The sequence below is a fragment of the Macadamia integrifolia genome, chromosome 3 (assembly GCF_013358625.1).
Source record: "Macadamia integrifolia cultivar HAES 741 chromosome 3, SCU_Mint_v3, whole genome shotgun sequence".
NCBI lineage: Eukaryota > Viridiplantae > Streptophyta > Magnoliopsida > Proteales > Proteaceae > Macadamia > Macadamia integrifolia.
In genome coordinates, this window is record NC_056559.1 from 19,101,363 (window position 1) to 19,167,579 (window position 66,217).

Sequence of the window (66,217 nt, forward strand, 5' to 3'; positions counted from 1 at the left end):
GAGTCCTGTTTAGGGCTGGAATCCTCAAGGGGAGTGGCTCTGTGATTCTGGGAATATTCCCCTCTTAACTCGGAAAGGCCAACCGTGCGACGTCTATGATGACATGTAGTGGATAGAGTCTTGTCCTCTAGAATAGGGATTATGTTCCCTGAATGTAGGGGTGGACGAAAACACGTTTCTGGAAACCTTGTTGTTGACATCGGGTTGATGTGGAAGCACGGCCTGATGGAGGCCAAGGTGCAGCACGGCCTGACGGAGGTCGAGGTGGAGCACGGCCTGACGGAGGCCGAGGTGGAGCACGGCCTGATGAAGGCCGAGGTTCAGCACGGCCTAATGGAGGCCGAGGTGATAGCGCAGCCTGATGGAGGCCAAGGTGCAGCACGGCCTGACGCAGGCCAAGGTGCAGCACGACCTGACGCAGGCCAAGGTGGAGCACGACCTGATGAAGGCCGAGGAGATAGCATGGACTGATGGAGGTCGAGGTGCAGCACGGCCTGACGAAGGCCGAAGTAGCAGCTCAGTCATGTTCAAGTTTGCGTACATGCTTCAGCCGTGCTAAGGAAAGTGACATATTTTGCCTCATCAGGACCTAACAGGACATCCTTGATGGATGCCCTTAAAGGGTTCGATATTCTTAAAAGAGTTGTCATGTATCCTGAACGAATAGGAAATAGAGGACAAGCGGCAACCAACAATATCACCCCAAGTATCCCTAAAAACCTAAGAACTCAAACATAACCCTTATAAAATCCCACTCAAGTCTATCATAAGCTTGGGCCATTGCAGTCACCTCATATTGGCACCCCAAAGTGGCCAAGTGATGAGTTCGAATTCCTCCTAAACGTGACATGATCCTTTAATTATAGCCCTGGAGTCTTTCCCCTTGCCCGAGGCAGTGATGTGAGTGACCATGCTGATACGAAAAAAAATCGTCTGCAATTCCGATCTCGTACAATTCCGTGAAATACCACCTTCAGGGGGTGACATGTGTATTGATACCAATGCAATGGTCCAGATCTGATTTAAATGCATTTTCACTGATTTAATATTTTATTAGTTGTACCAGATCTGGACCTTTGTATTGGTATCAATACACGTGTCACCGCCTGAAGGTGGTATTGCATGGAATTGTACGAGATCGAAATTACAGACGATTTCAACCCATGCTGATACAGGAGATGTTAATTTGATCAAAATATTTTCAAAATATAAATAATTGGTTTTGACATATCTGAATTGAACCAAAACCGACACCGAAAACCCAGACCATTTCGGTTCAAGCATGAAGCCCAACTACATCAGACCCCTGCTATCAGCCTGAACCAGTTTTTACACTTAACACTGGCCCACATCACTTTTATCCTGACTAACGTCATTTTTCCTTTGGCCAGTGTCGATCAAACTCCATTACATATCAACTAGACCCCATTATATGTCGGCCTTTGCTGTTTTATAGGTATTCACCAGATTTGGCTTTTTTCGTTGAACCATTCACTAGATCTGGCGGGAGACTTCTCTTGGATCCAAGGATTTAGGGGACGGTATTGATATTAGTATCGGTGTTGGTCGATTTTACCCGTATTTTTTATAAAAAAATATTGGTTTTTTACTATTTTACCCTTAAAATGATCCGGATTGATTAGAGATCCGGGATCGATCTCTGCTAATGCCAATCCGATACAGCCGATACTGCTGATCCTGATACTTTTTTGCCAACTAAGACACTTACCTAGATATATATGCTAGATCAAACACCAAGAAATACGAAAATAAAGAGACAATAGATCCACACAACATAGAGATTTAACGAGGTTCACACACCAGTGTGGTGTGCTATGTCCTCGGGCGAAGAAGAAGATATTTCATTATGCAGAAGAGATTACACCCAAGCAGTGGCGAGAAAACTCGCCCTGAAACTCTAGTTCAAAAAAACCGCCAAAATACAATGAATTACTCAACAAGACAACAGTACATTATATATTCCAAGTCGCGAGTCGACCTATCGGGTCGTAGTCGATCCAGTTGAACCATACTATACCCTTCTACTTCCATCACAGATCTCAGAAAACCTCCCATTTTGATCATATGTCAAAGCAGGCCAATCTTCAAAATAGGTCAGAAATTTGAGACAAACTTAACAATATCTAAGACCCTAGTAACACCCTAGAAGACTCTAGAACACCAAGGAACAAATGGAAACCTTCCTTTGGCTAATGGAGGTTATGTCCTTAATTTCCATATGTTGCCTAGATTGATCCATTTTCTTTGAGGAATAAAATCTCTCAAGAATTTCAACAAAGATACTTTGCCTTAGAGATAAGTTGAAAAAAATTCAAAAAATTTGAAACAGAGAAAAAAAATGCAATGTATAAAGTTAATCAGAAAAAGAATGATGCATGTGCTCATACACAAGGAGGCAAATTGACTACCCCACCCATCCTATTGTTTGTCCCTACATGTTCCCTCATTGACACCATGCAAGTGAAGTGACCAAGTTATCAGGCAACATTATTCTTCCCGAAGCTTATACATGGGTGGTCATATGGTTAGAAGGAAGGTGAAAATTCACACATGAGCAAACTAGATATGTCTATCAGATAATCAAGTAGTCAAATTAGACACCTCCAAAGGAAACTCATTGTTTTTATATGGAATTTATTTTATTTTATTTTTTGTGTTTGGAGAAGAAATTACAAGATCTCCTTTTAAGGGTGAAAAACGGTGCTATTCAAGGTCTTCTTTAGGTGGTTGCAAATAGCTTGGATCACCACATTAACCTCGAATCTGATAACAAGGAATTGATCAATTATCTAGTTGGTGATAGTGTGAATGAACCTATCAGTCTCCAATTTTGTAGGATATTGTCCATGTTGCTTCCTATCGAGAGTTGTACTTTCTCTTTTATTCTAAGGAAAGGAAACAACGTAGTTGACTCCATTGTTCAGAAGGGCAGTCCTTAACGTGTAGGACCGAGTGGATTGTATTCACTCTATGGGTTCTTGAAGCTTGTAATTTGAAACAGGTGTTCAATACATTTTCACAATAAATTTCTTATTACCAGAAAAAGAAGGAAAATCAGACCCCCTCTTAGGGAAATTAATGGTTTGTACTTTTTATATGGAAGCCTTACATTGAGTATGCGCAGAGAGAATTTTTTTTTGTCATGTATTTTTTTTTGTGTTTGGAGAAGAAGTTGCAAGATCTCTTTGTGTGAGGGTGTTAGACGGTACAGTTTCAATTAAATGGTACAAGTCCGTTTACAGTGTTAAAGGGAGAAATCAAAACCAAAGCATTTATTAAAGGAAAAATTACATGATTACCCACTTTTGGGTTTCCCTTTACAAAATTACTCACAAAAAGTTTTGGTCAACAAAAATACCCAAAATTAGGTTTGGGTTTACAAAACTACCCAAAACAGTGATTCTCCTTCATCTGCCTATTTGTTTTGTCATTTTTACCCCTGGCCAAGGTTGTAGCAGGGCCTGATGGAGGCCGAGGTGGAAGCCCGGCCTGATGGAAGCCGAGGTGATAGCGCGGCCTGAGGAGGCCGAGGTGGAGCACGGCCTGATGGAGGCCTAGGTTCAGCACGGCTTTAAGAGGCAAGGTGTAGCGCGGCCTGATGGAGGCCGAGGTGACAGCACGGCCTGATGGAGGCCTAGGTGGAGCACGGGGTGATGGAGGCCTAGGTTCAGCACGGCTTTACGAATCAGAGGTGAAGCCGGCTGATGGAGGCCGAGGTGGCAGCACGGCATGATGGAGGCCGAGGTGGGGCACGGCATGATGGAGGCCTAGATTCAGCACGGTTTTTCGGAGGCAGAGGTGAAGCGCGGCCTATGGAGGCCGAGGTGGGCCAGGGGTAAAAATGACAAAACAAATAGGCAGATGAAGGAGAATCACTGTTTTGGGTAGTTTTGTAAACCCAAACCTAATTTTGGGTATTTTTGTTGACCAAAACTTTTTGTGGGTAATTTTGTAAAGGGAAACCCAAAGGTGGGTAATCATGTAATTCTCCCTTTATTAAATGGTTTCATATAAGGAAATCAAAACCAAAACATTTATTTTAAACTGTTATACGGTTCCTTAACTTTTTTTTGGGCATACAAAATGTTCCTAAATGGTTTCATAAAAAATACTGCGCCCAAAAACCTCTTCACATAAAAAAAAAAAGTCATATTTAATATGAACCTACTCTCATATAAAGAGGGATAAAAATTATTTAATATAAATTTTCTCCATCTTAAATGATTGCTTTTAGAAACAATATACACAATTTCATCAATGTGGGGTGTGACCATGAGGATGTCGAGGATTTGAAAGGATGTTTATTATTTATTATATGAATCAAAACTTAATTGATTTAAGAGGTTAAAACAAAATTGGACCGTACATTAAACATTCTCATTTGTAAATCAAAACCGAACCATTTATTAAATGGTCTTATGATTCCGGCTTGACTCAGTTTCAGTAAATGGTTACGGTTTGGTTTTGACACCTTTACTTCTAGTTATCTATGAAGTATACTTGGAAATAGAAGTCATATGGCAGACTAGATTAGCCCCAAATTGTCTGTGCTGCTAGGGCTTAAGTTGCTCATCTGTCAAATTTGATCCCTAATGGACTAGTCAAGTCGCAAAATAAGAAAGCTTGAACCTTTGAAATACTTGTTGACTGAAATAGAGATTGCGCAAAAGATGAAGGAAAATAGTATAGAAAGAAAAGCGAGGGGGGGGGATATGAAATCACCATAGTAGATACATCGGATGGACACCAAGTAGTTGATATTATACCTCCCAGGCTAGAACTTCTTGTTTTATAGGGTGAATCTATCAACCTTGATCAACGATTCCCAATTTCTCACATAAAAGAAAGAGTATATACAAAGCAAGCAAAAGTCTTTTCGTGAGATTTTGGGAGGATACATATACAAAGTTGCACCAATCAACATGAATTTTGCTCTTTTTACCAACTTGATGTTGACAGATCCATGATCTAAAAAATTCATTTCGGACAATTGAACATTCTCAAACTATTTTGAAAATGTGACTATTTGGAGAGGGGTGTAGACGACTAAGTTTGGCTTTGAAACATTTTGACAATATAAAACAAGCTTGTTCTATCTAGCGGTCAAAATTATCATTTAATGTGGCAGTATTAAGTAGACCACACAAAAGCCTTTCCTCGGGTGGGTCATGCGAAAACATCTTTTCAACCTATTTGAGGCTGCTTTTAGGAAACTATACTTTGAAGTTCTAAATATTGTGGGTCCAACCTATCCCACAATCATTGGATGATGTCATTAGCGGGATTAATCAGAAAGTCAAATTAATCTCGACATGGTTGGCTCCAAAGGTGCTGTCAAGGTGATTCGAACAAATTAAGGTGCTTCTTGAAGCACTTTACCCATGACAATTCACCAATGGACCAATCCCTTCGGGTTAGAAGCATCACCACAGGGTAAGGTCATCCTCAGCTGAAATTGAACAAAAGGAATGCGTGAGAGTTCTGTTTGTGTTCTCCGGGCCACCTAAACATTCACAGGGCAGAGATGTGCATCCTCCCAAATCAGGTTTAGAAAATCATAAATTCTGGTATTTTTACTGATAGGCCATTAAAATACAGATGCACAAATCCTTAAGCTTGCAATTTCTCAAAGATTCTTCTTTTTGTTGACCGCTTTATCAATAATCACTCAACTTGCTCTTTACTCTTAAATTCTCAGGCTCTGTTAACGTAAATTTTGTTTCTTAACCACTGCTACAATGATTTTGTGTATTATCTTAGATTTGTAAATCACTCTGTTTTAGTAGGCAGAGATACTGACCCTTGAGTAGTAATCCCCAAGCAAGATTCCAGAGGATTTCTAATCAGCCACTCTAGGTTTATTCCTGTCTCTCAGTTTCTCTAACTTGAGAGGTCTCCATCAAGTAATGAACATTTCAAGGTTCCCAAAACAGTACATTGAACAGAGGAAAAATAAGTATTTAGTCCTGTTACATTGAATGAAGTCTCTCTGTCTTCCAGTTTTGGAAACAGAAAGTACTTTTAAAAACAATCAAACCATGTAAGAAGTCATTTCATGTTGAAACACAACTGGGAAATTAAACATATCCATGAAGGAAAGAGGGAAGAGGACTTCAAAAGTAGAGTGTCTGTCTCCTCATATTCCCAATCTCAGGTCCAAAACAAGGCCAGAAGAGGAAGGAGATGACTCCCCAGGGTTCTCATCTAATGGCGCCGGCAAGTTCAAATCTACAGGATTTAAGTTCAACCCCTGTGGCGGCGGTGACGGCTCCTTGTCTCCTTTCTCCCAGTGACACCTCTTGTGTCCTCCTAGGGCTTGACCACTAGAGAAAACCCTGGTACAAATGCTGCATTTGTGTTCTTCTGCAGCCAAGACCGAAGACGATGACTCTCCTCCCTCTCCTACATTAATCCTGTGATCATGTCCACCATAGTCACCAGCACCAATCTCACACTCATCGTCTTCACCATCATCAGTACTCCTTGCAATTGCGAAACAACCCTTAACATTCTTGTGACTAGCCCTGTGTCCACCTAGTGCCTGGTGTGAACCAAACACCCTCTTGCAACTCGAACACTCAAATCGAAAATTCAAACCAGAGGGGCCAGCCCCAGCCCCATCCTCACCATCTGCAGCAGCCAACAAGCCCTCCTCACCACATTCCCTGTAGCCTCTATCAACCTCGAAGCATTGTGAAGGCCCATTAGATAATAATACTAAACTTGCTGCTACTTCACGATCCTCTTCAGAGAAATTTGCCGGAAGGCATTCTTGAGGACGTTGACAATTAGGCGGTGGATTGATTCCTCGCCAAGTGCGCTCTGGGTGGCATCTCATATGCCCAAACAGGGCTTTCCATGAGGAGAATTGCTTGCCACATTCGCTACACGGCCGGGCAATTTTAGAAGTAATAGGGGGCTCTGGCTTCTTTCCTAATCTGGGTTGCTGCAATGTAGAATCATTAGGATCAGCGGTGGCGGTTAAGCGACACATTTTCCTTCTCTTTTTCCGGCGGCTGATCTCGTGGGATCCACTGGGGCCGGCACCACCGTCACCGGTGGCGGCAATCTGAGGCCTGAAACTGTCGAAGCTTCTCTCTTGCCTAGACGAACTAGGGGAGTCTGTGGTGGAGTTGTTCATCAGTCAGGTTAAGAGTTAACTAGTCTTGGAGGGCGGAAGGATAGAGTGATCAAAAAAGCTTAACGATGGAGGAAAGGATACCTCTTATAGTTTTGAGCGGTTACTAGCATGCGTTTCCCTCCAAATATAGTAAAGCTTTGAATTGGGTGGTAGTTATTTTCAGTTGAGAGGAAAGGGCTAGTGGGGGCTGGGGCTGGGGCTGGGAGGAGTGTGTACGATTGAATGATCGTGTGACACGTGGACTATAGTACCACTCCTTTAGGGAGGTGGGTGGTGGGACCATGATTGGTGCTTCGCCACGTTGGACTGTGGTGGCAGATTTGTAAATACGGTGGGATTTGGTGTTGGGTTTGTCGGTTTCCAAGATGACCCTTAAATCTTGAGAATGTTTACGAGTCCATTAAGAAGATAACTCGGTTGCTCTTGCAGCCGAACCCTCTTCTTATGTGGTTTGAGGGGATAGGTATTAGATCGCTCTAATCGGGTGATATGTATCAGAATTGACAGAGGTTGATCTGTTTCGGGGCGATCACGTATCAGTGGATCAGTACAGACTACAGAGTCTGCATATGATAAGGTGAAAAAAAGAGTAAAACTCTGATTTTGAAAAAAAAAAAAAAAGGGGTAATAAATCTGTTTGATCCGGCCTAATCCAGGGCAATCCGAATTGGTATCTCCCGATACCAATTACTAGAACCATGATATCGAACAGAGAGGGAGTGAGCTGTGAAAGGGAAACGTAGACGAGCACTAAAAGAGACTTCCTATCACCATTTGCATTCTTTGTGTGCGTGTGTGTGTGTTTTTGGGACTGGGGGTGGAACTTCCCCTGTACTTTAATTGATCACTTGATGCCTTATATCAATCTAACTAATTATTATACGTGTCGGGCTCAAGCGTTGGTCGATTAATATTCGTGCTTTTCTTAGTGCAGCGAAGTGCCCCAATGATCGCTCGACTGTGACTAACCAAATATTATGACCAACCAATAATTGATCATTTATAGCCTGTTTGAGCTCATTTATCCCAATTATAGCCCGCTTAAGGACCGTTTATGCCTGTCTAAGGCCCAATTAGTCAATTAGCTTGTCTAAAGCCTGATTAGCCCAATTACCTCGAGCCCAATTATGGACCGGTAATTGATTGATTGAATAGAAAAAGTGTCCATGCCATAGCCTATTAGACCCAATTACCTAAATGGACATAAACGGTGGAAAACCTTAAATTGGTGGGGACGAATTAGACCCGACCAAAACTGATTGAGCCCAACTAGTTGACATCTATTATAATATTTCTATTTTCTTAGTGTTACGTTTAAATTTAAAATTTACTTATTTAATAATTTTGTATTCTATTTTTACCAAGTTGAATAATATCTCAACATATTAGAGATAAAGGTAAAAGCAACTTATCTTACACGTATTAATGCAGCAATGAATAATTGAGGAAGGGAAAACAACTCAAATCATATTTATAGATAATTCTTTGGAAAAAAGGATAAAAAAAAATTTATAGATAAATTCTTAACATCTATCGAAAAAGGAAGAACCTCTCATGGCCAATTTTCTTCTCCCTTTTGCAACATCTTCACTACTCCCTCGCAATCAGTCCAAGTGGTGGCGATTGTGAGTTCTAATCGCCTTCCCTAAGACAACCGCTTTTTTATTCTTGTGTGTTCCTTGCATAGGAAAATTTTAAAGATTCACATTCACACTATCCATTCAGGAAAATTTTAAAGATGCATGAAGATGAATCAAAACATCCATCACACACAATTACACAATTATCTTTGGGTAATGGCCCTTGTTATTTAGGCCATAGGAAACGTTTATCTAGGATAGTGTTTTGCATGTCTTGATTGGTGTGTTGTAGAAGGTTGAGGTCACACACCCATCTGTTAATGTTTGATAAGACAATTGTTGGCTCTAAGGGTATCCCTTGCTTTACAAAGATTTTCTAGCTCTTGTGAGTAAAATCTAGCCTCATGGGTGACTAACATAATCCCACTTTATAGGTGTCAAGAGAGCTTGTGGCTTATAAGTAGGGGGCCAACCCCTTCTATGTGTCAACGTTTTAAAATCGTATGTACTCTAAGCCCGAACCGGACAATATCAAATGGGCACACTACTACTCTTGGGCCTTAAATTGGTGATGTCTATGGGATCCTCTGCTTGGGTAGGTAAAAACTAGCAAAGCGCTCCCTCAACAGGGGGCCTCTGTTGTGGCTAAAAACTAGTCTTAGGGGGTGACTAAGATAGTCTCACATTGTTCATGTGTCAAGAAAGCATATGGCTTATAAGCAGGGGACAATCTCTTTTAGGTCGACACGTTTTAAAACCTACAATCTCCAAGCCCGAAGGGGATAATATCACATTGGAACACCGCTACTCTTAGGCCTTAATGCTAGCCAACCGAATAAAGTAACATGTCATTGCAAAAATCAATAGGAAAAGATAGAAATCAGATTTGGATACTTGATTTTGGTCAGGTATAGAGATGAGCATTTTCTTATGGTGGTACCTGAAAGGTTTTCAATTCTTAACCCTAAGATTTTGATAGGGACGTGATAGAGGAATGAAAGGAAATAGGAAATAGAGAAATTAGGGATTGAGATAGGGAAAAGAGAGTGAGTTTGGCTTAATAGGAGGTAGCCCACCTCTTGGCTCTATTGAGGAAGCCAATATCACATTTCTTTTAAGAGAGAAAATATAAGGTAAACAAATCAATTTAGTCTCCTCTTCTATTCCTTATTTAATAATTTCAAACATATATCTATCTATCTATATATATATATATATATTACACATCCATGATTATATAACTATCCTACCTCACCCATGTTTCCCACATAAGCACCAAACTAATCCAATAATAAAAACCAACTGAAGAAGACAACGTCCTACACTCCTATACCCACTAAAGCACAATATAATAATAGACTAATATATTCTAAGAAACCTATAATGACCCAACAACTCCACTAAGAGACGATTGGCTTCATTCCTTCTTTCTTGACTTACTACCCCTACACGTATCATTCCCTTCCCCTGGAATTGTCCTTGTCCTCAAGAACCACCATGATTCCATATCTCCGTTTAGTTACTCCCAAAGGACTTTTGCTGGTGGCAGATTAAGATGGAGAGCATTCTTCATCATGCATGGTTCAAAGGTGAAGAAGATAGTGAATGATCTATTTTGCGGTTTCCTTTTATTCTTCTCCTTCTTCTTCTTCTTCTTCAGAGGAATGAGAGAAAATAGAAAATTAGAAATTGGGGATGGAGAAAGGGGAGAGAAAATAGGGAAAGAGAGGGGTTTTGGCCAAATAGGAGTTAACCTACCTCTTGGCTCTATCGAGGAAGCCAATACTTCATTTCTCTCAAGAGAGAAAATGTAGGGTAACCAAATCAATCTCCTCTTCTATTCCTCATCTAAGAATTTAAAGCATACACATATCCACGATTACATAACTACCCCACCTCACCCATGTTTGCCACATAGACACCACACTAACCAATAACAATAACCAACTAAAGAGGACAACGTCCTACACTCTTACCACTAATTAATTCTAAAAAAACCTCTAACTACCCACAAACTCCACTAAGAGACGGGTTGGCTTCATTCCTTCTTACGTGACTGACTACCCCTACTAGCATGCACGTATCATCCCCTTCCCCTTGAATTGTCATTGTCCTCAAGGATCACTAGGATCCCATATCTTCATGGAGTTACTCCCAAGGGGCTTCGGGTGGTCGCAAATTAAGATGGAAAGTCTCTTCTTCATTATGCATGGTTGGAAGGTGAAGAATGTGGTGAATGATCTATTTTATGACTTCCTTTTCTTCTTCTCCCCCACCCTCTTTCTCTCAAATACTTTTCCAACAAGTGGTATCATCCAGATATATGATGGAGGAGTTTTCTCGCTTGTATGGATTGCTCTCTAAGGAATTATTTTATCAACAACGGGTTCACTCTCCATAGAGGACAATCAAAATTTTTGGGGATGGAATGTTACATACATGAAAAATGGTGTGGTGTGGCAAAGTTTTATTGAATAGGATAGTATTATATTTACTTTTAACTTTAGTTAATTATGGTAGCATTGTATGTGTGAAGTAGTTTTTATAGGGAATGTGTTGTGGGAAGTAATTTGAAGTGGTTGATTGAGTAGGAAGTTTTAACCACTTGTAATTCTTATTTAAAGAAGATAATGGAAAGAAGTAGACTTTGGATAATATTAGTTCCTATAATTTCTCTCTTGAGAGAAAAGAGGTAATGGCTTCCTCAGTAAAGCCAATAGGCCGACTACCTCTCAATTAGCAAGGCCTCAAGCTTGGACCGTAAAGCAATGTATCTCTTTTAATTTCCTATTTTATTTCCTTGTTTATCTCCTCCCATTTTATCTCATATTTTCTCTCAGTTTTACTTACCTTATCAACATCCCAAGACGGGAATCGATTATGACAAATTATTGCAGTCTAGATCCTTTTAGAGACATGACAAGAAAGGAGGAGAAGCCAGTCAGTCTCCTTTCCTGCTGACAGAGAGGCACAAATCCTCAATTACCAAGGACTGAAACAATGGTTTGAAGACCGTTCTTTATAAGTTTTCAAAGAAAGAATTAAAACTTTGGGTGGAGTTTGGATTTCTGAAGTTGACACCAAAGAAGGTTCCTAGAACACAAGGACTGAAACAAGCGACAAGGAATCATGTAATTGGCTGCAATTTTGATGATTATGATGCCCTTTCTAGATTGGAAACAAAAGAGAGTCAACTAAGGGATGTTGCTCAGTTTAGAAATATGATTGATTCATGTCACCTATTAGATCTTGGTGTTAAAAGACGATGCTATACCTGGAGTAACAATGCTTGTATGGGAACGGTTAACATTTGAATCCGTCCTGATAGGGCAATGTCGAATCAAGCACGGAGAACTACTTATGGAAATGGTGTGTTCTATGTTAAGCCTACATTGGGTTCTGATCATAATTCAATTGTTGTTGATTCCACCAGGAATACTATGAGGGGACAATGCCTTTTCGCTTCGAAGCCATGTGGCTTCGCCGCCAAGATTGCCCCACCACTGCCTTTATAAAGCTTGGTCCACCATTGCTTCTGGAAATGTTAGCCAAGTGTTACAACAACAAAAAATTAGCCACTGGAGTCCTATTTTCCAACAATGAAATGTTATTGTTTTTGAAAATATTCAAGCTCTCATGCAGGAGGAGATAGAAATGCTCAAAGTCAGCCCTCCACTAATGTTTCTATTGCTCAGGAAAAGGAGTTCTCTGCTAGTCTAGATGAGGAATTATTGCGCCAATAAATTATATGTAGCATCAAAAGTCACAAATTCAGTGGATTCATAGCAGCGACCGAAATTCCGCACTCTTTCATGCTAAATTAAAATTGCCTACTGGCCACTGGTAGCTGGACTTCCTCAGATAATGAAGTTGTGGATGTTCTCCTTAATCACTAGTGAAATACATTTACTTCTCAACCTACAAATGAAAATGCTCGAAATAAGGTACTGTCTATTGTCTACCCTGTAGTTGATGTTGATACTAACGTATATCTCTGTTTCATTCCCACTCGAACTTGAAATTAAAAAGGATCTATTTTCTATGGATCCTCTTAAGCCACCTGGACCAAATGGACTTCCACCAATTTTTTATCAGCGATTCTGGGATCTAACTCACCAAGACCTTATCAGCTTCGTTAAAGAGTTCATCTCACCTAGAAATTTGGCTTTTGGATATGAATGACACCTTGATCAATTTCATTCCAAAGGTCCCACACCCTGAAACAATTGATCATCTTCGGCTGATCAGCCTATGTAGCATAGTCATGAAGATTATCACCAAGATCATTGCATCACGACTACAATCTATTTTGGAGCAGATTATTTTACCATCCCAGTCGGATTTTATCCCATCTCGACTAATCTCTGATAATATCTATGCAACCCATGAGCTCTATCACTATATCCGCCACAGGAAAAAGGGAAAGATTAAATTCTTTGCTATGAAGTTGGACATGCAAAAATCTTATGATCGCATGGAATAATCCTTTGTTGAACAGATGCTCTTAGCTTTGGGTTTCTCTACTGCTTGGGTGCAGTTTGTGATGAAATGCATGAATTCAATTACTTATAAATTGTTGGTAAATGTTTCTATTTGCATAAGCATTTCCCCTACAAGGGGAATAAGACAAGGAGACCCCTTGTCACCTTCCTTTTTTATCCTCTGCGCCTAAGCTCTTACCTGTGTGCTTGATAAGGCAGAATCTAATGGTTTGATTTCTGGTATCAAAGTCCATAATTGATCAAATCCAATGTCTCACTCTATTCACGGACAACTGCCTTATTTTTTTTAAAGGTAAATCTCCAAGAAATTCATAAGCTCAGGAATTGTCTGTTGAAAATATGTCCATCAAATCTATAAATAAATTGTATATTTGCAATTATGATTGCATGACATTGAAGGGCTGTGGTAGTCCATAAGTTTTCACCTTAAATTTTTTCATGACTGGGGGCAGAACTGGGCATTTTGTTCATATGGTCATCATATTGTATGTGCTCATGAATGTTGATTCAGGGACACAACTATGAGTGTACATATTGTGTGTACATTGAATTTGATCAAATAGGAATCTTGAATGGAATATTGTCAGTTGTTGAAGAACAAGATTCCTTTTGGTAGTCTTTGATTGATCTCTAGACCTGAGAGGTCCTTATCGTTGCAGGTAAATATTATGGGTTTTGGTGTATCACTGGTTGATGTCCTTCAGACTATATATATATAGATACACTGGATTCATAATGCTTTGGCTATGGGCGAAAGAGACACTCAACACAGGATACACTCCCATTTATTTGAGGAATATCAAGAGAGAGTATCTAGACATGATTGGATGAAATTCCGAATCCGATTCACATTTTTCAAAATGTTTACAAAATTTTCTCAAAATTATTAATACATATTAATATTTAATTTAAAATATTTTTGAAATATTTTAAGATACCCAATCGGAAGTTCAGATTCTCTGTGCGATATTTCGACAAACCTGGGTCATGACAGTTTTATTTCCATGCCCGAAGGTTTGTTATGTGATATTGTTGAGTGGAGAGATTAGATCGATATTTGACTACTACAACTCTGGAAAGAATAAAAATTATATCCACTCATATTGTACTTGTTGGTATATATCTTTGAATGATAATTATTGACATTATCTGATCGGTAATTATAGTGGATTTTTCGATTGGGATCATACCTCTTCTCAGTACTGGTGGTTGAAGATTGTACGTACAATGATTTCATTATAAGAGAAATATTTATTAATTATTGAAATATATATATATATATAATAATTGATATTAGTTAAATATGAGCTGATCCGGTAGCCGAAACTGTAAGACTGCGAGAAAGAATGAGTAGATCATGTTACCCCATATTATGGACACCTCAATCATGAGGTGTCATTATTATAAGTAAAATGTATTTTAATTACCTATGTAATTGACACCTCAATCATGAGATGTCATCATTATCTTTTGTTAATCTAAAAAAAAATAATGGTGGCAATCATGATATTAAAACACTTTACCTTTTAGCTCTATATATGTTTTTCTTTGGATTCTGAGATTAAAACAGAACAGTAACGTATTACGGCATCGGCTTCTCTTTATTGTTTTCTTTTTATTGAAAACAATAAAAAATGGCTGAACTTATTGGAAATCACTATGTGTCTTGGCTACAGTACTGAAGAAGGGCTATCATCCTAAGGAGGTGTTGCACTTGTGACACTTGAGGTAATGATTCTCCCACCCCATGAGATGGAATTTAATTAATTCAAATCTCTATCCTAGCAAATGGTTGATCATGTTTTCTAATATGATTGGAAAAGAAATTCTTATTTATTTCTAGACCCTATTATGCCAACATTGTCTTCATATCTTTTGTGCAGCCAGTGGTCAGTCTTAATTTGGCAAAGTCATGTATCACCTTTAGTCCCAACACACCCCCTCGAATCAAGAGATGGTCCTCTTGGATGCTTAAAATCAAATACAATGATGGGCCACAAAAATATCTTAGTCTTCCAGTGGAAATTTGAGCTTTTACAACTCAGGCTTTTAAAGATATTGGAGATAAAATCAGTAAAAGGATTCAAGGCTGGAAATAATTGTTATTGTTTCATGCAGGAAAAGAGGTAATTGGTCAAATCTGTAGCACTCTCTATGAACAACTATACAAAATCTCACTTTAAACTATCGATTGCTCCTCATAATCAAGTTTAAAGAGCTACAACTGATTTTTTTGGGGGGGAAAAAAGGAAAAAAAAAAAAGCAAAATCAAGTGGATTTCATGGGATCAGCTATGTCGATCCAAAGATTATGGAGGTTTAGGATTTCGGGACCCCCACCTCAACAATCAAGCCTTGTTATTGAAGATGGCAAGGCTTCTTTGGCGTTTTCCTGATTCACAGTGAAGCAAATTCATATAAATAAAATCACTTCCCCTCCACTCCATTAATAGAATAACTAATTATGTTTCTTAGTCTACACCTATTGGTTAGTTTGTTAGACTTCTTGTCCACTTAGACCACTTGTATCCACGTGTATTTGTAACTTAGCTAAGACATTATATAAAGAATTACAGAGGTATCTCACAGCATGTGAGAAACACTTCACTCATGCTGAATTTTCTCAATTCTCTTCATGGTATCAAAGCTCTCCAAGAGAGAACCTCTCCCGCATAGTAATGGTGAAACAGCTTCTCAAGTACTTCAATGGTGATAGCAACTCCAATGATCTGTTACTGTCCTTCCAATCTGTAAATTGAGTGGTAATCTTTTTACTTAAACTCAATTTAATCTGAATCGGTTCTTTCTTTTGGTTCTTTCTTCTGAATTGACTCTAGTATTGTTAATCTTTGATTTCTCCTTCTCTGTTAGATCTAGTTGCAGATCTGATAGATTCTTTTCCTGAATCTATTCTTGATATTTCTTTGAATTGTTAGATCTAGTTCCAGATCTGATAAATTTCTTTACTAAATTCAGTCATGAGATCTTTTTGAATTCTTTCTCTGTTAGATCAATTTGATAGTTTCTTGGTGATTGTCGTTCTCTGAGTCTAGGCTGTTTATGAAGTCCAGAGGCAGCATCCCTCTTCATCCACTGCTCGTCTTGAGATTTGTTTGGTCACCCCCTCCTCCAAGTTGCTTCAAAGTCAATTGTGATGCATCATTTCCTCAAGGTGGAACCTTTGCTGGTGTAGGTGTTGTTATCATTAACTCTCAAGGCTTTGCAATTGCTGCCATATCTGATGTCATCAATATTTCCAACATTCTTCGAGGGGAGGCAGCTGTTGTCCGCTCTGGTCTACTTCATGCGTTAGCAGAATGTTGTGACCACATCTTGATTGAGTAAGATTGCAAAGAGCTTATTTCATTTCTTACGAAGGCAACCTCTAACCCTCCACTAGATGTTCCCCCATGGTTAGAGATACTTAGCATCTCTCCACCTACTTTAGTAGCTGCTCCTTCTCTTTTCTTCCAAGGTCCCTCAATGCTGTTGTTGATACCTTGGTCAGGAAGGCCGTGTCATCTGCATGTATAACAAGCTGGCCTTTATCCACTCCCTGGCTCGTCCAAATTTCTAATTGTGACTCCATGCGTTTTTTCACGCAATAATCAATACTCTTTTACCAGCTAGAGGGACAGCAGAGAGAGGTAAAGACATGATTTTGGATACAATAGGACTTTTAAAAAAGGCCCCCAAAATAGTTACGTAGAATCCATTCGCTGCCAGTAATCAAATCTGAGACCTGTTACAACCCTAAATATGCACCTTCCTATCTGGGTCGATATAAATATCCGGCCAGCTAGGGAGCCAGGGATCAGTCTAGTTGTTTTTATCATGGCCATCACACATTCTCCAGCAAACAATGTTATTCCTAGTCCAAGAGCATTTTATAGAGCCAAGGACTGAATTAATTAGAATAGCTCTACCTGCTAGGGATAACATTGAGGCTTTTCCAGGATGCTAATTTGCTGAAGTGGGCTTAGAGAATAGATTGAGCTAGCTCTCGGGCTATGGGTGGGTGAGTACTGAATAATGCTACCCCTTCCAATCCAAGTCTCCATGATATGTGCTTTCAGTTTTCATAAATCCATGTCAACTCCTCAATGAGATAAAGTGACGAAAATACCTTCCAACTCCACCCAGTGTACGTAGCCGTTGATGTCCTAATGAGCCTGCCAGCCTGCCAGCCTGCCAGCCTGCCGAGAAGCTCGCCTTCTTCAGTTACTCATGGCATTGGCAGCCAAATTAACCAATGTTATATTTGGATGTTCTTGGCTAAAAATGGAATATTGTAGGACAGGCATAATTCAGCCCATCTAAGTTTATGGAAGCAGCAGCATGACCCCTGCGCCCAGACTGCCCTATCACTCATTAAAGACGGAAATCCCACCCTTGTTTATGCATCTGCGTGCACTCCCATTGGCCTCTGCGCTGGTTTAAGGGCCACACTGCCTTTCATGGAACCTCTCCCCTAAGTTCATCCCAATTACAATGCAAGAGGGAATCCCAGCACAGTAAAGTTATCAGTATCGTCAGTACTCGATGCCTATATCAAAGCAGTGGCATCGATACAAGAGAGTATGAAATTGTCCAAAAACCAAGGTATCTGTTTTTGAGTAAAATTGTTCGATCCAACCTGATACAACAGTGATGATGAAGATGATGCAAATGTTGAATCTCTGTATTCATCTGTTAAATCAACTCCCCAGAGACTTTGTTTGCCTTTGCCCTTTAGATGGAGTCAGATTCTTTCATTAGCCAAAATTCACATTATCAATGGTACTGATACCGATACCTAAGACCTTGAGTACTAGCAGTCCATCCTAGTATTCCAATGAACTCTATGAATGGCCAATAAATATGCAAAAAGAATGGAGTTGACAATAACTGCCATAAAGCACAATTTATTGAATCAGAATTCATTAGATGACAGTTATTGATGGAGTTCGGGCCTTTCCTCTAGCACTAGGAGAGAAGAATGAATGGTGCATCACAACCACACAACTTACGGAGAATTTGGGAAGCTCAAGGAAGAATTCAACATGGCTTTCAAAAAAAAAAAAAAAAAAAACTGATGTTGAACTTCTACCAAAGGAAATAATTGGAAGCCATTCCCTTGTCATTACTGAAGCATACATTCTCAGTGTTGTTCGTGGCATCTTCTCACTCTGATTGCACTGGTTGAATAGAGGGTGATATGCTGCTCTTTTGTGAAGATTTCCCAAATACATTAAGAACTTTCATTCGATGCAACTCCCTCCCTGCAATAACAGAAAGACAAAGTGAACGGAAGTTATGAAGCGAGACCGGATGGATGTGCCCTTCAGATACTGTATACAGGATAAAGCAGTAACTTAGATTGAGACATCCAAACTTCATCCACTGACATGCTTTTGTGATATTAAGAAACAAGCAGAGGATTGGGATCTACCACTAAATGGGAATAATAAGTAGGTCTAAGCTACCCAGTTGATCCTTAGCAGCCAATCCATCAGAACTTATTAATGGGTCATGGAATATTCAGAAAACAATATCAGAAGTCCATAGTATGGAAGGGTAGGTCATCCGATGAAGTTGATTTTTTTGTCCATGAGAAGATAGATATACAGTGCCCGATATATGGTTAACCTATGCATGTGCACCATGTTATCAGATTCATATTCCTCAATTAAATAAGATCAAGGGAGAACTTGGGTCTTAGTCCAATGAGATACTGCACATTCCTTTTGGTTCCGTTTGGTTGCAATGGAATTTGAAGGGAAGGGAAGGGAAGTGAACTATTTCAAACCTAAAAAAAAGAGGAAAATTTTGAAATCATTAACCAACATGATTGTAAAAAAAAACTAACTAAATTTCTTATCATATTTAGTAAAAAAAAAAAAAAAAATTAGATGTCACTTTCAATTTACTTCTTAAATCCAAGGGATTTAAATGCAAAGCAAAGTGAAATTTAATATCCAAATATGGAATGATTTGGAGTTAAGTGTTCACTTCCTTCCCTTTAATTCCCCTTGCAACCCAACGGAGCCTTTGGTGCTTATGCTTGCATGTATGCCAATGCCAGTTTCTATCCTAAACATATTGAGTTATTAAGCCACTCCTTAGATGGAATGCCATCTAAAGATGCCACTGATTCTATAATACCGACCATAAAAACAAGCAGGTTCCTGTCATAGTGCAGCCAAATGAAAAGTACAAGCAATCATGCACAATAACATATGTTTTCTGTAATGAGGTCAATATTATATACTAACTTGGGCTTTCTGTAATAAAGCTCAAAAAAAGGATATCCACCATCCATCGTTTTCAACAGACAAAAGTTGTCACAATAAGAGAACCATTGGTATACCATAAAACAGTCAGCCAATGAGAGATGGGCGCATGTCCCAGGGATAAGATGGTTGCGGTACCAACCACAACTGGTCAGCTCCAAATGACCTAAACCTGTGCTCGGGCCATTATCTACCGACCATGAGTCTGGCTAGCGTTTGTCAACCATGTGTCTGCCTAGCCTCTACCAACCACAAGTCTGCTCATCTCGGCCAACCACATATCTGATTGACTCTACACATTCACCTTGAAGACACCATCCCTGCCGACCAGGTGTCTGACTTATGAGGATCATCTCAACCACCCACGAGTCAGTTAGATTTCCTCTCAGAACATAGGATGGTGATAAATAATCGTTATAAACCTAACTATGGTCTCTAGACACAACCATAGTTAGGTTGACAGTTATTAGATCTATAAGTAACCATGGTTAGGTTAACCATTATGAGATCAGCCACCATAGCTAGGAAAGAGACCTGCCCACCAATGGCGCACGGATCCACATCAGCAGAGATGGCGACTGGCCATCCAATGAGCTAGAACACCGACCAATATATAAGAAGTTAGAGAAATTAAAGATAAGGCAATCCCTCTAAGCTCTACTTCTCCTTCTTCCTTTCCTAACTCCAGTACTGATTTAGGCATCGAGCCTCCTTCCCGAAGCACTCCTCCGGTCCAGTTTCTCATCTGTTGATTGCAGGCCTTCACTGAGCAGGAATCTGTAATAACAAATTGACGCTGTCCATGGAAAAGGAACGAGAAGCCGTCGACGCAAACCTGAGTGTGCCTGAGTTGTAGAAAATGACCAAAGGGACGAGAACGTATACCAAGAAAGCTTCGACACATCAACCTGAATAGCCACCGCTACTACCTCTAGATAACCCACAAGAAGTCAATGAAGAGTTAGAACAAGACCCGGTGGTGGAGAATGGAGAGCCATCGGTGGGAGGACCACAGTCAGGACTCCATCCGACATCCCCTTCGGTGGTTACCACGGAACAGTTCAATGCACTTTAGCAAGAGGTGCAGTTCCTGGCACAAGTCATGCAAGACGTTTCCCTGAACCTCAGGAAGGCTCCCCAACCAGAGGATCCTAGCCACCTCTGCGGACAGCCTCCTAACCACTGGAAGTTGGCTCCCAGCCAATCGGATTCCACCGATAGCAGCCCTGAACAGCAGAGCATGACCAATCAACCAGCAAGAGAGGAGAACAGAGGTCGGCAACCACCTCGGCATGCTAATTGCGCCATCGCGCCCCCGGAGATTCACCCGGAACCCACCACAAAACCTCCTAGGCCCACTCAGCAATGGCAAGAAGCACCAAAAGTGGAGATTGATTGGAAGCTCAGGGAGTTGTGGGCAAAGGTGGACAGGGCCCTGGGAACCAAGGACAAGATGGAAGAAATTGGCGTGTTCGGTGAATCGCCGCTATCCGATGAGATAATGAGAAAGCTGCCCCCAACAAGGTTTAAGATGCCAACCTTCCAGCTTTACAAAAGGATAAAGGATCCCTGGGAACACCTACAGGCCTTCAAGTCGATCATGATAGTCCAGGGGGTCTTGGATGCAATCCCTGTGTTATGTGTTTCTAGTGTTGGTCCAAGGACCAGCAACAACATGGTTCCCTTGGCTTGAACCAGCTTTGGTCCACAACCTCAAGCAATTCAGTAAGAAGTTTTTGGAGAATTTCATAGGTAGCCGAACACAGCACAAGACCTCGGTGAACCTGATGGCTCTCAAGCAACAAGGGAAACTCTCCAGCACTTTGTACACAGATTCAACCTGCAGAAGTTGGAGATCAAATATTTGGACTCCACGGTTGAAAGCCTCGCCCTACTCAACTTGAAATTCTCTATCCAAGAAGGCGCCCAAAACTCTATCTGAGCTTCAAGACAAAGTCCACATGTCGTGGAGATCATGGCCAACCACAAAAGCTCTGCTGGAAGAGTGGTGCAAGATGAAAGAGGGTATGGGGATAGAGACAAGAGGCCACAGTTTGATGATCATACAAACTTAAGGAAGGAGTACAAGAACTACACCCAACTAACCCATCACCAATCACAAATCTTGTTGCAAATCAGTAGGGACGAGAAGAATAAGCTGGGGGCTCCAAGGAGAATGAAAACTCCCGTGGAAACTCGGGACCAGCGAAGATATTGCGACTATCATCGAGATCATGGCCGACCACAAAAGCTCTGCTGGGGTCACCGACACGAAGAGAGGTGGGCACGAAGATGAAAGAGGGCATGGGGATAGAGACAAGAGGCCATGGTTTGATGATCATACAGACTTAAGGAAGGAGTACAAGAACTACACCGCACTAACCCAGCACTGATCATAGATCTTGTTGCAAATCAGTAGGGGCGAGAAGAATAAGTTGGGGGCTCCAAGGAGAATGAAAACTCCCGTGGAAACTCCGGACCAACGACAATATTGCGACTACCATCAAGATCATGACCATACAACCAACTAGTGTTGGGAACTCCAGAGTGCTATAGAAGACCTGATAAAGAGGGCCTACCTGAAGACGTTTGTTGGGGGACAGGACAAATAGAACCACGACAATCAAGGCCGAGCAGAAGGAGGTCAGGATGATTGTCCAAGAAATGAACACAGTGTGTACCAGCTAGAAAACAGTCGAGAAGACCGACCACACAGGGATAGCAAGGGCGAGAAAGAAGGCGTGACAAAGCGCCTCCTCCCAACAGGGACAACCGACCACGAAGGAGAGAGGAAGAGTCTCATGTCAAGGTCATATCAACCATCAGCAGAGGGCCAACGGTTGGAGGAGACTCATGCTTTTGAAGAAAATCTTATGCTAGGAGTGTATACTATGACGAACACTCTGCGAAGAGACCCAAAACCGACCAGGCAATAACCTTTAATGATGATGACCTGCACGGAGTAGAATTCCCTCACAACGATGTTGTTATCACCCTAAGGGTAGGTTCCTTCTTGGTTGAAAAGGTCCTGTCGACAATGGGAGTTCCATTGGCATACTTTGCTGGAAAACGTTTAAAAAGATTGAGATTAAGGAGACTATGCTGAAGCTGGCCAACGCCCTACTATATAAGTTTTTAGGGGCTGCAGTGAAGCCAAAAGGAATGATCGAGCTACAAATCAGAGCAGGGATTGTTGAGTGGCGAAAGGCTATGATGGTGAATTTCCTGGTGGTAGACACTCCCTTGGCATATAATGCCATACTGGGCTGACTAGGCCTTTTTTTTTTTTTTTTTGGATGAATAAAAATATCATTGCCAAAAGAGAAGAAAATGAACTTACCATTTGAAAATGAAGTTCCCAACTGAGCATGGAGTGGGCGAGTGCCGGGGATACCAATAAGAGTCAAGAAAATGCCTGAAGAAGAAACATAAGTCAGACGAGACCCTCAGCATTGAGGTAGAAGACCACACAGAAAAGACAGAATCAAAGCATGAGAAACTAGCCAAGGAATTAACACTTATAAATCTGGTAGAGGGAGATGATACCAGACAAGTTCAAATTGGCATGTCATTGACAGAAAGGGAGAAAAAGAGGTTAGTCGACGACATACTCACCTGGTTAGCTACAAACATGTCAGGCATCAGCAAGGACGTTATTGAACATAGCCTAAGTGTAGATCCAGCGCACAGGCCAACCAAATAAAAGAAGAGGGCGTTTGATCCTGACATAGGGCTATTGAGGAGGAGGTGGACAAATTGCTGAAAGTTAGATTTAACAGAGAAATCTCATATCCAGAGTGGGTGGCAAATGTGGTTATGGTAAAAAAGGCCAACAGGAAGTGACAATGTGCGTGGACTTCACTGATCTTAACAAGGAATGTCCCAAATATGACTATCTATTACCTAGTATAGATCTCATAAACGCTACTGCAAGCCACAAACTAATGAGCTTTATGGACGCCTATTCTGGCTACAACCATATCAAGATGCGTAAAGCTAACCAACCGAAGATCACCTTCGTCATAGACAAAGGAATCTAGTGCTACGAGGTTATGCCCTTCAGGTTGAAAAACACAAGCGCAACATATCAAAGGTCAATCAGATCTTCAAACCTTTGATTGGGAAAAATATGGAGGGATGCAAAGATGACATGCTCATCAAGAGCAGGAAGGTAATGGACCATGTCAATAACCTTGAGGAAGCTTTTGAGGTCCTTCGAAATTAGAACATGAAGCTCAACCCAAGCAAATGTGCTTTTGGAGTAACCTCAGGCAAGTTCCTTGGTTCATGGTGTCAAAGAGAGGAATTGAAGCAAACCCAAATAAAATCAAGGCCATATTAGAAATGACCCCATCGAGGACGATGAAAGAAGTACAGAGGCTAAGGGGAGGTTAGTAGCTTTGGGTCGATTTACATTCAGTGCAAGGGACAAGTACTTACCTTTCTTCCACACTTGCAAGCTAAGAAGTTTGAGTGGTCAGAAGAATGCCAGACTGTTAGAATGTATGTAATAGGGGTACTTTAGGAATTGTTTTTACGTTAAGTTGTCTTAATTTGTATTTCATTTTTTCTCTTTCACCTCCCTTAGGGAGGAATATGTAATTTCCTAAAGATATTAGTTTGAAACTAATATAGGTGAGAAGAGCCAAGATCTCTCTGAAGATTTGCCCTCATCTCTCTCTTTCTCCTCCTCTTTTCCTTCTTTCTTCATCTCTTCTCTCTTTCTCCTACATCTCTAATCTTAATCTTCTCAACTTCCAACTTGGTATCAGAGCTACAAGGAGTTTGAGAGTCGACTAAGGCTTCTTCCTCTTATTCTTTGAGTCTCTTTTGGAACCCTAGGAAAACAAAGGGGTCCAATAAAGGCAATACTATGTAAAGAAATTCAACAAGGTAACCTAATTGAGCTTTAGAAGCATTTTGAAGACTCTTAGAGGGAGATTGAAGCACTATCAGGACCTATTGGAGCTCAAACCAACATTTCATGCCTTGTCCAAAATTCTCTCTCTCTCTCTCTCTCTCTCTCTCTCTCTCTCCCCTCAAGCAAGTGTTGGGGATGGGGGCTAGGCCTGTAAGCATGGTTTTAAGTATCGGTACGTATCGTATCATATCGATAGATACGTATCTGTATCAGCCCTTACCAACATGGAAATTTTCAAGTCCTTTTGTATCGATATGTATCCTACAATACATACCGATATGCACCGATATGCACCATTCTTTATGAAAAATTAAAAATCAAGGTGAAATGTACGTTTCGGTATGTATCGGTACGTATTGGTATGTATCGACCGATACGGTGTGGTATGGTTATAAAATGGCCAATATGGGTCATTTAAAAAAATATATATATATATTTTTGAGGGGTTTTTGTTCCAAAGTTGCTGTCAGCCATTTTTCTCTCTAACTAAAGTAGAAATCAAGGTTGGGAACAAGGATTTTGCATTTATGGGACAACTACAAACCTTGGATTCTTAGTGCCATTCTCTCAATTTAGTGTTTATACATAATACATGTTATCTATCGCTTTTTTTAACAATTTTTTTTATACGAAAGTGTATAAAAAGTGTTTCCTATCCATTTATTTGCTTATCTTTAGCGTATCTTAGCGTATCTCCAATACGATACGATACCCTTCGATATGTATCTTAATTTTGGCCGATTGATACAGTGACACCGATACCGATACTTTAATCCTTGCCTATAAGTGTCGCTCAAGGCCCCTTGTTTGGCCATCCTAATCTGTGGTTTGAGATTTGTGGTGTTATTGGAACACAACTCAAATCTTTGCTTGCTGCCTAGTACCAACAAAACCTTTTTTCGCATATATAGTCTGAAATGAGTAATATTGTGCTCTTGGGTTGTTTTTTTATGACTGTATTCTATCTTATGATGCATATGTGTGAGATTGGAATGAAGAACTACAATTAATATTGGATTTGATTGGTTTTATCTCAAGTTTCATAGTTTTTTAGCTTGGTGGAATTTTTTTTCTTGGTTCTGAGAAGACAATATTTGGGTATTGTGTTGCCCTTGATTTGAATCTCCAACTGTGGTTGTTTAGGAATATCCACCCATCAAGTCTGATCTCACTGAACCTTTGGAAGCTACATCAGGTGGGCCGAGTAGTACCAATCCCAGCCAGATTGTCTTTGACAACCCCAACACTCAGAGTTCCCTTGTCAAGTTGGATAGCACCAACTATTTGTACTGGTCACTTTGTGAAGTTATCCTTGAGGAATTGAGAGAAACTTGGATATATTAATGGGGCTATCAAGGCTCCCGTTGTCTCTAACCCAGAATATCATAAATAGGAAACTGCGAACTCCATCGTCATGACTTGGCCCCTCTTTTCCATGAAACTTGAGATCATTATCTGGAAGGAAACTGCCAAGGATATTTGGGATAGTGTCTCTAATACCTATGACATGGTGGGTGACTCTGTTAAATTCTACCAACTCCTTCTGCAAGCTCTCTCTATAAAGCAGGGAAATAGGACTATCTCTGACTATTACAATACAATTGTAAGACTCTGGGAGGAGTATGATCATTATCGGGACCTTCAATTATCTAATCGCGAAGACAAAGCCAATGTCTATAGATCCCTTGAAAATAAGCGAGTTTTGATCTTACTAGGAGGGTTAAACTCAGATTATGAGCAAATCCAGATACAGATTTTGGGCCGGTCACCCCTTCTATCCCTTGATGAAGTGTGTAGCTACCTATTGAGTGAGAAGACCAAAAGAGGTGCTATGGATTCTGCTCCTCCACTTGAGCGATCTACTCTTTCTTCCACTGCTCATAGAGAATGGTGTGGAGGCGGCCGAGGCTAAGGGTCATCCCGTGGGGATGACAGGTATAGACCCCCACAGTGTGATCATTGTGGGAAAACTAGACACACTCGAGAGAGGTGTTGGGTGCTTCATGTTGTCTTAGTACAAGTGATGGATTTACTGGCGCACGTGGTGGCCGCCCAAGTGGGGCTATAGCCCATGCTACTATGACAGAGACTGATCCTCAAGGACCCTCATAGGTAGGTGCCAGCTCCTTCTCTAAGGATAATATTTCAGGTCTCCGCCAGTTCATGTCTTAGCTTGATAGCCCATCTACCTCACAAGATGCCTCAGCTTCGCCTATATATGTCACCACATCTGCACCTTCCACAACTCCGTCATGGGTTATTAACTCTAGTACCACTGACCACATGACTGGTACGTCCCATTATTATGATTATTTAATCCATTTGTTCTGGTAAGGATAAGGTTCGGGTGACTGATGGTACCCTCTCCTCTATTTCCGGTAAAGGCAGTATTCTCATTACTTCTTCTATTTCACTTAAATCAGTTCTTTATATCCCCCTAACTTTACCTTGAACCTTTTATATGTGAGTACGTTGACTAAATCTTTGAATTGTTGTATCACATTTTATCCTTCCCACTGTCTTTTTTAGGATTTGGTGACTGAGAGGATTATTGGCAGTGGACGTGAGGAGAGCGGACTTACCACCTTAAGCCGCAATTATCATTTTTTACTACACCACAGCCCTATGTGTGTGGTCGTAGTGATAGTAGTTCTATGAATTTTATAATGCTTGGCATCAACGTTTGGGACATCTCTCTTTTGTTGTTATAAGGAAACGATTACCTCATTTATTTACGTCTTTTCTTCTTCTCATGTATTTCATTGTGAACCATACACTTTTGCTAAACATTGTCGTTCATCTTCTCCCTATCATGGTAATAGATATGTTGTTCCTTTTCATATTGTGCATACTGATGTTTGTGGACCTTGTTCTACCACCTCCTTATTTGGCATCGATCATTTGTTTCATTTGTTGATGATTTCTCTCGTTGCACTTGTGCCATTCTTATGAAATAGATTAGTGATGTTTATGATGCCTTCAAAAACTTTTATAAAATGGTCTACACCTAGTTTGAAGCCAGGATCATAATTGACCGGTCTGATAAAGGGGGAGTACATGTATGGTGGTCTACAGCATTTTCTCACTGACAATGGTATTATCCATCAACATACGTGTGTTAACACACCCCAACAGAATGGGGTAGTTGAGAGGAAAAATCGACATTTGTAAGAAGTTGGTAGAAGTCTTTTATTTGGTATGCATGTTCCTAAAACCTTTTGGTCTGAAGTTGCCCTTACAGCTGTGTTCTCATCAATCGCCGGCCTAACAAAATCCTTGGGTCCCAAAACCCCATTGCACTCTTGTCTCTTCAGTCTTCAGCCTTTTCTCTTCCTCCCCGAGTGTTCGGTTGTATTTGTTATGTGCATGTTAACAAATCTTCCCACGCCAAACTCAATCTCAAGGCTCTCAAATGCCACTCCCCTGGGTATTCTTCTACTACCAAAGGCCATAAATGTTATATCCCTTCCTCTCGTAGGCAAAGATGTCACCTTCTTTAAGTCTGTGCTTTTCTTTGCTTCTCATCAACATCCAGGGGGAGAAAGGGAGTACAAGTGAAAAGGTTGTTGATGATATTCCATTTCTTACTCCCTTGCCTCTTACTCCTTTCTCTTTTGATATTGGGAAACATAAAGAGGTGGATGATGTTGACACTATGGATATTGTTGACACTAGTGGACCTTGTACAGAGAAGGCACCTGATATCGTGTACACAAAAAGCACAAAGAAGACCTGCTAAGAGTCCTTTTTGGATCCGCATCCTGAGTTTCATCTTCCTCAGTCAGGTAACATTTCTTCTCCTTCTGAGTTAGACCTCCCTATTGTTGTTCGAAAGGGTAAGAGAGCTTGTACTAATCCTATAGCCCAATTTGTTTCCTATGATGCTCTCTCTCCTACAGGTATTGCCTTTACTGCTGCTCTTTTTTTTGCTTCCATCCCTAAAACTGTTATTGAGGCTATGACAGACCCCAACTGGAAGCAAGCCATGTCTGAGGAAATGATGGCCCTTGAGAAGAACGACACTTGGAAACTGGTTGATCTTCCCAAGGGAAGAGTTCCAGTTGGATGTAGGAGGGTCTATATAACCAAGTACCAATCAGATGGTGCTATTGAGAGTTACAAGGCAAGATTGGTGGCCAAAGGTGCAGTCAAGTCTATGGAATTGATTATCAGGAGACCCTTGCTCCTGTGGCCAAACATAACTCTATAAGAGTTCTTTTATCTGTGGGGACAAACAGATTTCTGCCCTTATATCAGTTAGATGTGAAGAATGCCTTCCTCTATGATGACTTAGAGGAGGAAGTGTATATGCAGCCCCTCCTGGCTTCAAATTTGCACCAGCTAATGGTAAGGTGCCTCCTAAAGAAGGCTCTATAGTTAGAATATGAGAATGAGGGAAAAACAATGAGATGAGGGATGAGAAGGAAGATGGAGAAGTAGAAGAGGAAGAAGAAGAGAATCGATTGTATGGTGGAATAATGTGTTGAGTAAAATCTCACCCACACCAATATATTACCTTCACTAATATATTTACAAGATATTACACATACCTCCCTAAGGAGGAATAGGAAAATAAAGAAAATAAAACATAACATAACAAATCACTAAACTAGCCTTAGTGAAACATAACTAATATCTCTAACACTCCCCCTCAAGCTGGAGAATAAAAATCATGCATTCCTAGCTTGGACAGTAGAGAACTGAACTGATGATGAAGAAGACCCTTTGTGAAGATGTCAGTCAGCTGATCTCCAGCCCTCACAAAAGGTGTGCATATGTAACCAGTGTCAATCTTCTCTTTAATAAAGTGTTTGTCCACCTCTATGTGCTTTGTCCTGTCATGTTGCACAGGATTGTGGGCTATACTTATTACAGCCTTGTTGTCACAATAAAGCCTCATAAGTGCCTCAATATCAAACCCCAACTCTTGGACCAGCCTTCTCAACCAGAGAAGCTCACACACTCCATGAGCCATGGCTCTAAATTTTGCCTCTGCACTAGACCAAGCCACCACATGTTGTTTCTTGCTCCGCCATGTAACTAGGTTTCCACCTACAAATGTGCAATAACCTGAGGTAGATCTCCTATCAGAAACTGAGCCAGCCCAATCCACATCAGTAAAGCCTTCTATCCTCATGTGGTTGTGCTTGGCAAAAAGTAGTCTTTTTCCTAGAGAGGACTTCAAGTACCGGAGAATGCAGTAAACCGCATCCAAGTGTCCACTCTTGGGAGCATGCATAAACTAACTCACTACCCCCACTGCATAAGTAATGTCTGGACGAGTCAATGACAAATAGATAACCTTCCCAACCAACCTTTGATATTTCCCTGCATCAACAAGAGAAGAGCCAGCATCTTCCCCCAGCTTATGATTCTGCCCAATAGGAGAACTTGCAGGTTTGCAGCCTAACATTCCAATTTCTTTTAATAGGTCTAGAATAAACTTCCTTTAGCATATATATTTATGCCTTTCTTGGATCTAGACACTTCAATCCCCAGGAAATATTTTAAGGGTCCTAGATCCTTAATCTCAAACTGTTGGGCTAAGTAGTTCTTCAGATTGGCTATCTCAGCTCTGTCATCTCCAGTTTCCACAATGTCATAAACATAGACAATCAAAGCTATAATAGTGCCATTACCATGTATAGTGAATAGAGTGTGGTCAGCCTAACTTTAGGAATAACCATTCTTCAAAATGGCCTGTCAGAACCTTTCGAACCAAGCCTTTGGAGATTGTTTAAGGCCATACAGAGCCTTCTTGAGAAGACACCTTTCCTGCAGCTAAAGGGAACATGAAGCCAGGAGGGGTTTGCATATACACCTCCCCTTCTAAGTCATCATGTAGAAAAGCATTCTTCACATCTAATTGATACAATGGCCAATCCTTATTCGCTGCCAGAGATAGAAGGACGGGTATGGTGTTAGCCACAGGAGCAAATGTCTCCTGATAGTCAATCCCATACACTTGGTTGTATCCTTTTGCCACCAGCCTTGCTTTGTACCTCTCAATAGTACCATCTGACCGGTACTTGATTATGTAGACCCACCTGCATCCAACTGAAGTTCTACCCTTGGAAGGTCAACCAATTTCCAGGTACAATTTTTTTTAAGGGCCATCATTTCCTTAGTCATGGCTTGCTTCCACTTAGGGTCAAACATAGCTTCAGAAACATTCTTAGGAATAGAAGCAGATGAGAGACCAATAGTAAATGCAACACCTGTAGGGGAGAGAGAGTCATAGGAAACAAACTAGGCTATAAGATTAGTACAAACTCTCTTTCCCTTCCTAATAGCAATAGAAAGATCCAACTCTGATGAGGAAGGATATTACCTGACTGAGAAGGGTGGATCTCAGGAATTGGATTCAAAGAGGACTCTTGGCAGGTCTTCTTGTTCCTCCTTGTATACACAATGGTCATTTTTTCATTACTTGAACCTGAACCACCTTTGGATTGCTCACAAACATCAGTAATATCCCCTCTTTGTGTTTCCCAATGTCAAGCATAAAAGGAGAGATAGGCAATGGAGAAAGAAAAGGAATCTCATCAATAGCCTTTTTCATCTCCATTATGTTCCCCCTGAAAAGGATGCGGAGGAGAGGCAAAAAAGGGTGCAAACTCAAAGAATGTGACATCTTTAGAGAGAAGCCTTCATCTGGAAGAAGGATGATAGCATTTGTATCCCTTGGTAGTGGAAGAGTAGCCAAGAAAGATACATTTAAGTGTCTTGGGGTCCAGTTTAGTCCGAGAAGACTTATTAAAATGGACATAACAAATACACCTAAACACTTTGGGGGGAAGAGAGAAAGAAGAGGACTAAGGAAACAAAATGTCCAAGGGAGTTTTGGAGTCAAGAGTTGTGTTGGCATACGATTGATCAAATAAGCAGCAGTAAGGAAAGCATCAGACCAAAATGTTTTAGAAACATGCATGCCAAAGAGAAGAATCCTACTGACTTCCAACAAATGGCGGTTTTTCCTCTCAGCTACCCCATTTTGTTGGGGTGTTTTATCACAAGTTAGCTGATGAATAATGCCATGGTCAGTAAAAAAGTCTTGAAGACCACCATATATATACTCCCCCCCCTTTGTCAGAACAAATAGTTTTAATTTTGGTGTCAAATTGTGTACATACCATATGATAAAAAATTTTAAAGGCATCATACACATCACTCTTGTGCTTCATCAGAATAGTCCAACTAGCACGGAAAAAATCATCAACAAAAGAAATAAAGTAACAAAAACCAAGTAAAGAAGTAGTAGTAGAAGGCCCCCAAACATCAGAGTGCACAATGTGAAAAGGAACAGTAGATCTATTACCAAAATAAGGATAAGAAGAACGACAATGTTTAGCAAAAATACACGGTTCACAATGAAAGACATGAGAATTGGGAAAAGAGGTAAATAAATGAGGAAATTGTTTCCTCATAACAACAAAAGATGGATGTCCTAAACGTTGGTACCACAACATCACAGAATCCACAGAACTACTATCAGTCCGTCCACACACATAAGACTGAGCTACAGCCAAAACAGGTGATTGAGGTTCAAGTAGTAGAGTCCTTTCTCTTCACACCCACTGCCAATAATCCTCTTCGTTACCAAATCCTGAAAAATAAAATGAGAAGGAAAAAAAGTGACACAACAGTTTAAGGATTTTGTCAGATGACTCATAGATAAGAGATTACGGGCAAGGTTAGGAACATAAAGTATAGAATCAAGTGAAATGGACGAAGTAATAGGAATGCTACCTTTACCAGAAATGGAGGAAAGGGAGCCATCGGCAACCTTAACCTTATCTCCACCGGAACAAATAGAGTACGTATCATAATAATGGGACGTACCAGTCATATAATCCACAGCATCAAAATCAATAACCTAAGATGGTGCTGTGAAGGAGGCAAATGAGGAAACCTGTAAGGCAGAAGCTAAGGAATCTAGCACTGTAAAGGAAGAAGATGATGAGCCTCCCAGTTGAGACATAACCCTGCGGAATGCTGCAATGTCCTCCCGAGTAAGGGAACTGTGCTCTGACTGTGGGCTAGGAACAGACACTGTGTAGCATGCTCGGCCTCAACACTGTGGGCTCTAGCTCCCCCACTACATTCACCACGAGCACCACTAGTACCACCACGCATGCCAAGAGGTCGACAATGAAGCACCCAACATCTATCTTTGGTGTGCCCAGACTTCCCACAATGAAGCACCCAGCATCTATCTTTGGTGTGCCCAGACTTCCCACAATGATCACAATATCTGTCATCCCCACGAGGTGGGCCTTAGCCTCTGCCACAACCACTCCAATCCTTCTGAGAGCTAGTAGTAAGAGCTAACCGCTCAAGAGGAGCATGTGCCATGGCCACCCGCCTGATCTCCTCACTCTGCAAATAGCTACACACTGCATCAAGGGATGGAAGTGGAGACCAACCCAATATTTGTATCCGGAACGGCTCATACTCGGGATTCAACCCACCAAGCAAAATAAGAACCCGCTCCTTCTCAATTGTCCGGTAAACCTTAGCTTCATCCTCAGGATTGGACAGTTGGAGGTCTCTATAGTGATCATACTCCTCCTAGAGACTAATGACAGTGTTGTAGTACTCAGAAATAGTTTTCTCCCCTTGGTTCATGCCAATAACCTTCTGAAGTAACTGATAAACTTTGGCCGAGTCACCCACACGATCAAAGGTTTTAGTAACACTATCCCAAATATCCTTTGCAATTTCTTCTTCATAAACCTTCTTCCAATCTCAGGTCTCATGGAAAATATCAGCTATGTCATAACAGTAGAATTTTCAGCCTCCCACTTGAGATATGTCGGGTCATCCAGGGTAGGAGCCTTAATGATACCTGTTACATACCCTAGCTTTCCCCTACTCCACAAGGAAAGCTTCACAGAATGAGTCCAATCCAAATAGTTGGTGTTGTCCAACTTCACAATAGAGATCTGAGTATGTGGGTTATCAAAAACCATAGGAGTAGGAGGAGCACTACTTGATGCACTGGCTGAAACATCACCAAAGAGAGCTCAAGTCCACTTTCTTCAGACATGATGTGGATGAGGAGTTCCAAACACAATAAGGAGTCCACACTCTACCCAAAACCTTTCCAGATACTCAAAGATAAATCCCACAAAGTGTAAAGGAAACCAGATCAAAGCATGCTTTTAAGAGAAGGAAGATAGGTCATTACACTCCTTAAGACCCAAAAAATACATCTCACAATCTAGCATAGCATAAATTAACCATCAACAGATTTTGGAAGCCAACAGGGACCAAAAGCAGAGGAGGCGATACCTGAAATCAGGGAGAAAATGAAGTTGTGAAGTCACACCTCTCTTCCCTTAGGACTGACAGCCTAAGGTCCTTGTAGAGGGGCCTTGGGCGATTCAAAAGGGAGAGACACCATCCCAAACAATGGCAGGATGAGAGAGAAAGAGGGTACAAAGGGAAGCTGGCGGTAGTCATTGGTGAAAAAATCCTCAATAGCTTCAATCCTTCTAAAAAACTCCTTAAGGTTTTGCTTTGACCTTCTTTCAAGCTCATCTCATAGACTCTTCAAGTATTTTCACATAATGATCTCTTCCTTGGAACTCCTTTGTAACCTAGGGTTCCAAAGAGAGAAAAATAGGAGGAACTTGTAATCCGACTCTCAAACCAAGATGTTGTCCCCTGATACCAAGTTAGAATATGAGAACAAGGGAAGAACAATGAGATGAGGGATGAGGAAGAAGATGGAGAAGTAGAAGAGGGAGAAGAAGAAAATCGATTGTATGGTGGAATAATGTGTTGTGAGTAAAATCTTACCCACACCAATATATTACCTTCACTAATATATTTACAAGATATTACACATACCTCCCTAAGGAGGAAAAAGAAAATAAAAAAAATAAAACATAACATAACAAATCATTAAATTACCCTTAGTGAAACATAACTAATATCTCTAACATCTATATGGTTTCAAGCAATCACCAAAACCTTGGTTTGAGAGGTTCAGACAGACCACTAGATGCAGATTAATAGCCAAAATATGCTTGTTTTATTAGAAATAAGCCTAAGGTTGGGTTATATATATGTTGGGCCTTCAGTCCATGTGGTTTTGAGTGTAATGGGCTACTTTTATGGGCCTAAACTAGGGGTTCTAAGGTTGCATACGGGATTCACAGATTTGTTTCCTTTTTATTTAGTTCCCTTTTTAGACGGGGTTATTTAGTTTCTAATTTCAGTACCTAACTAGTTTCTAATTTTCAGTCATAAGTTAGTTTCTAATTTCAATAGTTGTATTTTCCTAGTTTCCATTTTCAGAATTGGAAACTAGAGGAGATTTTTTTTATTTAGTTTCCTATTTCAGTTTTGGAAACTAAACCTAGTTTCTATTTTGTAAACTCCCCATCATTATTATAAATAAAGGAGAGCTCTCATTAGTAGAGCAACGATTTATGAATGAAAAAAAGAAGCTTGCTACTATGTCTCTGCTGGGACTGCTGTGTGTTTGATCACAGTGGAAAGGAGTGGTGTTTGATCCATTAGACTCCTTGCGGTGGGAAGCCCAGGGGGATCTGCTACAAGTGTTTTCTTCTTCTTCAAGTATTTTCTATCCTTAATCTCAAGGTCTGCTGCTACAGGTATTTACTCTATTCTTGTATCAATTCTGCCCAGGCGATAGGCTTCCAGTGAAGGAATTTCGATATCTGTCCAGGCCCAACCGACAGTTACCTTTGGCTGATATTTGGACCAGAGGTTCCCCTCATTAAAAGAGGAACTCAATCCAGTTTTGGTCTCCATCTGAGCTGTGGTTATCAAGTTATCAGAAATCTCTCTTTTTTTTGTCCTGTAGTGATTTTATCAGGACAGAATCTAGTTAGATTGTTTGGACAGTCCTATTCTGTTTTCTGTTGTGTCTAACATTGATTTGGGTCTGTTAGCATCCTAATACTACTGCTGAATCATTCTCACTTGATCACTACTGATCTGTTCTAAGTATTATTGAATATTTTGACCTAATCTGTCCTGTTTTCTGAGATCGATAGATACATCTGTTCGTTCCTGATTTCTGTGGATGTTTGTTCACAATTTATGATCTGTTATGACCCTATTCCTATATCTGATTTAGTCCTTTAATCTAGGTTATATCCTGATCTCATAAATTCCAGTTTCTGGATTCGAAACTCTGAGTTACAGATCTGTTTTTTTCCCTTTATTCTGATCTGTGGTATTGCTGTCCTACCTTGGTTATTATGGTTGTTCTTTGATTTAAAAGTTCCTACAGTTTGAGACTTGATTAGACTCCCTATCTTAGTCTACATTACCATTTTGAAGAATGGGTATTCCCAGAGTCGAGCAGATCACACATTATTTACCCAGAGAGGTAATAGTACCATCACAGCGTTGATTGTCTAGGTTGATGATATCGTGGTAACTAGAGATGACAATGATGAGATAGTTAGGCTAAAAGCCTACTTGGCCAAACAATTTGAGATCAGAGACCTAGGACACTTGAAGTACTTCTTGGGGATTGAAGTGTTTAGGTCTAAGAAGGGAATCAATATTTGCCAAAGGAAATTTGTGTTAGACCCGTTGAAGGAAACATGGATGTTGGGGTGTAAACCGGCAAGTTCTCCGATTGAGCATCACTCCAAAGAAAATTTGATACAAGAATAGAGTAACCACAGCCCATTTCCAGCATCACTCCAAAGAAAATTTGTGGTCATCACTTGTTGCCATTGATTATTTCACAAGGTGGGTGGAGGCAGAGCCTTTTGCAATAATAACAGAGAAGAAAACTTCGAACTTCTTAAAGTTCGTCATTTCCAGATTTGGGATACCCAGGATCCTAATCACCAACAACAAAAAGCAAAAAGGCATTATGTGAAAAAATTACAGATCAACCGCAGGAGACCTTTGTGGCTTAGCCTCAATCCAATGGACTCACGGAGAACACAAATAAGACCTTGTTGTAAGGGGTGAAGAAGCGGTTGGATGATGCTAAGGGGAGATGGGTAGAAGAACCACCGAGCATACTTTGGGCCCATGTGACAACAGAGAGGATGACAACAGGCAAACTCCTTAAGCACTTACTTACAGCACATAGGCGGTAAGCCCAGTGGAGATTGGAATCACATTCCTCAAACTCAAAACCTATTACAAGCAAGTAAACGATCGTGGGTTGGAGAATAGGTTGACCTCTTAGATGAAGGGACAATGCTCGGATGAGGGTGGCAGTTTACCAAAGCAGAGCTACTCAATTTTACAATTCGAAGGTAAAGTAGTGGCTATTCCAACCTGGTCACCTAGCTCTCCGCCGAGCAAAAGCTTCGAACCCAAGGAATAGGGGTAAGCTATCACCCAATTGGGAAGGGTCATAAAGAGAACATGGAACTCTGACAACTTAAGGAAGTTTTATCAATGAAGATTACTCCTCAAGTAAAAAGTTCCAATTATTACAACTAGCTAATTTTGTTGCCTCAAAAATTCAATGAAGATCCTCCTGGACTTAAACATGTCTTCTTTCAACTCTTCAGTAAATGAAATGAATACAATAGAAAGTTATGGTCTTAATGATTCTTACTTGACTTTGTCTACTTATTTTTTCGCCGTGTCACGATCAATCGAAATGCAAAATTTCCGAGGGCAATGCCCATCATACCGACCAGAACAAGCGCCAAGTCACAGCCCTACCCCTCCTAGGGAGGTAAATCGCCAAGGCAATGCCCATGACGCTTACTAGAATGAGCCTTAGGGCATAGTCCTACCCCTCTAAGGGAGGTAAAGTCGCCAGAGCACGACCCTACCCCTCCAAGGTAGGTGAAATCACCAGGGCATGGCCCTACCCCTCTAAGGGAGGTAAAGTTGCCAGGGCACGGCCCTACCCCTCCAAGAGAGGTAAAGTCTCCAGGGCACGGCCCTACCCTCCAAGGGAGGTACAATCACCAAAGGACAACCCCTACCCCTCAAAGCACACCAACCTCAATGCCTGCGCAATACGTAGATACTTAGTGCCTAAGCTATCTGATCGAATACAGACAACCAATGTACCAACTTAACCACATTGAAACAAAATAAGGATGGCAAGGGTAAAATTATCCCTCAAAAGAGGGAAATCTGAACTAAGTACTTAGAAGAAGCCTTAGTACGATTAGATTTTCTTTGAGGGTGCTCCTCCTGATTGGACTGCGGCTACTTGGAAGGGGAGGAGGAACTTTAGAAAAAGGAGTCGCGGCGGGCACATCCTTACCAACATTGGCCTGCTCAGCTTTATTAAGAGTGAACACTACCTAGTCGAAGACCTCTCCTTCAACCTCGACCCTCTCCTTTGTAAGAGCAACCACCAATGTAAGAGTTGTTAAAGAGCGAGATCCCTCGCTAGATCCCCCGCAGGAACTCCCTTAGGGAGAGGATCAAGCCTAGTTGGCTGAGAAGCAAGCCTTGTCAGCTGACGATGATCAAGCTGCAACTCCTTAATATTGGCCCACTCCTTGGCAAAAGCACTAAAGTCGAAGTTAGGATGAACCTTCTACACTTCAGCCCCACATGGTCATCAGGTCAACCAGATAGCTCTTAATGTCAGCCTTGACCTTCTGAATTTCAAAGTCCCTAGTGCATTTGTACTTCAACACCGCATTCATAACCTCGCGCTCCGCCACGGCCACTTTGTTATTCAGTTTCTCGTTAAGCTTGGCGTTGGCCTCCCGAGAAGCCTATAGCTGTTTTCTGAGGGTATCAACGTCGTTCTCCTTTGTTAAAAGCTCAACATTGTTCTTTTTCAACTCCTCCCAAACCTTAAAAGGATATCTTTCTCACTTCTACAATGAACTTCTCTACATTCCTCAAAGTGGCAGAGAGTGCGACACAGTCCTCGATCTTGGCCTTGACCTCCGCGTCCGAGGCTTCCTTAGCAGGCTTCAGTTTCTTATTCTCCTCCTCAGCCTTCTCCAACTAATTCTTATAACCTTTTCCCAGCCGATGGTAATGCTCGACAAAAACAAGCACCTCACCCATCATGGCTTGCTCCTGCTAAAGAAAGACAACATATCACTAGGAAAGCACAAACTTGGTAAGAATCCAGATGAAAGGCAAACAAGGCTTACCCTTGCCAGATGGGTGTAGCCCATCTCTAGTAGAGCGTCAAACTTCACGCATAATAGATAAGAATGGTCCTTAGGCACAATCCCCTCAATCACCACTGCTCGGGCCACACTCGCATCATCAAAAATAAACTGCTCACATGTGGCCCAGTAGTACCAGGAATACAGGTCTCCAGAAGGGGGAGCAGCTTCCTTCCCTTTCTCCCTCCCCTTTGGGGATGCACGACTCTTGCTAGGAGACGAGACTAAGGTATCCTCATCTGTAGATTCCTCTACAGACATCCTCTCCTTTGGATCTGGTGCAGTGGAAACAACAATAGCACCTCCAACAACTCCCTTCGGGATGGCCCCTTCGAAGGTACTGTTCTCTTCTTCTTTGAAGCCGAATCCTTCCCATCGTGCTTACGCTTCCGCAAGGAGATAGGTCAGTCGTCAACATTAGAAGTTTTTCTTTGAGGGTCAGTAGACTTGGCTTGCTTGTCCCCCTTAGCCCCCGAAGCGGCATTCTCTTTCACTTGGTCTACCTCAAGACCCATGTTGTCCATCACCTGAAGAAGGCTTCAATCCATAGGCACCGCAACAACAAGAAGAAAAATGAGTGAGCTCACGACGCAATAGAAAAACAAGGAGCAAACCGCAGCTTGTAGCAAAGTTCACTAGGGCTAAGACCATACTTGGCCAAGACCTAAGAGTCATCAGAAATCTGGGATGATATGACCACGTGGAGGTGTCTTCAACCTCTCTCGGGTCTCTGAATCTTCAACCCCCACTGGTGGAGCCACGTTAGCCAAACAAGTGTTTTAGTTGAATGGCTTGGAGTCCTTCGGAAAAAAGAACTTGTCCTTCCACTCATGGATTGAGGTCGGCATAAAATCCAAGATCAGGTGCATCCCTATCCCAATGCTTAAAGTAGAACCACCCCAGGAAATTAGGGTGCTTGGTCAAGATGAATACATTCACAAATAACTTTAGGGTCAGGGTCCTCTTTAGGCTTCTACACCTAATGTAAAAGGCCAGAACACTCCTCCAAGAATTCGGGACAAGGTTAGCAGGGACAATTCTGTAATACCAAAGCACTCGACATAAGAAATCATGAATTAGGAAGTGGAGAACGGCTAGAAGCGAATTATTATAGAAATAGGCCTCTCTTCCTGACCACCATTCACCCTCTCTCCCTCATCAAGAAGCCTTAATGTTGTTGAGTTGGGGACGTGGTACGCATAGTTGTCACGGCGCCAAGGCAAACCAAGGCATTGGAGGGTTGCCTAAGCGCTTAGGCATCAAGTCGTCCGCCATAAGGCGAACAAGGTGACCAAGTGTTATTTTTCTTTTCCCTCCTTTTCTAACATTATTTAGTATACTACATATCATAAAAAATCAACATTAATTCACATCAAGTCATCAAAAATCAACATTAAGCCACATCAAATCATCAAAAATCAACATTAGGTCACATTAAGTTATCAAAAATCAACATTTAAAGAAATGTTCTTGTTCTCTAATAAGTTTGACCAGTCAAATGATTTCATTTTTACAAGAGACTTTTTGAATTAGGTAGAGCACAAAACCAGCTTCCAACAAATCTAAAAATACTTAATTATGAATTGTAATGACAAAGTTATGTTCCAGTCAAACTTATTTTGGAGTGTGTGAATGTTGTTAAAATCGCCTAAATAAAAATAATTTAATGGACTTCAAAATAAAATATTATTTTACCGCACGTTTTGAAAGTTGAAAATCACCCCTACAATCAAAAATTCAGATTTTGTTCTTGGATTGGGGGTGTTAACTGTTATCCTTTTGGAATTTGATTTTTATTGGATTTAAATAGGGGATATTTTCTTATTTATGGATAATATCTTAAGTAAATAAAATAACAATCATTTACTTAAATGATATTTAACATAAATAAGTGTTGCACTTTGCAGTAAGGCGACTGTCGCCCAAACCCCTACTAGTCCGCCTAGATGCCTTGACAACTATATTGCTATATTGGTAGGTCTTCCAAAACTTCTCTAATTCCCTAGTAGATATCCTAGACGCTACTTGAGTAACGGGCAATCCGACTGTGGGATCAATCTTGGAGGTACACCCCAGGGTGATCTTGGCTTTGGTCCTCCCATGAGCAGGAACCTTTTTGACAAGCGGTTGATGGGTTGGGAGCCTCAAGGCTGGGGGGACCTTGGAACCGAAGTTCTGGCGCAAGAGATGGAATGGTTGCCGAAATCACAAGAAGTGGGGGCAATTGCAGAAGAAGCCATGATAAGAAAAAAGAAAAGAAAAAAATTTTTTTTGAAAGGTAGAGACTTACTGATTTCAACATCAGAAAAAATCGCGAGAGCAAAAGAAAACACTCAAATACTGACGATCGAACTGAGGAAAGAAGCGACAGCAACCTTGTAGAACCAGAAGGACAGCGGTGATGGATAGGGCAAAGAACTGGAGGAAGATGAAGCAAATCGACCAAAAGAACCCACCCCTTCCTCATACTTATAACCACGAAGAAGCACAAATGGGTAACATCCACACCATAAAAGGTTAACAGAAAGCAACGGTCAGGATTCACAAAGGTCATCGATCCTTGGCATGACCATCTACAACCAAGAAGCTCAACACGTGTACATGCCTAGTGTCCCGCAAGAGGAATCTCTTCCGGGTATAGCTAGTAATTACAACAATCGAGGGTTTTAATGATACGACCCCCACCCCCCATCATGATGTGACAACTTGTGTCAGACAAGGTGATGTCAACTTGCATTAAATGATCCACAAACCTTTGGACTCCCTCCTAATTTGAATCAATCGCAAAACACAGGCTACAGTAGGGATGACCATGCCTCTAAGAGGGGAGCATACCCATTGAGCCGAGCAAGCAACTCCATAAGAAAGAGGCCCAAGGGCATCTCTGTACTCTACTCCCTTGACCTCTATTCAGAGCTCAAAGGAGTGGGGGCATCTGATATACCATAACATAGCCAATGAGATATGGGCGCGTCCCAGTGATAAGATGGTTACGGTACCGACCATATTTGATAGGTGCGGCTCCAAATGACCTATACTTGTACTCGAGCCATTATCTACCGACCATGAGTCTGGGTAGCCTTTGCTGACCATGTGTCTGGCTAGCCTCTACCGACTACAAGTCTGCTCATCTCGGCGGACCAATCTAGTCGACTCTACGCATTCACCTTGAAGACACCATCCCCGCCGACCATGTGTCTCACTTATGAGGATCATCTCAACCACTCGCGTGTCAGTTAGATTCCCTCTCAGATCATAGGATGGTGATAAATAATCATTTATAAACCCAAATATGATCTCTAGACCCAACCATAGTTGGGCGGGCAGATATTAGATCTATAAGTAACCATGGTTAGGTTAACCGTTATGAGATCAACCACCTCAGCTAGGAAAGAGACCTACCCACCAATGGCGCTCAGATCCACATCAGCAGAGTGGTGACTGCCCATCCAATGAGCTAGAACACCGACCACCATATAAGGAATTAGAGCAATTAAAGGTAAGACACTCAGAACACTCGAAGCTCTACTTCTCCTTCTTCCCTTTCTAACTCCAGTACTGATCAAGGCATTGGAGCCTCCTTCCCGGAGCACTCCTCCGGGCCAGTTTCTTATCTATTGATTGCAGGCCTTCACTGAGCAGAAATCTGCAGTAACAACCATTATAACCATCATAATAGTAGAAAATGTTCAAGGGACAGTAATACTAATCCTATCCTTATTATTTTAAACCTTCGATATAAGATCTTGTTAATGGTTCTAAAAGCAGTAAAGAAAAGAAAATGTATGCTATTTTGTTTATGCTTCCAAAACTACCACCTCTACTTATTAGTCTTTCTTCCAGAGGCATTTGGGCATTTCTTTTTTTTATTCCATATATATTTTGTTATTAGAGAAGGAACAGTTAAAGAAAAATGGGCTAAAAAAATCATTTCAATTGTAGAACAGTGTAAAACAGAATCCCCTTTTATTTTTTACCTTCTTCCAGCAAAAGCTGTATTGCCTTTTTCTCTATCTCAACAGCCTGTTTGCTACGACCAGCTGCGGATAAGGATCGAAGCACTAATAAATCAAATAAACAGATACGTTAGCAAGTCAAGATTTAGTATAAAAGTGTAAAACAGAACCTTAAATAAAGATTTTTTAAATTCAAAGAAGATTACTCTGGATGTATTCCTCCTGATTTGAATGGTCACAGTTCCTTAAGAATGTTTCCAACCTGAGGGACCGTTCTCTCCAGTGTTGATTACTTGCCTGAGGACTAACAAGAAATGGCACTGCAGCAGAAACCCCAGGATAATTTGGTTCTGCTGGTGATAGCCCATTACCACTTTCCCCTCGAGAAAGAACTGTAGGTCCCCCAGATGAAAAAGTCATATGAGGGGCCATTGGAATGGGTGCAAATGCAGCAAAAGAAGAAATCTTAGAGTCCATCTGTATTTGTTGCCAGTAAGTTTCTTGTTCCCTGTGGCTAAACTGCCTGAATGGTTGACAATCAGCACCATTTTCTGTGATTTCACAACTGCTGCTCTTTCCTACTTCGGATTCAGATTTTCTTCGGATGTACACAATATGTCCATTTGCTTTATTGTTTGGAGAATGATGACCAGGAGGGCTGGTGGGGCATTCAGGTGCAGGTCTCTTGATTCCAGAAACCTTAACAGCAGCCATAGTAGGACTCCTATCCTTCAGAAAATAAGAGCTCTCCACAGGTTTTGGTCTGATTATGTTATCATTCTGCAAGTCTCTCAGTGCTGTCTTCTTTGATGGTAGCTGTTGCTTATCAGATGGGGGTAAGCTACTTTCTGCGTTGGACAGTCCCGAGTCTTTGGTTTTAGGATCAATCATTTGTTGAACCATCAGAAGACACTTGTTGCAGCAGATTCTGAGATTCTTTAGATATTCGGCAGCTGTCCAAGATCAGTGCTCAACCCAATATGTCCAATATGCATGCATCTTCACAAGTTTCTTTCTGCATTTCCACTTTATAAAGTTAGCAATAGCAGATTTCTGTGGCAAAAAAATAAAAAATAATATTATCAACACCCAAAAAAAGAAAATGACACACCCCCATTGTTTCAGCAATTACACCCCCCTCCCCTACGTCTGACGGTGTTAATATGCTCTTAGTTGTGAAACATAAAAGACCATTTTACCCTTTTTTAAAGAGAATCGAAGCGGGAATATTCCCTCCTCTTCCCAAAATCAAAAACAGAGAAGAAACAACGAAGAGAGTGTACTCACTCCGGAGAACAAAACCCCTATGTGCTTCTATATTAGATTTTAAAATGGAAAAAACCTACAGGTGCCTATAGTAATTGCAAGTAAAGAGAAAATGAGTTGAATTGAGAGAGAAAGGAACTTTACTCGTTCGGTTGCAATAGGTAGGGGTCGTATAAAACTCATTAAGCTCAAACGCCTTAAATGGAGAGATGTGCACCAGGGGTACACATAGAACTACCAAAAACCTAAAACAAAGAAGATAAAATAGTCAAATATTCATGGGATATTAGGTCCTACCTTGGGGTCTTACTTTATGCTTTCGTTACTGTTATTACTTCTTATACTAGGGAAACTAAAAGATCATGGTGAGGCAATATTGGTAAAGAGTGTGTCCACTGGCTTTTAGCGATGGCAGGATTTGTTCATCATTCTGAAGCAGGTTCTAAAACTTGGGATCGGTCAAGGCCGATATTGAATGTCACACCCAGGGCAGAGAATAGCAACACTAATCAAAGGTTCTGATTACAAAAAATACAGATTCCCAAACAGAGCAGGAAGCTATGAACTTGCAGGGAAATCTAAAGCAAACCAGAACCATATGCCCTTTTTGATCCACAATCATATCATACAACATAAGCTTGGTTGAAAGTTGATAATCATCCACACAAAGCATCTCACTCCACGCTATGCCTCTCCAGGCATAGTTCTTCATGTAGTCCCAACCCATTGACCACATTGCTCTCCAAAACCCCAACTCTAACCCTAACCCTCCTTCCAGCTTCTCTGTGAGCTTCTCGCTCTGGCACTGGGAGATCTCCGCTGGGCACTGAGTTCTTCCCTGCCCTCCCATGCGCACCCATGTTTTTCTGCACCCAGCATAGCCCTCCTGCAGCCACCTTCCTCATGCTCACCCCTATCCTCCGACTTGAGAAATCGCCCTGAAAACTCGCTCCCAATCTCCGACCTACACACCCGCCTATTCTCTCTCAAATTAATGAAAAAAGTATAGGAGGAAAATCACCGTAAATGAAGGGAATTTTGGCCATTAAGAGGTTTATTATTTGGTGACATCATCACATAACAGAGCTAACCTAACGGTCACTAACGGACTGGGTCTTGTTAGAATCTTCAAAACGTAAGGAAGTGGGGCATAATTACTGAAACAATGGGTGTAAACATGTCATCCGAAACCCCCCACCCAAAAAGAGAGAGAGAGAGATAAATATCCAAAACTGTTTGAACCATGTGATATTGAAGCATGATTCTGTCCCAGACAAAGATCATTTTAGCAACTAAGAAAGATGATAAAGGGACCAACAAAATATGAAAATAATCAGGGACCTGAATTAAGGAAACAGCATTTGAGCTAGAAAGTTACTCTAATCACATGCCCAAATGAAAAGGTTCAAGTTATATAAGGTTAACTGATAATTCAAACAAAAAAGGGAAAATCTCATGGTATACAAATTGAAAGCATGTGGCCAACCCCTAGATAGAACCAGATGAGCAACCTGATGTCCTACACCAGGAACGTATTAAGCATCACCTCAAGCCATGTACCACATTGACAAGAAAGCAAAATCGGTATGTTCTCAAACCAAACTCAGGACCAGCACTATAACAGCTTTTCATCAGTAGAGGTGTCAATGGGAATCCAATAATCTGAACGCCTGGTGGACCAGGTTCCAAATGTGAACTATAAGGTTAAATTTGTATACCCAATGTATAAGCAAGCGATGCCTAGAACCATATTTGGAACACCTGTTTAAGTCCAGGTCCAGTTTAAGGAATCTATTATGCTTGCTAGGTATCAACTACCCGTTTACTATTATATATATATAGAGAGAGAGAGGCTTAACTAAAAAGTATCAAATTGTAAGTGTCAAAAACCTAAAAGTCTATGAGCCAAGGTAGCATCCCTAGACCCAAGCCACACTAAGACCTCAAGGATATAATAGCATCCAAGCTTTGTGTATTCATAGACCTGCCCTGAACCCTACCAATTGACACCAATATTAATGAGACTAACTTGAAAGGCTAGAACTATCAATTTTCATCTCCCCTTCCCTGATGACTCCCCTTCCGACGGCTCCTGCCGTTGACGGCTCCTGCCGTTGACGGCTCCCCTGCTTCTTCAGACATCCACCTGCAACCTTGCCCCAACCCTACTCTTTCCGATATTCACCTGCAACCTTGCCCCAACCCTACTCCTTCAGATATTCACCTGCAACCATGCCCCAACCTTCCTCCTCCTCCTCCTTCCTCCCCCCCCCCTCCTTCCTCCTCCCTCCTCCCCATCTCCCTCTAAACCTTCTTCCCCTCTTCTTCGCTCCTGGTGCACTATCGTTACATCACCTCCCCCTGCCACCACCCCTTCTCCCTCTTCTCACTCTCCTCCTTCCACTGGCCATTCTCTCTATTACCTCCCCCCTGTTATCCGAAACTCTTCCCCTGTTGGCCTCTATTCGCCCGGCTTTTTAGAGACTGAGATTTCTAAATGGAAAAATGTGTGATTGGATCGTTCCTTGGAAGCTGACCTCCGTTCTCTATTGTGAAGGCCTCCTTACTGAATCAATGGAAGCTAGTTTGTTCCCTTAACACCTACATGCTGGAAAATGGATTATTCATCTTCAACTTTGATACGGATTCTGACAAAGCGAAAGCCATTGATGGAGGGCCCTGGTTTGTTGGGAAGAAACCGATTTTCCTTAGAAAATGGGATGTACATACTATATTCATCAAACCGGAACCTACCTCAATTCCACAGTGGGTTATCTTCCCCAACCTCCCCCTTCATTTTTGGTGCGTTAAAGGGCTCAGTCTAGTTGGTAATCTCATAGGAAAGCCAATGTACTCTGACAAACGAACTAAATTGATGGACCGGCTATCTTTTGCAAGAATTTGTGTAGAAGTCCAAGCGGATAAGCCCCTGCCAAACTCAATCACGATCACTGATGGAGAAGATTTCTCCTTTGTCCAAGCAGTGAAATATGATTGGGTGCCCCCAACCTACTCAATATGCAAATGCTTCGGACATCAGACGTCCCTATGTTCAAAATACTCATCTGTTCAAGCTCGTTTGAGAGACCATGACCCTATTGAAGGCTCCACCATCGCCGTTGGTTTCTCTCAGGTAGAAATTCGTGCTCAAACACCCAAGAGACATAAACTCAAAAGGAGCCACCATGCTCAAGCTCCGGATCCAGCCTCTCCATCTACACCGGCGTCGATCTCCGACAAGTTTTCTATGAACCCATCCACTGTTACTGTGCCCACGAAGGTCTCTGCTAAGTCTGTTCCTGAGCCGACGACTGTCTTGATGCCTTTGTCCAATGGTCCATCCTCGATGCCTTTATCCGAAGGTCTGAACCCTTTCTCGGTCCTTGCAATGTCAAAATCCGATATTTCTTCTCTTTGTTCCCTGCCAGATCGAGATCCTGCTGATCCCACTCTGAATCTTTCCAATTTTGCGTCTCGTTCTCTTTACTACCAGGCTGTTCATCCTCCCGCCTGTGATACCCCTGCTCTGATCCCTAATCCCAGTCTTCCTCCTCTGCTCCCCCTCCCTCCTGTCAATCCTCTGAGGAAAAATCCTTCCTCAAACCCACTCTTGAACCAAACCGACCTAACCGTGAGCCACCCTTCACCCCTTTAAGCCAGTTTCTCCCGGTCCACCTCCTCAATGTGTTTTCGAAATTTCCCCCGAACCACCCATTATATCCGGGAAATCTTTATAACCCGACCCACTCACTAAGCCAGCCTTCCATACCCTATCCTCGACCCGACCCGACCCATCCGCCACTCCACTTCTTAACCCGACAACCGTCCTTCTTCACCTGTTGTCTTTTCTGCTGCTATCCTTGCGAGCAGCTGTCACCGCCCTCTGTTAAGGCCTCTTGCCTCTTCCGAGGTGAATTCCATATACTCGAACACCTGCTCCGATGTGGCCAACTCTCCCTTGGCTTCGATTACTTCTCTGGTTCACCGCCAGTCTGCTCCTGCCACTGCTGCTTCTCCGCCACCCTACCGACCTTGGAAGGTCCATCTGCCACCAATGTCGCCCCTGCCACTGATGCTTCTCCGTCCGACGACGCTCCAATTGATGATGCCGCCACCACCGACTCCTTGGCCTCTGCTGACTGCCCGCAGAGCATATACACTTCTCATTCTCTGACGTCATTCCTCACTGCCGCTCCATCTCAAGCCTTGGAAGGCCTTCGCAAGCTAACTCCCCCCTATCGACCTCAAGATGTCTTGTTGACTCCTCCAACCGTGAAGACCTCATGGTTGAGCTCTCTGCTCCCTCTGAGCCTGAGAATTATGAAGACCATATTGCTCAGTATCCTTCTTCTGAAGGTCATGACGATCCAAGCCATGATGATGCCCCATCCTCTCCTACCAAGCAGGCCTCTTCAACGCCGATCTACAATGTCATTGCTTCTGGAAGCACCTTCAGCAGTGCAAGTTCTTCAATTGGCCTGAGTGGGGGATCAGCCCCTATGGCCGACCAACTGGTTGATCCTCTTGCTACCCATCCTATCCCTAATCCCACCCTATGCACCTTGGCCGACACTTTAACTGAAGCCCCACCCCCCACCAGCAGAAAACAAAATAAAAAAAAACCTCATCCAACATCATCAAATCTATAAACACCAAATCCTCAACCTCCACCAAGGCCTCCCCTGTAGTTGGTTATACTCGTAGATTGACCCTTAGATCCACCCCCTCTGCCCTTAAAACCCTGGCCAGCTCCCCTATCCAATTGTTACCCAACTCCCCCAACCATTAATGATTCATTGGACTGTGTGGAATGTACGAGGCCTGAACTCCTCTTCCAAACAAGCTGACATTTGATCCCGTATCCATTCCTCCAAATCCAATCCCTGTTGTCTCCTAGAAACTAAAGTTCTTGAACCAAATGCTGCGCGCATTATCTCCTCCATCGCCCCGTCTTGGTCTCACATCTCTAATTACCTCCATAATCCCATTGGGAGAATCTGGATCCTTTGGGATCCTAACTCGCTCCAGATCACCTCCCCTGCCTCCTCCGCCCAGACCATTTACCTATCCATCTCCTATCCCTTTGGCCCTCACATTTGCTTCCTGTCCATCATCTATGCCTTCAAGCTTGCCTCCCGTCGATTCTCCCTTTGGTCTGACCTTCGTTCTTTCGGTCCCTCCAAGGGCTCAAATCCCTAAGCCATTGCTGGAAACTTCAATGTCATCCGGTCTAGTCACGAGAAACATAGGGGAAACCCCATGGATCACCATCCTGTTAATTCCTTTAATGATTGTATTGATGATCTTAGCCTCGATAATCTCAGATGGTCCGGAGTCAAGTTCACCTGGCATAACAAAAGATCCGGTTCTCATCGGGTCGCTTGCAAGTTGGAACAGAGTTCTTGTCAATGAATCCTAGCTCACCTCCTTTCCTTCCTCCAATGCTTGCTTCGATCTCCCCGGAATCTCGGACCATAGCCCTATCTCCATCCATGTCCTTCCTTACTGCTCCTTTGGCCCTAAGCCCTTCAAATTCTTTGACATGTGGACCTCTCACCCTGACTTCCCCCCTTGGTGTGAGAAGCTTGGAACATCCCCGTCAACCCATCCCTCCCCCCCTCATTGCCTTTGCCAAAAAGCTCAAGAATGTCAAGGCCTCTCTTAAGCTCTGGAACTCCACATTTGGCAACATCTCTTGTGTCTCTCATTGTCGGGATAGACTTATATCCATTCAGTCCAAAATCCAATCTGACCTCCGTAATCCTGCCCTTGCGGCTGAGGAAAAAATGACCTCCTCTGAGCTCTCTCTCCTTCTTGCTCAAGAGGAGAGCTTCCTCCGCCAAAAGGCCATAATCAAATGGCTCGACCTCGGTGACTCTAATATTGCTTTCTTTCACAGATCTCTCAAGGCTAGAAACAATGTGAATTTCATCCCCAAACTCATCTCCTCCTCTGGCTCTGAGCTTACCAATCCTGAGGCCATCAAATCTGAGGCTGTCTCCCACTTCAAGGGAATCTTCCTTTCCCCTACCTCTACCCCTCCCCCCATTCTCCATCTCCTTCTTAACAAGTTTGTCCCTGAGGATCTTCTTCCCAGTCTCCAGGCTATCCCCTCTTAGGATGAAATCCTTTCTGCCATCCTTTCTTATAAGGCAAACAAAGCTCCTGGTCCAGATGGCTTTAACATGGGTTACTTCTCCTCTTGTTGGAGTCTCATTCGCCAGGATCTTATTCTCACTGTCCACAGCTTCTTCCTCAACCCTCCCAGATCAATGGTGTCAACCATTCCTTCCTCTGTCTCATTCCCAAGAAAGAGGGAGTTGCTTCCATGAATGACTTCAGGCCTATCTCCCTTTGCAATTTACTTTACAAATTTGTGGCCAAGATTCTTTCTAAAAGAATCCAAAAAGTCATTGACAGTTTAGTGAGCCCGAACCAATCTGCTTTTATTGCTAGACGTAGCATTGCTGACAATATCCTGCTCTGTCATAAAATTGTCCGTGGCTTTGATCGCAAATCCACTCCTCTGCTGCTCTCCTCAAGATTGACATCCATATGGCTTTTGACACCCTAAGTTGGAATTTCATCTCCTCTGTCCTCCTCAATATGTCCTTCCCTCCCTCCTTTATCCATTAGATCCACTCTTGCATCTCCACTCCCAGATTCTCCGTCCTTATCAATGGTAGCCCTGAGGATTACTTCCAATCTGGAAGAGGCATCCATTAAGGATGCCCCCTTTCCCCCCTCTTCTCCCTGGCCTTGGAAGTCTTGTATAGATCCATCCAATCTGCCATTGACCTCCACCTTATCTCTCCCATCCCCAAATGCAAATCACTCCTCCTCACTCACCTTACGTTCACGGATGACATTATGATCTTCTCCAAAGCTGACCCCAGCTCCATCCTGACCATCATGGATTCCCTCCAAGCCTTTAAATCCATCTCTGGTCTCCGCATTAATCTGCTTAAGTCTAGTCTCTTCCTCTTTGGTGTCTCCCCTGATGCCTAGGATCTTCTTGGTATCACCGGATTATCCTTAGGCTCCCTGCCTGTCAGATACCTCGGCCTCCCTCTCATCTCCTCCAGGCTCACTGCTCACCACTGTTCCCCCATGCTTGACCTCCTCAGGAAGAAACTCCAACTCTGGAAAGGTAGATTACTCTCCTCTACCGGCCGTCGCACCCTTATCAAATATGTGCTCCAATCCATGTACCTGTATTGGTCTGGTATCTATTCCCTCCCTGCCTCTTCTATCAAGACTATGGAAGGAATCTTTTGCTCCTTTCTCTGAAAAGGATCTCATGCCTCCAGATTCCTTCACCCCCTTTCCTTGAACAAAGTCTGTCTCCCCAAATCCGAAGGGGGTTGGGCATTAGGTGAATTAAAGAGATCAACTCTATTGGCATTCTCAAGCTCATCTAGAAAATTGCCTTTAAGCAGAAAGGGATTTGGGTGAACTGGGTCCACTAATATCTTCTCAAAGATCATTCCCTCTGGTCGGTCCCCTCCCCCCAGGATGCTTCCTGGATCTGGAGGAAAATCCTCTCCCTCAGACCTTTGGCTCTCAATGCCATCTCCTTGTCCATTGGTAACGGGTGGACTACCTCCTTATGGATGGATCCCTGGCCTCCTATCCTCCCTGGTCTCTCCCAGAACAATCTATTCCTCCGGCATTCCAAAGTCTGCTTCTGTGTCCCACATCCTTTCTCCTCTTGGGTGGTCGCCCTCCTTCCCCTCCTCTTCTTGACCTCTGGTCCTCTCTCCCCCCGCTCCCTCCTGGGCACAGAGGTAGAGATGACACTTGCACCTAGCTCCCCTCATCCAATGGGATGTTCTCCTCTGCCTCTGCTTGGTCCTTTGTTAGATCTTTAGGTCCTCTAGTTCCCTGGCGCAACCTTGTCTGATTCAAAGGTCACATCCCCAGCCATAGCCTCACTCTCTAGAGATGTCTCTCTTACTGTCTCCCAACCCAATCCTTTCTCATCCATCGGCACATCCCTGTTCCCCCCTCCTACTATCTCTGTCCCTCTAGATCAGAAGAAATCAACCACCTATTCTTTAAATGTCCCTTTTCCTGCTCTGTCTGAAAATTAGTTCTTTCTAAATGTTGGCCCTCCAGTAGACCTATCTTGGACTTTGATAGAGAATGGATTTGGATAGACATGACCTTTTCTGGCCCCTTGCATTTGTGACACCATTGGGAAGTTAGCCTTTTCAGCCACCATTAGCCACATCTAGATGGAACGTAACATCCATAGATGGTCATCCAATTCTCACTCCTTGGACAAGATTTGGAAGGCCATATATTTTGATGTTACCTCCAAAATCCAATCCCTCCGTCCCAAGCCTGTCCCCAACTCCCCTAGGAACAAACTTATCCTTTCTTCTTGGAACCTTCAGATGGACCCTTCAGATGGACACCATGCCTCTTCCTTAGTCCCCTCCCCCTCCATTTGCCTGCTCCCATTGGTTCCTCTCTTAGCCTCCGGTAGCTGTTGGCTTTGAAGACTTGCTGGATTATTTTCTTTTGCATTGGCCATTGCGGCTTTGGGCTCTTTTGTAATTTTCAATTTGGCTTTGTTTAGGCATTGCCCCTCCCCTCCCCCTTCTTTCCTCCCCCTTGGATATTCTTCTCTCTTGATAATGGATTAATTTATTCATCCAAAAAAAACTTGAAAGGATACGCAAAGCTCCTGATTGACAGACAACAATTTATGTTGTTTAATCCCATGATGGTAAAGGAATGATGCAAGTTTGGAAACCTAACAATTAAAAAATCTGACAAGCAGCAGAAAAAACCTACAAAAATCATGGATGGAACCACACTAAAGAAACTAAAAAGATCTTTTATGAACAACAAAGAAAAAAATCAAGGATTACCAAAACTTAAAGAGGAGTTAAATGCAGCGTCTTTACCGATAGCCAAGATAAACTGGTTTGAAACTATTTTAGCAGAGAGGTTATAGTGATGATCAGTACCATAAAAGTCTAATTTCTTCTTTCCCTATACATCAAAATGTCCAATAATTTTGTAAATCTAGCAATACCAAGACTAGATTTTGCAGCAATGTCTTTATAATCCAGAATCAAATTACCTTGATTTAGATTAGGATTCAAGGATTCAAACTGAATCACATCCTCAATATTATGTTTGCATCCCTTACACTTGTATTCTTATGCTCCTTTTAAGCGCCTCCTTAAAAAGGATACCTAGCAGATTCACCCACAAGTTCACCACTCATGTCACCTCCTCTAAGTGGGCTTTCATTCCCTTTCCTTGAGAAAACACAAACCCACAGGGTAGGCTAACCATAACTTTCTTAGTACTCATGGTCCTTCATCTTCCTGTCTATCTGCTCCTAGGAAGTATGATTTCAATCGCATAAGCATTATGACCCTACTTTCCTCAAAAAAATATTTATAATGTTCCACGGGGAAATCACTCAAGCCTAAATTGGACCATCACTTAGTTGTACCATTGGAATATAGATACATGAAGCATTTCAGAGCCTTGCCATTATCTTTACGACATCTTTAGAAGTCCAACAGCATGCTCCTTTAGGGGGTGTTTGGTTCGGTAAATCAAATGGTGTATGTATCGGATATGAATGTCAATCTTTTGATAGACATTCTTCTGAATTATGTTTCTTTCTGAAAAATTGTTTGGTTGCCTTAAGGCTAGTACATTTTCTCACGGGTTGAGATATTGGCTTCCGTAGAGAACATCTTTCCGTTTTCTCCTTTTATACTAGGTGGTAAAAAGATTGCTCAAATATGAGTTTAAGTGTTGAGGTAAACTCAGATTTGGAACACATCCTTTGTAATATGGTCATTCATGGGAAGTATGATGTTCACTTATGAGGGTCATCCTAGTGGAACCAAACAACTCCAAAAATTAAGAATTATCATTCTAAAGAATGTCATCCCAAAGATTTACCGAACCAAACACCCCCTTATAGTCCTTGCCACAGTGTCCGCGAGACCATCACTTTGTTGTTCCCTTGAAAAAGTAAATTCAACTATGCACCTCCTATGCAATTTAAAATTGCATATTGATGTGAATCCAGTGCATAGCGCACTGGTTGCAGCCTCTGCTGGTAGAGCAGGCGCCTCAAAGCAATTTTTATTTTAACATTGTCATGGAACTTATGGATGTGCCAACCAAAGTCTTAGGCTTCTGGGCTTAATCTAGTATGGATTAGCAGTGGTACAAAGTCAGTAGGCTGTCAAGGTATAGAACTTGAAAGTGCCAACTGGTTCAGCAGGTGCCAGCTAAAGTCTGTGGCATGTTGTTGCCATGGCCTGGATCCAGTCCTACCTTCACCTTACAGTTTCATTTTACTATATATCAAAGGAAAAAAATTTGTGCAGACTTCAGTGGAATGCTCTAGCTTGTCCATCATGGTCTTCAGCGAAGCATGCATTGCACAACTTCTGAAAATTAAGAGGTTAGTTTGGAGGTATTTTGTCTTCAGGCAAGGGATGAAATGTGGTATCTTTATAATCTGTCTGCTACCAGAAGAAAACAATTAAAACACCAGTTTGCATCTAGTCCTAAAACAATGCCCAAGTTGAGACTTTCCCCAAACTAATAGACACAAATACAAGGTCCAGTCATACACTCATTCGCACCTGTTTGGACATCCACAAACATTCGCAACTAAATCATCATTTGAACATCTTCTTGTAATCGTGGCCAAAAGAATCATCCCCCTGAAAAAGTTGTGCTCTTGTCACATTCACAACCAGAGTCCTAGCAAGGGCTCACACAATAAAATTGCCTATGGAAGCCTTCAGTAAACATAAACAAGTAAACTTATAATAAACCTCACCTTGGATGCCATGATCTAAGTGTTGCAAAATGTATACTGCTCATAATTTTGCAATATCAGATAATTAGCAGCCTAACCTTTTTTAATCCATACATTGGTACTAAGATGGAAGCCAAGAAAGATACCTATGGGTAAGCACATCCGCATCCTTGTTCTACACATCAAAGTAACACTGGAGGACAGATGTGAACTCTTGAAGATAGGGACTTATTCTGTATGTTCGGCACTAAACTTCCAATCTACTTTAAAGCCATGATTTTGAGCATAAATGAATTCAGTGTCTGATGCAGTGAGAAACCCATGCACATGAGGTGCTAAGTGGAGCACTTATCTCTTGCCCAGCGATGTTTCTTGCTAAAATAAGCAACAGGGTGAACCTTTCTACAGAAAACACCAATTGCCAATACATGATGCACCACAAGACTACCACAAAACACTTCCAACACCTCGTTGAAGTCTAGAAACTGTTCTCAGTCATTTATGTATGGATGCTTGTTTGGTGTCATGGTCCAACAAGGAATTCCCCTTCAATTAGACACCCAGTGGGGGAGGGGGGTTTCCATGTTCATGCAGCAGTTCCAATTGTATCAGGCTAAAATGTGGCTGACCCATTGAAACTCCAGCTCTATTAACATCGGTGCATGCCAATCCAAGATCACCTTTTAACTCCATCTGGGCTTAACAAAATACAAGAATACCACAAATCACAAGAAGATTATACGAGAAAACATGAAGAAGCTTTTTCTTAATTTATTTATAAAGTATCAGATAAGCTTCCAAGCCTCAATACCCATAAAACTACTCTGTGGTACTCTTAGAACTCCCTCCTATCAGAACTGTAAGCTTCTACCAAAAAAAACCTCTAAGCTAAATTGTAAAAACTTGGTAACATTCAAAGAGGGAATTTATCACTAAAAGATTCAAAGTACCTGCTTCATCACCTAAAGGATAGACTCTTGGTCTGACAACCCACACTTAATTCTAAAACCTTATTTCCATGATTTTCATATGAATTAGGGTGAATTATGTTTAATTGCAGCAGCTTATAAAATCCATATTGGAAAATACAGAGATTCCAACCATCGGATTGAACATGTATCCACCATGGGGTTGAAAGCAAAAACTTGGCTCTGATCTCAATGGTTGACCATTAAGACACCAGTTACCATCTTACTTCGAAGAAAATAGAACAGAGAATGCAATTACCGCCTCCTTGGCATGGGTTGGAAACCAACATTTGACAGTCATCTTATTGATGGAGTAACTACCAAGGTACCTTTTTTACTTTATCAAGGGAAAAAAAAAAAAAGAATCAACAACAACCAAGATATAGTCAATAGCTTACATTTTCTTCGAAGCAAACAGATAAGGCAATGCAACTGCCTCTCTCCCCCTAGGAAATTTTGCACTCATTAAATCACTACTAAGAACCACATCCGAAAAATCAGACAAGTCCCTTCATTGCAACAGTGCTGATCACTACTTTTCTATTGCGCTTCCTACCCATTAAGGATAAACGGTTTGTCTCTCTCACAACCGTATACAATTATATGGATGTTACTGGAGCTCTGGCATGACTCTATGCAGTGTCACTGATGCATCAAAACATAGACATTAGGGAGAAGGGGTAAATAAGAAATAGAAAAAGGGATATAATTTTATGACCTTTATCTAATTATAATCTCCCCTATTTTGGGCAAGTAGAATATGGCAATGCCCTATGTAAGAAATATGTCATCAACTACATCTCAGGACTGAGATTCCCAAACCCTATAAAACTTTTTCTTATATCACATCACTGGAAAACTGAATTTGATCACAGGAACACTGTAAGGCATAAATATATAAACCAGGCTACCACATTATTATGGTATTACTGTAAGGTGTAAATAGAAATGCTGAATGCTTTGACATTTTCATCAAAAAACCAGAAAATGGAGACATTGGAGAGCTCCAATTCATCAGAGACAAGAGAAAGACCCCCGAAGCCCCAATACCCTATAATTAACTATGCATCTGGTACCTCAAGTCTTCTAATTTTAATAACTGATTTGTCCCAGAACCCTTTGCTAAATCAAGCTATACAATTCTTCTAAAATATTTTTCTTACAATATTCAAACAAACAGAAACAGATGTTAACAATAGTAGCATCAACTAAACTCTCCAAGCAACAGATTTCAACAAAACATACACCCACCAGAAAAAAGAAAAGAAAAATCCTGTCTTGCAATATTGAACAAACTGAAATGAAAATGAGAATTTCAATAGAGACTGTACGGGCATAATCCCTTCTCATAAAGCAGAAAGCGCAAAAGACACGACTCCCTGAATGCCCTTTCACTACCATCACGAACAAATCAAGTTTCACCCAAACCCGTAGAAATCCCGGAACTATTTTCCGACAAATGGAAAAGGAAGATCAAAGCAAGACTATTTGAGCTTCCCACCAGCAAATTATTTCGTGTTCCATCAATAATAATATAGAACTCAACATTTAAAAAAAGAGGGGGAAAAGGAAAGAAAAGACAAAAAGGGGATTTTGATCCGAACAAAACAGGAGACACGCACAAATTCTTGTTAGAAGATTACCTCGAAGCATTGCATCAGATCGAAGAGATTCCAAGCGAAACAACGCGGAGGGGGGGTGTGTGTGTGAGAGAGAGAGAGAGAGAGAGAGAGAGAGGTAGGGATTTTGAAAAAGGATAAATATAAAAGAAAGTAAGAGCTTCCAACGGAACCAAAGAAGAAGTCTTTCGGTTCTCATAAAAAAGAAATGGTTTGTTTTGGGTTCTGTAATAAATCTATGATCAATAATAGTTTTTTTACTGATATATAAGTATAATTAATGATAGTAACCTCACTGTACAGGCGGGAAACCATGCGTTCATTTTTTTCAGAATAGTGGTTTTTTTTTTTTTTTCCCTCCTTGCCAATGGGGAACGCGAGAGCCAATTGAATTTGAGAGCCTAACAAATATGCCACTGAGGGTTTTGAATAATTACACAAGTAAAGAACTTTTTTTTTTTTTTGGTGAAAAAATATTTATGGAGTATTAGGAATCGCTTTATCTAAGTCAAACACGTGGCTTATTTCCCCACTCGCTTGGCATAAGTAGAAGAAGCTTAGGCTTTGTTTGGTTGCCAGGGGAATGCAAATTTTTTATGTAAAGTGAAAACTTTTTTTCAGAAAAAATAAATTGAGATGTTTTGTTGGAAAGGAAATATATTTTACATGTAAAAAAAATTTCACATATACATTAAAATTTCCCATTTTGTTTTCCGACCAAATTAAGAAGAAAAAACAAAACCATGTTCTCATCGTCTCTCAATCACTCTCGCGACTCTCAAGTCTCACCCCGCTCATGACTCGATCTCTCTCTCACGCAACTCTCAGTGCTCTCATGACTCTCACCCTGCTCACAGGGTGAGGCGATCTCTCTCTCAAGCGACTCTCATTCTGCTCAAGCAGGGTGAGACGATCTCTCTAACTCTCATTCTATTCGTGGTTTTCCTTCTCAACAAGTTGTTGGTTCTCTTCCTCAGGAGAAGAATTTGGAATCTCTAATCCTCAGGTTTGATTTCTTCTTCACTTATGTTCATTCTCTTCTTCATTTTGTGTCTCTTCTCCATTTTATAACTAAGCTGTGTATTTTTGCAATACATTGGTATGTGAGTATTGATCCTGCTCATCAAGTGTTTGATGAAATGTTTCATAGAGATTTGGTTTCTGTTAGTTTAAACATCCAATCCACCTTCACTGCTCTATGAAAAAACCAATTTCATCTCAGGTTATAAATATCAAAATGCATTTTATATAGATAATGAGGCCAAGGTCGTTGAAGCCATGCCTTACAGCTCTGCTTGAACTAATACTGGTATTGGGGTGTGGAAATAGAGATTGAGACAGGGCATATACTAAGGTTATCACAATCTACATTACAGGCAAAAGCGATACCCATTTCTGTAGCTAGTCCACAGTGTAGTTTTGGCAATTAGTGAGCATAAAGTTGAGAGAACAATGGTAACAAAAGCAGTAAAAATTAAGCAATTCAATTAAAGATAGATATATTACTTACAGAAGAGAAGAGAAATGGCAAACGTTGTGGATGCTTGAAACACTATCTAAAGCAAAGAAGATCTAAAACTCAAAGCAAGATGAGAGAAGGGTGGGTACGGGTGAAGGTGGAAGTGAGTATCTAATGTTGAGAGGGATTGGTAGCATTTATAGAGAAAGGAAGGGGAAGAAGTGTAGGGCCATCAATCATTAGTGACACCCTTACTTTTAAGAAACAAAGAAGGATTGAGACTCTCTGGTTAATGAGTAGAACACGTGTCTCTACATGTCATCATAGAAATGCTCTCTGGAAATTTTTTTCATATGCAATGCCTCAACCTCTTGATTGATACAAATGTATATCGATGAGACCTTTTGAGAGAGAGAGAGAGAGAGAGAGAGAGAGAGAGGCTTTCAAATGGTGTTGTTAAGTAGTCCACGGCTATTCTTATAATTTGGAAATTATAGTGAACTTAGATTTGGGTTATTTAATGTTGTTCTCTGTTCATCTCTCTGGCTTACTATCATTCTCTGTATTTATGGTTCTTCTTCTTGTAATGGAATGGTAGCAATTAGTTAATCATGTGATACGGATTGCTACTCCAATTGGGATTTAGTTCAATTTGCATTACCATGTGTAGGGAATACCTAGTAATTTTGTGCTGATAATTAATTGTCAAGGAACAATGGAAAAGTTTTCAATTGTACATGTAATTTGAAGATCAAAGTGGATTTTTGTTGAACTAATTCTGGAAATAATACTCATTCTGGTGCTAATAAGTTGATAGTCGAGAAGCTATCAATTGATGAGTCGGTTTATGGTTGCTAGTGATGATTTCCCTACTAATCTACTATGATACTTAATTTATCAAATTACAAGAATAATCTAGATATTGCTGACATCTAATGCCACATTGATAGTGAGGAATAGTCATTAAAGTTTCTTCATCCATCAACCTTTCATTGATGTTGAGATCTCCTAGCCTACTGGAGACATCTTCTGGGTGATTGTGATCCGCTTATCAAAACATTTGTTTTAAGACCCATGAGTTCAATTCCATCTAGCCAGTCACTATATGTAGGGGTTTAAGGGGTCCTATTTTTAGTATATCCAAGAAAAACATTAATTAGTGTTTGTGTTACTTATTTTGTTTCATTATGAACTAATAGCCACTAACCTCTTACATTTTTTTGAAGCTCCTTTCAATCCCTCATTCACAGTTTTTGTAGGCTAGATCAAAAGATAGCTTAAAACTTTGAAAAAAAAAAAAATGATATGTACATAAATAGAACCATTTGTAGGCTCCTTTCAATCCCTCATTCTTGCATCTCTTAAGTGCGTTCCTCTTCTTCTTCTTGTGTTTGTTTGTTCTGTGCATAGGTCATTTAGGAGGGATACTAACTGAAGGAAATGACAAGGGACTCATAGAAATGCAACCAAGTTTATATAATGTTGTGCTTGAAAATGATACATATATGGGAGAGATCAAAATTGGCTTTAAATTCACAGCAAATGTATGAATTTCTGTTTTTTAAATCTGTTTATGTGTGGATTTATGTCAGCCTTTTGAATCTAGAATTAAACAGAAGTCAACACTAATAATCTTTTAATCTACAGATAGAAGTGCAAAAGGATTGTGTGTCACTACTTCCATGGTCCAAACCCACCTTCCAACTCAAAATGTTTAAAGTAATGCAATTGGGCTGGGATCTTTTTGAACATTAGATGTTTTTCATGAACAATAATGTCATAGATGAAGTTGATTAGTTTTGTATCAGATGAACTTAATATGATTTTTCTATTCATTTCTGTGAAATGAGAAGTTACAAAGTCTTTTAGTTGAAAACAAACTTCTAATATGATCACTGAACATTTTTCCAAGGATCGTCACTGTACTTGTTGTGAAAGCTTTACTTCTTTTTATAAGTTCTAGTATTTGGCTTCACAGTTCATTATATCACCACATGCCTTCACAAGCAGCAAGCCAAACAGACAGAGGTTTACACTTTTCTGTTTACTGTTTGTATTTTAAAGAAGAGTAGTTGAATACATTATGTGTGTTTGTGGATATGTGTGTGTGTGTGTGTGTGAGAGAGAGAGAGATTCTTTTTATCTATTAATTGCTATTGTGTGCACTACATTATTGGAGAGCTTCTAAAACAATTAACAATGGCTCTAAAAAATTTGAATTTGCTTAAAGGGAGTGAGAGAGTCACTATTGAAAAAGAATTGAGTACAAACTGTTTGTAATGATAATTAATAGGAGAATAAAACTTGTATATCATATGAAGTCATGCATCCAATGTATTGTATTCATTGAAATTTCATTTTTCAAATTCATAAATTAGGGTGGCTTTGAGGCTATTAAGCCTTTTAAAATTTTTTTGCCTCTTCTAGTAAATATATTTAGCATCTTCAATTTTTTAAAATTTTACATCTATTTTACATCCAACCAAACAACTCTGAGAAATGAATTTCACTTTACTTCTATTCCAACCAAACGACTCAAAAGGGAAAAAAAAAATTCATTCACTTCCCTTCCCTTCCCTTCACTTCCCTTCCCTTCCCTTCCCTTCCCTTCCCTTTCCTTTCCTTTCCTTTCCGTTTCCCTTGCAACCAAACACAGCCTTATGATTTAGTTTTTGATGCAGCAAGTAAGGAAAACAGTTCTTAACTAATAGTTGGTTTAAAAAAAGCAGCTGCTTTAGTAACATTGGCCGTGATAAAGGTTTGGTGTCATTATGTTAATAAAAAATAGATGGATCCAATACAAATCACAAATCAATATTAGCATCAATTAGATTACAAATGGATTTGAATAGTCTGTTGAAATCGATATTTTGACATTATTCATTTATATCCTTAATTGTCTACAATTCTAGATTGTGACTTATGAAACCAAGTACTTGCCACTCGAAAATACATGTACGGCATTGATATGGACCACAAGGCAGTTGAGGCACTACACGCTTGTGTATCTAATGAATATAATCTCAAGAATGGATTCTATCAAATATTTAATCGAGAAACCAACCTTGACAGGAAGACTTGCAAGGTGGTTATTTATCTAATCATAATTCAACATCAAGCATGTCACACAAAAACTAATAAAAAGAATAACAATCGCCAATCACCTACCGGCCCACCCTATATACCACCATCAAAACAAGATCTTCCAAATGTATTTCTTTCCTGATGAAGACATTATGAACTTTGAGATGGTAGATGAAAAGTGGCAATTACTCTTTGATGTAACAACTAATGTAGGGCAAGAATCCTGTCGGTAGCATATCCCCTTTGTATTCAATCTAAAATTTGAATGCATTAACTACATGGCTGAATATGATGTAAGATTCCCAATTAAGTGGGCTACCATACTCCAAGGTTTGTTTCTAAAACCGGTATAATGGTGTTGACAATAGATGGAGTAAACAGAAAGAATTCAATATTAGTAAGTGATCTCTATGAAGATATTAAGTTCTATTAGCACATCTTACTGTTATGAACTATACATTACTATGCGTGGGCCTGTGTGTTGTTTCCTCAATGGGAAGAAAATCATAATTTCTATGCAGAGTTGTGTCCTTACCCTCACCCCTATATATAGTCATCACTGACCCATTAAATGAATACTAGAGAAACCAAAAGAAAAGAAAGGGAAAGAGGATAGATCAGACCAATGTTGATCGTGTTGTGAATGAAACATACGTCAAGGGATTCTAGTAGTTGTTCTTCAGCCATGGATCCAGGTAAGCCTAAACCTGTCTTTGCAGTGTCTATGTTGCATGCTTATTGAATTTCTATATTGTGTATATTTTTCACATTCATAGGAAGCATGCTCCATCACTTAAAAGCTGCAATCTCCATCGGTGTCAGAAGACTAGAATTATGCAATGGCTCATCCCTAGTAATTTGTCAAATACAAGGGAATGGAAACCAAAGATGAAAAGTTGATACCATATCAGCAGTACATAGAAAACTTGATTCAATATTTCAAATATATCTCATTTTATTATCTTCAAAGAGACAACAACCGATTTGTCGATGCACTGGACACACTCGGCATCACGGTTGATGTCCATCTGGAAGCGAAAGTTCAACCTTTTGCAGTGAAAGAAAAAGAATTACTGGCAGTCTATCATGTATATCCCTTAACAATTAATGGACGACCATGGTACATGAACATCATAGACTTCATTCAGGAGGGTCGATACCCTAAAGAAGCTACTACTAAGAAAGAGAAAAGATTCTAAAGAAAATATGCTCCCAATTTGTCTTCCATGAGGGGATACTCTACAATCGTTCTTCCAGTTCAATTGATAAATGTTAATGAAGAGCAACCACAAGAAGTTATGTACCAAATACACCAAGATATATGCAGTCCCCACATGAACACTAGAAAGCTACTGAAGAAAATCCCAAGGTTGGGATACTATTGGAGTACCACGGAAGCTGATTGTACAAGCTATGTGGAAAAGTGTTGTAAGTGTCAAATTTTTGCTAACCCCATACATGTTCCACCCACTAAGTTGCACTCTTTGAGCTCTCCCTGACTGTTTGCAACTTAGGGCATCTACGTCATTGGTTAAGTCATACCCAAGTTCTCTAGTGGTCATAAGTATATTCTAGTAGCCATAAATTACTTCACCAAGTGGGTAGAAATACAATACTTCTTATGCCAAGCTTACAACAATCAAGTTCATCATAGAAAACATTATATTTAAGCATGAACAACTATAATAGTTAATCTTTGATCAAAATCGTCACTTCAAAATGGAAAATGAAATCATGTGTAACTACTTGGAATCCAAAGACGTAGGTCTTTATTGTACCAACCACAAACTAATGAAGCTACAATGGAGGGCTTTGGTGTTTGGCTAACTCTAATTTGATTTTACTTTTGTTCACCTTGGATCTTGTCATACAGTCATCAATTTGTTTGACCTACGAATTGATAACTTTTGGTGTTTGATTGATTTGTATTCCCCCCCCCCCCTCCTATTTTTTTGTAATAAAATTCCCTCTTAAGGAGAGCTTTCAGATTTTTTGGCTTCCTTATCTATCCCCATTGCCTTGGTTGGGAATTTCTTTATCAGATCTTGTACCCCCATGAAAAGTTTGGGGAAATCTCCTAAACTTAATAGTCCAGTTTACCAAAAAGTTTTAAACTATATTAATAATATGGGTTTGATTTACTTACCAGCTCAAGGGTCTAGGTTTACTTAGTGTAACAAATAGAAACCTCCTCATCTTATTAAAGAAGTTCCAAATTAGGATATAGCTAATGCTCTCTGGTTTTCCATATGAAAAATGGTGAGCTTGACAACGTTATCTTCTTTTAGATCTGATCATAATCTGATCCTCTTATATATAGATCTTTCTAATAAATCTGACATTTTTTTTTCACACGACTGATTTAAACATTCACAATTTATATTTTAATAAATGGAACTCTTTAGAATCTTAAAAAATCTGGTTTGTAAACTCAATGGTATTATGTGATATCCTTGTATTTGGCACAAAATTGTGTTTAGTAATCTGCATCAAATGAGATATAGTCTTTTTGTTTTATTAATACCATTATCTTGAGTTATTAGAACCGATCTTTCTTGTTTTATGTGGGGAAATTATGTGTCAGAATATTGAGAGAGCAAACCTAAGTGTCATCTTCGTATAGGAGAACTTTCAATATATCACCTGCATGGAATTATATAGACCTGCAATAGAAATTGTTAGAAATTGGTGGGCTGAGTCACATCACTTGACACTGTCTTTAAGACCATAGATGCCCCCTATGGTATAATCGAGAATAATGCAAATCGGCCTCCAAGATAAAACAGCTCAATGGCTCCCCCAGTAATCGTGTACTCAACTACTGGACCCCTTCGAATGCTATAGGACAATGCTCAAACTAGAAAATAAAATATAAAAAAATGGACATGTGAAATCCAATGAAACTCAAGAAAATCAAAGCTTGACAACACACACTTGAATGCTTTAAGTGACTTGATCCATGTTTGCAAATGCTAAATCCCCTCTATTTATAAGACAAGTGAGATGAGGAGTAAAGGAGAATGAATTAAATTGAGATTTGAATGAGAGATTATAAATCTCTCAAAACTGAAGAATTGATGCCTGAAGAGGCTTATCATGTAGAGACATAAAGTAACTCAAACGATTAAAAGAGAATTGCCTTAAGGAGCTTTTAGCAACTATAGGGATTAATAACCATTATGTGGAGAGACATAAAGAATCTCCAAAACTGAAGAAAGTACATAATACATCTAGCTTCAATAATAGGCTATATAAATAAACTAGCCATTTAAGAAGCAATTAAGGGGAGATGTAAAGAATCTTCAAAACTGAAGGGGCAAGTGTTTCGAATCTTAATTTATTTTTAAAAGCTTGCATTAAAAACCAACATTTTAACTAGTTAAATGCAGTTAAAAATGATTTGAATTGATTGTTAGAGGCTGAAGAAGTATTTTGGATTCAAAAATCCACTGTATCTTATTTGTGAGAAGGAGATAGGAATACAAAATACTTTCATATCTACATCTTTTAGGCTAGGTTTTTTGCTAATTGAAAGTTTTATTATTAATAATAATGGCCTTGAAGTTAATTATATCCCTTCTGTGGTAATTTTTTCTGTTGATTATTTTAGGAGTAACATAGGATAAAAATAGGTTTTTAGTTTCTATTCCTAATGAGGAAGAAATTAAAGATGTTATATTTGCTTGGAGCTTATAAAGCTTTGAGGCATGATGACAATGTTAGACCAGAAGATATTCTTTTTATGTTTATCTCTTTCATTTTATCATTTAGCATTGATCACACATTAGCATTACTGCCCAAAAAAAATAAGGTTGCTTATGTTGATGACTTTAGACCTATCAACCTTTATACTATAGCCTATAAAATAATTGTCAAAGTGCTAATTGTAATTTAAGACCTTTTTGTATTAGTTTATATCACATTTTTTAGTAGTTTTTAATAAGGATATAGACAAATTACTAATAATATTATCATAGCTAGGGGTGCAAATTTGACCCTAACGGCCCAAACTCACCCTAGCCCGCCTTGAGCCCAAACAGGGCTTGGGTTAAGATTTTTTACTCTAAGGGTGGGTTAGGGTCAAAAAACGCTGACCCTAGGTAAGGGTTAGATCGGACTTGGATTGAGGTCTAGGCTCAGCCCGACCCGACTTGACTCTACTCAACCTGACCCTAATTTTAACCATGATTTATGTAATATAATTTAGGGCTATCACCCTATCCTTTTATTTTGAATGATGGAATTTCACTTATTGATTCATATGGTTATGTGTCCTGAGCATCTATTATTGTGTTGCTTTTCATAATTTTAATTTGTGTATTAATTATTTGATCCATTGGTGTTTCTTTTTTTTTTTTTAATACGAAGGACACATGGCAAAAATAGGGACAATAAATGTTAGCCTGACCTTAGCAAGAATGGCCAAGTAATGTCAACCCGACCCAACCTAAACCTATTTCACACTTAATCATAGCTCATGGTTTCTTCTTCTTCTTCTTTTCTTTTCCCTTTTT

General features: G+C 40.7%; 2 protein-coding genes and 2 long non-coding RNA genes across 15 annotated transcripts; 2 read left to right on the forward strand and 2 right to left on the reverse strand.

Annotated features, from left to right (window-relative positions):
- Positions 1–6,157: 6,157 nt before the first annotated feature.
- LOC122074216 (zinc finger protein ZAT3-like) lies at positions 6,158–7,177 on the reverse strand. The gene is made up of 2 exons (XM_042639067.1): positions 6,699–7,177; positions 6,158–6,608 (listed from the first exon to the last, which is right to left on the reverse strand). The coding sequence occupies exons 1-2, from the start codon at positions 7,160–7,162 to the stop codon at positions 6,158–6,160; spliced, it is 915 nt and encodes a 304-aa protein (XP_042495001.1). The 5' UTR covers positions 7,163–7,177.
- Positions 7,178–15,839: 8,662 nt separating this feature from the next.
- LOC122074019 lies at positions 15,840–16,872 on the forward strand. The gene is made up of 2 exons (XR_006138943.1): positions 15,840–16,005; positions 16,297–16,872. It is a non-coding gene; the product is annotated as an uncharacterized LOC122074019 (long non-coding RNA).
- A 1,248-nt stretch (positions 16,873–18,120) lies between these two features.
- On the reverse strand, positions 18,121–58,808 carry LOC122074017. Of its 12 annotated transcripts, none has more exons than XM_042638791.1 (7): positions 57,185–57,385; positions 54,720–55,266; positions 54,395–54,475; positions 42,704–43,512; positions 42,519–42,602; positions 22,856–22,930; positions 18,121–18,504 (listed from the first exon to the last, which is right to left on the reverse strand). In XM_042638791.1, the coding sequence occupies exons 4-7, from the start codon at positions 43,398–43,400 to the stop codon at positions 18,407–18,409; spliced, it is 954 nt and encodes a 317-aa protein (XP_042494725.1). In that variant the 5' UTR covers positions 43,401–43,512; positions 54,395–54,475; positions 54,720–55,266; positions 57,185–57,385; the 3' UTR covers positions 18,121–18,406. The 12 variants fall into 12 exon arrangements, with proteins under 12 accessions (XP_042494725.1, XP_042494722.1, XP_042494723.1 ...); XM_042638788.1 differs by having other exon boundaries at positions 57,164–57,385; XM_042638789.1 differs by having other exon boundaries at positions 54,720–55,271; positions 57,164–57,385.
- Positions 57,826–60,719, forward strand: LOC122074018. The gene is made up of 2 exons (XR_006138942.1): positions 57,826–58,166; positions 60,267–60,719. It is a non-coding gene; the product is annotated as an uncharacterized LOC122074018 (long non-coding RNA).
- Positions 60,720–66,217: the final 5,498 nt, after the last annotated feature.

What these genes read in the sequence shown, in the direction of transcription:
- LOC122074017 (XM_042638796.1), bottom strand. Translation starts at nt 43,400, where the DNA reads ATGGTTCAACAAATGATTGATCCTAAAACCAAAGACTCGGGACTGTCC. An exon ending in TCAGGAGGAATACATCCAGA is followed by an intron (nt 42,603 to 42,703) that starts GTAATCTTCTTT and finishes TTGATTTATTAG; the next exon opens with TGCTTCGATCCTTATCCGCA. An exon ending in ACAGCTTTTGCTGGAAGAAG is followed by an intron (nt 22,931 to 42,518) that starts GTAAAAAATAAA and finishes TTTCTTCTTCAG; the next exon opens with GCATTTTCTTGACTCTTATT.
- LOC122074216 (XM_042639067.1), bottom strand. Translation starts at nt 7,162, where the DNA reads ATGAACAACTCCACCACAGACTCCCCTAGTTCGTCTAGGCAAGAGAGA. An exon ending in TCACAATGCTTCGAGGTTGA is followed by an intron (nt 6,609 to 6,698) that starts TAGAGGCTACAG and finishes TGGTTTGAATTT; the next exon opens with TCGATTTGAGTGTTCGAGTT.